This window comes from Carcharhinus amblyrhynchos, chromosome 16 (genome assembly GCF_965287045.1).
Source record: "Carcharhinus amblyrhynchos chromosome 16, sCarAmb.v2.hapA, whole genome shotgun sequence".
Lineage (NCBI taxonomy): Eukaryota > Metazoa > Chordata > Chondrichthyes > Carcharhiniformes > Carcharhinidae > Carcharhinus > Carcharhinus amblyrhynchos.
In genome coordinates, this window is record NC_137339.1 from 53,481,724 (window position 1) to 53,553,812 (window position 72,089).

A 72,089-nucleotide genomic window follows, 5' to 3' on the forward strand; every position below is an offset into this window, starting at 1 on the left:
AGCCAAATCGTATTCACTGCTCGAAGGCATTCAGAGAAAATTTGGAAGTTATTGTGGATTTCTTCTAACTTGATGATCTCATCGAGATAAGCACTTTACTACTTTCTCAATTCACTGAGAAACACACATTGGCAGAACATCAGCCAAATAGCATTTACTACTCGAAGGTATTCAGAGAAACATTGGAACAGATTGTGGATTTCTTCGAACTTGCTGAAATCATCGAGATAAGGACTTTACCATTTTCTCATTTCATTGAGATACACACTTTGGCAGAGTATCAGCCAAATAGAATTTACTGCTCGAAGGTTTTCAGAGACACTTTGGAACCTATTGTGGAATTCTTCCAACTTGGTGAAGTGATCGAGATAAGCACTTTACCACATTCTCAATTCACTGAGATACACACATTGGCTGAATATCAGCCAAATGGTATTCACTACTCGAAGGTATTCAGAGAAAATTTGGAACTTATTGTGGATTTCACCAACTTGCTGAACTCATCGTGATAAGCACTTTACCACTATCTCAATTCTCTGAGATACACACATTGGCGGAATATCAGCCAAATGCCATTCACTGCTCGATGGTATTCAGAGAGACTTTGGAAACTATTGTGGATTTCTTCCAACTTTCTGAACCCATGGAGATAAGCACTTTACCACTTTCTCATTTCATTGAGATACACACTTTGGCAGAATATCAGCCAAATCGTATTCACTGCTCGACGCGATTCAGAGAAACTTTGGAACCAATTGTGGAATTCTTCCAACTTGATGATCTCAACGAGATAAGCACTTTACTACTTTCTCAATTCACTGAGAAACACACATTGGCAGAACATCAGCCAAATAGCATTTACTACTCGAAGGTGTTCAGAGAAACATTGGAACAGATTGTGGATTTCTTCAAACTGGCTGAAATCATCGAGATAAGGACTTTACCATTTTCTCATTTCATTGAGATACACACATTGGCAGAATATCAGCCAAATAGAATTTACTGCTCGAAGGTTTTCAGAGAAGCTTGGGAACCTATTGTGGAATTCTTCCAACATGCTGAACTGATCGAGATAAGCACTTTACCACATTCTCAATTCACTGAGATACACACATTGGCAGAATATCAGCCAAATGGTATTCACTACTAGAAGGTATTCAGAGAAACTTTGGAACTTATTGTGGATTTCACCAACTTGCTGAACTCATCGAGATAAGGACTTTAACACTTTCTCATTTCATTGAGATACACACATTGGCGGAATATCAGCCAAATGGCATTTACTACTCGAAAGTATCCAGAGAAACTTTGGAACCTATTGTGGAATTCTTCAACCTTGCTGAACTCTTCGAGATAAGGACTTTACCACTTTCTCATTTTATTGAAATACACACATTGGCAGAATATCAGCCAAATGCCATTCACTGCTCGAAGGTTTTCAGAGAAACTTTGGAACCTATTGTGGAATTCTTCCAACATGCTGAACTGATCGAGATAAGCACTTTACCACATTCTCAATTCACTGAGATACACACTTTGGCAGAATATCAGCCAAATGGTATTCACTACTCGAAGGTATTCAGAGAAACTTTGGAACTTATTGTGGATTTCACCAACTTGCTGAACTCATCGAGATAAGGACTTTACCACTTTCTCATTTCATTGAGATACACACATTGGCGGAATATCAGCCAAATGGCATTTACTACTCGAAAGTATCCAGAGAAACTTTGGAACCTAATGTGGATTTCTTCAACCTTGCTGAACTCTTCGAGATAAGGACTTTACCACTTTCTCATTTTATTGAGATACACACATTGGCAGAATATCAGCCAAATGCCATTCACTGCTCGAAGGTTTTCAGAGAAACTTTGGAACCAATTGTGGAATTCTTCCAACATGCTGAACTGATCGAGATAAGCACTTTACCACATTCTCAATTCACTGAGATACACACATTGGCAGAATATCAGCCAAATGGTATTCACTACTCGAAGGTATTCAGAGAAACTTTGGAACTTATTGTGGATTTCACCAACTTGCTGAACTCATCGAGATAAGGACTTTACCACTTTCTCATTTCATTGAGATACACACATTGGCGGAATATCAGCCAAATGGCATTTACTACTCGAAAGTATCCAGAGAAACTTTGGAACTTATTGTGGATTTCTTCAAAGTTGCTGAACTCATCGAGATAAGGACTTTACCACTTTCTCATTTCATTGAGATACACACATTGGCGGAATATCAGCCAAACGGCATTTACTATTCGAAAGTATCCAGAGAAACTTTGGAACCTATTGTGGATTTCTTCAAACTTGCTGAACTCATCGAGATAAGGACTTTACCATTTTCTCATGTCATTGAGATACACACATTGGCAGAGTATCAGCCAAATAGAATTTACTGCTCGAAGGTATTCAGAGAAACTTTGGAACTTAGTGTGGATTTCACCAACTTGCTGAACTCATCGAGATAAGCACGTTACCACTATCTCAATTCTCTGAGATACACACATTGGCAGAATATCAGCCAAGTGGCATTCACTCCTCGAAGCTATTCAGAGAGACTTTGGAAACTATTGTGGATTTCTTCCAGCTTGCTGAACTGATCGAGATAAGCACTTTACCACCTTCTCATTTCATTGAGATACACACATTAGCAGAATATCAGCCAAATGGCATTTACTGCTCGATGGTATTCAGAGAGACTTTGGAAACTATTGTGGATTTTTTCCAACTTTCTGAACTCATCGAGATAAGCACTTTACCACTTTCTCATTTCATTCAGATGCACACTTTGGCAGAATATCAACCAAATCGTATTCAGTGCTCGAAGGTATTCAGAGAAAATTTGGAACTTATTGTGGATTTCTTCTTACTTGATGATCTCATCGAGATAAGCACTTTACTACTTTCTCAATTCACTGAGAAACACACATTGGCAGAACATCAGCCAAATAGCATTTACTACTCGAAGGTATTCAGAGAAACATTGGAACAGATTGTTGAATTCTTCAAACTTGCTGAAATCATCGAGATAAGGACTTTACCATTTTCTCATTTCATTGAGATACACACATTGGCAGAGTATCAGCCAAATAGAATTTACTGCTCGAAGGTTTTCAGAGAAACTTGGGAACCTATTGTGGAAATCTTCCAACATGCTGAATTGATCGAGATAAGCACTTTACCACATTCTCAATTCACTGAGATACACACATTGGCAGAATATCAGCCAAATGGTATTCACTTCTCGAAGGTATTCAGAGAAACTTTGGAACTTATTGAGGGTTTCACCAACTTGCTGAACTCATCGAGATAAGGACTTTACCACTTTCTCATTTCATTGAGATACACACATTGGCGGAATATCAGCCAAATGGCATTTACTACTCGAAAGTATCCAGAGAAACTTTGGAACCTATTGTGGATTTCTTCAAACTTGCTGAACTCTTCGAGATAAGGACTTGACCACTTTCTCATTTCATTGAGATACACACATTGGCAGAATATCAGCCAAATGCCATTCACTGCTCGAAGGTTTTCAGAGAAACTTTGGAACCTATTGCGGAATTCTGCCAACATGCTGAACTCATCGAGATAAGCACTTTACCACTTTCACAATTCACTGAGATACACACATTGGCAGAATAACAGCCAAATGGCATTCACTGCTCGATGTTATTCAGAGTGACTTTGGAAACTATTGTGGATTTCTTCCAACTTTCTGAACTCATCGAGATAAGCACTTTACCACTGTCTCATTTCATTGAGATACACACTTTGGCAGAATATCAGCCAAATCGTATTCACTGCTCGAAGGTATTCAGAGAAAATTTGGAAGTTATTGTGGATTTCTTCTAACTTGATGATCTCATCGAGATAAGCACTTTACTACTTTCTCAATTCACTGAGAAACACACATTGGCAGAACATCAGCCAAATAGCATTTACTACTCGAAGGTATTCAGAGAAACATTGGAACAGATTGTGGATTTCTTCGAACTTGCTGAAATCATCGAGATAAGGACTTTACCATTTTCTCATTTCATTGAGATACACACTTTGGCAGAGTATCAGCCAAATAGAATTTACTGCTCGAAGGTTTTCAGAGAAACTTTGGAACCTATTGTGGAATTCTTCCAACTTGGTGAAGTGATCGAGATAAGCACTTTACCACATTCTCAATTCACTGAGATACACACATTGGCTGAATATCAGCCAAATGGTATTCACTACTCGAAGGTATTCAGAGAAAATTTGGAACTTATTGTGGATTTCACCAACTTGCTGAACTCATCGTGATAAGCACTTTACCACTATCTCAATTCTCTGAGATACACACATTGGCGGAATATCAGCCAAATGCCATTCACTGCTCGATGGTATTCAGAGAGACTTTGGAAACTATTGTGGATTTCTTCCAACTTTCTGAACTCATCGAGATAAGCACTTTACCACTTTCTCATTTCATTGAGATACACACTTTGGCAGAATATCAGCCAAATCGTATTCACTGCTCGACGCGATTCAGAGAAACTTTGGAACCAATTGTGGAATTCTTCCAACTTGATGATCTCAACGAGATAAGCACTTTACTACTTTCTCAATTCACTGAGAAACACACATTGGCAGAACATCAGCCAAATAGCATTTACTACTCGAAGGTGTTCAGAGAAACATTGGAACAGATTGTGGATTTCTTCAAACTGGCTGAAATCATCGAGATAAGGACTTTACCATTTTCTCATTTCATTGAGATACACACATTGGCAGAATATCAGCCAAATAGAATTTACTGCTCGAAGGTTTTCAGAGAAGCTTGGGAACCTATTGTGGAATTCTTCCAACATGCTGAACTGATCGAGATAAGCACTTTACCACATTCTCAATTCACTGAGATACACACATTGGCAGAATATCAGCCAAATGGTATTCACTACTAGAAGGTATTCAGAGAAACTTTGGAACTTATTGTGGATTTCACCAACTTGCTGAACTCATCGCGATAAGGACTTTACCACTTTCTCATTTCATTGAGATACACACATTGGCGGAATATCAGCCAAATGGCATTTACTACTCGAAAGTATCCAGAGAAACTTTGGAACCTATTGTGGAATTCTGCCAACATGCTGAACTCATCGAGATAAGCACTTTACCACTTTCACAATTCACTGAGATACACACATTGGCAGAATAACAGCCAAATGGCATTCACTGCTCGATGGTATTCAGAGTGACTTTGGAAACTATTGTGGATTTCTTCTAGCTTGATGATCTCATCGAGATAAGCACTTTACTACTTTCTCAATTCACTGAGAAACACACATTGGCAGAACATCAGCCAAATAGCATTTAGTACTCGAAGGTATTCAGAGAAACATTGGAACAGATTGTGGATTTCTTCGAACTTGCTGAAATCATCGAGATAAGGACTTTACCATTTTCTCATTTCATTGAGATACACACTTTGGCAGAATATCAGTCAAATAGAATTTAGTGTTCGAAGGTTTTCAGAGAAACTTTGGAACCTATTGTGGGATTCTTCCAACATGCTGAACTGATCGAGATAAGCACTTTACCACATTCTCAATTCACTGAGATGCACACATGGCAGAATAGCAGCCAAATGGTATTCACTACTCGAAGGTATTCAGAGAAACTTTGGAACTTATTGTGGATTTCACCAACTTGCTGAACTCATCGAGATAAGGACTTTACCACTTTCTCATTTCATTGAGATACACACATTGGCGGAATATCAGCCAAACGGCATTTACTATTCGAAAGTATCCAGAGAAACTTTGGAACCTATTGTGGATTTCTTCAAACTTGCTGAACTCATCGAGATAAGGACTTTACCATTTTCTCATGTCATTGAGATACACACATTGGCAGAGTATCAGCCAAATAGAATTTACTGCTCGAAAGTATTCAGAGAAACTTTGGAACTTAGTGTGGATTTCACCAACTTGCTGAACTCATCGAGATAAGCACGTTACCACTATCTCAATTCTCTGAGATACACACATTGGCAGAATATCAGCCAAGTGGCATTCACTCCTCGAAGCTATTCAGAGAGACTTTGGAAACTATTGTGGATTTCTTCCAGCTTGCTGAACTGATCGAGATAAGCACTTTACCACCTTCTCATTTCATTGAGATACACACATTAGCAGAATATCAGCCAAATGGCATTTACTGCTCGATGGTATTCAGAGAGACTTTGGAAACTATTGTGGATTTTTTCCAACTTTCTGAACTCATCGAGATAAGCACTTTACCACTTTCTCATTTCATTCAGATGCACACTTTGGCAGAATATCAACCAAATCGTATTCAGTGCTCGAAGGTATTCAGCGAAAATTTGGAACTTATTGTGGATTTCTTCTTACTTGATGATCTCATCGAGATAAGCACTTTACTACTTTCTCAATTCACTGAGAAACACACATTGGCAGAACATCAGCCAAATAGCATTTACTACTCGAAGGTATTCAGAGAAACATTGGAACAGATTGTTGAATTCTTCAAACTTGCTGAAATCATCGAGATAAGGACTTTACCATTTTCTCATTTCATTGAGATACACACATTGGCAGAGTATCAGCCAAATAGAATTTACTGCTCGAAGGTTTTCAGAGAAACTTGGGAACCTATTGTGGAAATCTTCCAACATGCTGAATTGATCGAGATAAGCACTTTACCACATTCTCAATTCACTGAGATACACACATTGGCAGAATATCAGCCAAATGGTATTCACTTCTCGAAGGTATTCAGAGAAACTTTGGAACTTATTGAGGGTTTCACCAACTTGCTGAACTCATCGAGATAAGGACTTTACCAGTTCTCATTTCATTGAGATACACACATTGGCGGAATATCAGCCAAATGGCATTTACTACTCGAAAGTATCCAGAGAAACTTTGGAACCTATTGTGGATTTCTTCAAACTTGCTGAACTCTTCGAGATAAGGACTTGACCACTTTCTCATTTCTTTGAGATACACACATTGGCAGAATATCAGCCAAATGCCATTCACTGCTCGAAGGTTTTCAGAGAAACTTTGGAACCTATTTTGGAATTCTGCCAACATGCTGAACTCATCGAGATAAGCACTTTACCACTTTCACAATTCACTGAGATACACACATTGGCAGAATAACAGCCAAATGGCATTCACTGCTCGATGGTATTCAGAGTGACTTTGGAAACTATTGTGGATTTCTTCCAACTTTCTGAACTCATCGAGATAAGCACTTTACCACTGTCTCATTTCATTGAGATACACACTTTGGCAGAATATCAGCCAAATCGTATTCACTGCTCGAAGGTATTCAGAGAAAATTTGGAAGTTATTGTGGATTTCTTCTAACTTGATGATCTCATCGAGATAAGCACTTTACTACTTTCTCAATTCACTGAGAAACACACATTGGCAGAACATCAGCCAAATAGCATTTACTACTCGAAGGTATTCAGAGAAACATTGGAACAGATTGTGGATTTCTTCGAACTTGCTGAAATCATCGAGATAAGGACTTTACCATTTTCTCATTTCATTGAGATACACACTTTGGCAGAGTATCAGCCAAATAGAATTTACTGCTCGAAGGTTTTCAGAGAAACTTTGGAACCTATTGTGGAATTCTTCCAACTTGGTGAAGTGATCGAGATAAGCACTTTACCACATTCTCAATTCACTGAGATACACACATTGGCTGAATATCAGCCAAATGGTATTCACTACTCGAAGGTATTCAGAGAAAATTTGGAACTTATTGTGGATTTCACCAACTTGCTGAACTCATCGTGATAAGCACTTTACCACTATCTCAATTCTCTGAGATACACACATTGGCGGAATATCAGCCAAATGCCATTCACTGCTCGATGGTATTCAGAGAGACTTTGGAAACTATTGTGGATTTCTTCCAACTTTCTGAACTCATCGAGATAAGCACTTTACCACTTTCTCATTTCATTGAGATACACACTTTGGCAGAATATCAGCCAAATCGTATTCACTGCTCGACGCGATTCAGAGAAACTTTGGAACCAATTGTGGAATTCTTCCAACTTGATGATCTCAACGAGATAAGCACTTTACTACTTTCTCAATTCACTGAGAAACACACATTGGCAGAACATCAGCCAAATAGCATTTACTACTCGAAGGTGTTCAGAGAAACATTGGAACAGATTGTGGATTTCTTCAAACTGGCTGAAATCATCGAGATAAGGACTTTACCATTTTCTCATTTCATTGAGATACACACATTGGCAGAATATCAGCCAAATAGAATTTACTGCTCGAAGGTTTTCAGAGAAGCTTGGGAACCTATTGTGGAATTCTTCCAACATGCTGAACTGATCGAGATAAGCACTTTACCACATTCTCAATTCACTGAGATACACACATTGGCAGAATATCAGCCAAATGGTATTCACTACTAGAAGGTATTCAGAGAAACTTTGGAACTTATTGTGGATTTCACCAACTTGCTGAACTCATCGAGATAAGGACTTTACCACTTTCTCATTTCATTGAGATACACACATTGGCGGAATATCAGCCAAATGGCATTTACTACTCGAAAGTATCCAGAGAAACTTTGGAACCTATTGTGGAATTCTGCCAACATGCAGAACTCATCGAGATAAGCACTTAACCACTTTCACAATTCACTGAGATACACACATTGGCAGAATAACAGCCAAATGGCATTCACTGCTCGATGGTATTCAGAGTGACTTTGGAAACTATTGTGGATTTCTTCTAGCTTGATGATCTCATCGAGATAAGCACTTTACTACTTTCTCAATTCACTGAGAAACACACATTGGCAGAACATCAGCCAAATAGCATTTAGTACTCGAAGGTATTCAGAGAAACATTGGAACAGATTGTGGATTTCTTCGAACTTGCTGAAATCATCGAGATAAGGACTTTACCATTTTCTCATTTCATTGAGATACACACTTTGGCAGAGTATCAGCCAAATAGAATTTACTGCTCGACGGTTTTCAGAGAAACTTTGGAACCTATTGTGGAATTCTTCCAACATGGTGAAGTGATCCAGATAAGCACTTTACCACATTCTCAATTCACTGAGATACACACATTGGCTGAATATCAGCCAAATGGTATTCACTACTCGAAGGTATTCAGAGAAAATTTGGAACTTATTGTGGATTTCACCAACTTGCTGAACTCATCGTGATAAGCACTTTACCACTATCTCAATTCTCTGAGATACACACATTGGCGGAATATCAGCCAAATGCCATTCACTGCTCGATGGTATTCAGAGAGACTTTGGAAACTATTGTGGATTTCTTCCAACTTTCTGAACTCATCGAGATAAGCACTTTACCACTTTCTCATTTCATTGAGATACACACTTTGGCAGAATATCAGCCAAATCGTATTCACTGCTCGACGCGATTCAGAGAAACTTTGGAACCAATTGTGGAATTCTTCCAACTTGATGATCTCAACGAGATAAGCACTTTACTACTTTCTCAATTCACTGAGAAACACACATTGGCAGAACATCAGCCAAATACCATTTACTACTCGAAGGTATTCAGAGAAACATTGGAACAGATTGTGGATTTCTTCAAACGCTGAAATCATCGAGATAAGGACTTTACCATTTTCTCATTTCATTGAGATACACACATTGGCAGAATATCAGCCAAATAGAATTTACTGCTCGAAGGTTTTCAGAGAAGCTTGGGAACCTATTGTGGAATTCTTCCAACATGCTGAACTGATCGAGATAAGCACTTTACCACATTCTCAATTCACTGAGATACACACATTGGCAGAATATCAGCCAAATGGTATTCACTACTAGAAGGTATTCAGAGAAACTTTGGAACTTATTGTGGATTTCACCAACTTGCTGAACTCATCGAGATAAGGACTTTACCACTTTCTCATTTCATTGAGATACACACATTGGCGGAATATCAGCCAAATGGCATTTACTACTCGAAAGTATCCAGAGAAACTTTGGAACCTATTGTGGAATTCTTCAACCTTGCTGAACTCTTCGAGATAAGGACTTTACCACTTTCTCATTTTATTGAGATACACACATTGGCAGAATATCAGCCAAATGCCATTCACTGCTCGAAGGTTTTCAGAGAAACTTTGGAACCTATTGTGGAATTCTACCAACATGCTGAACTGATCGAGATAAGCACTTTACCACATTCTCAATTCACTGAGATACACACATTGGCAGAATATCAGCCAAATGGTATTCACTACTCGAAGGTATTCAGAGAAACTTTGGAACTTATTGTGGATTTCACCAACTTGCTGAACTCATCGAGATAAGGACTTTACCACTTTCTCATTTCATTGAGATACACACATTGGCGGAATATCAGCCAAATGGCATTTACTACTCGAAAGTATCCAGAGAAACTTTGGAACCTATTGTGGATTTCTTCAAACTTGCTGAACTCTTCGAGATAAGGACTTTACCACTTTCTCATTTCATTGAGATACACACTTTGGCAGAATATCAGCCAGATGCCATTCACTGCTCGAAGGTTTTCAGAGAAACTTTGGAACCTATTGTGGAATTCTTCCAACATGCTGAACTGATCGATATAAGCACTTTACCACATTCTCAATTCACTGAGATACACACATTGGCAGAATATCAGCCAAATGGTATTCACTACTCGAAGGTATTCAGAGAAACTTTGGAACTTATTGTGGATTTCACCAACTTGCTGAACTCATCGAGATAAGGACTTTACCACTTTCTCATTTCATTGAGATACACACATTGGCGGAATATCAGCCAAACGGCATTTACTATTCGAAAGTATCCAGAGAAACTTTGGAACCTATTGTGGATTTCTTCAAACTTGCTGAACTCATCGAGATAAGGACTTTACCATTTTCTCATGTCATTGAGATACATACATTGGCAGAGTATCAGCCAAATAGAATTTACTGCTCGAAGGTATTCAGAGAAACTTTGGAACTTATTGTGGATTTCACCAACTTGCTGAACTCATCGAGATAAGCACGTTACCACTATCTCAATTCTCTGAGATACTCACATTGGCAGAATATCAGCCAAGTGGCATTCACTCCTCGAAGCTATTCAGAGAGACTTTGGAAACTATTGTGGATTTCTTCCAGCTTGCTGAACTGATCGAGATAAGCACTTTACCACCTTCTCATTTCATTGAGATACACACATTAGCAGAATATCAGCCAAACGGCATTTACTGCTCGATGGTATTCAGAGAGACTTTGGAAACTATTGTGGATTTCTTCCAACTTTCTGAACTCATCGAGATAAGCACTTTACCACTTTCTCATTTCATTCAGATGCACACTTTGGCAGAATATCAACCAAATCGTATTTACTGCTCGAAGGTATTCAGAGAAAATTTGGAACTTATTGTGGATTTCTTCTTACTTGATGATCTCATCGAGATAAGCACTTTACTACTTTCTCAATTCACTGAGAAACACACATTGGCAGAACATCAGCCAAATAGCATTTACTACTCGAAGGTATTCAGAGAAACATTGGAACAGATTGTGGATTTCTTCAAACTTGCTGAAATCATCGAGATAAGGACTTTACCATTTTCTCATTTCATTGAGATACACACATTGGCAGAGTATCAGCCAAATAGAATTTACTGCTCGAAGGTTTTCAGAGAAACTTGGGAACCTATTGTGGAAATCTTCCAACATGCTGAATTGATCGAGATAAGCACTTTACCACATTCTCAATTCACTGAGATACACACATTGGCAGAATATCAGCCAAATGGTATTCACTTCTCGAAGGTATTCAGAGAAACTTTGGAACTTATTGAGGGTTTCACCAACTTGCTGAACTCATCGAGATAAGGACTTTACCACTTTCTCATTTCATTGAGATACACACATTGGCGGAATATCAGCCAAATGGCATTTACTACTCGAATGTATCCAGAGAAACTTTGGAACCTATTGTGGATTTCTTCAAACTTGCTGAACTCTTCGAGATAAGGACTTGACCACTTTCTCATTTCATTGAGATACACACATTGGCAGAATATCAGCCAAATGCCATTCACTGCTCGAAGGTTTTCAGAGAAACTTTGGAACCTATTGTGGAATTCTGCCAACATGCTGAACTCATCGAGATAAGCACTTTACCACTTTCACAATTCACTGAGATACACACATTGGCAGAATAACAGCCAAATGGCATTCACTGCTCGATGGTATTCAGAGTGACTTTGGAAACTATTGTGGATTTCTTCCAACTTTCTGAACTCATCGAGATAAGCACTTTACCACTGTCTCATTTCATTGAGATACACACTTTGGCAGAATATCAGCCAAATCGTATTCACTGCTCGAAGGTATTCAGAGAAAATTTGGAAGTTATTGTGGATTTCTTCTAACTTGATGATCTCATCGAGATAAGCACTTTACTACTTTCTCAATTCACTGAGAAACACACATTGGCAGAACATCAGCCAAATAGCATTTACTACTCGAAGGTATTCAGAGAAACATTGGAACAGATTGTGGATTTCTTCGAACTTGCTGAAATCATCGAGATAAGGACTTTACCATTTTCTCATTTCATTGAGATACACACTTTGGCAGAGTATCAGCCAAATAGAATTTACTGCTCGAAGGTTTTCAGAGACACTTTGGAACCTATTGTGGAATTCTTCCAACTTGGTGAAGTGATCGAGATAAGCACTTTACCACATTCTCAATTCACTGAGATACACACATTGGCTGAATATCAGCCAAATGGTATTCACTACTCGAAGGTATTCAGAGAAAATTTGGAACTTATTGTGGATTTCACCAACTTGCTGAACTCATCGTGATAAGCACTTTACCACTATCTCAATTCTCTGAGATACACACATTGGCGGAATATCAGCCAAATGCCATTCACTGCTCGATGGTATTCAGAGAGACTTTGGAAACTATTGTGGATTTCTTCCAACTTTCTGAACCCATGGAGATAAGCACTTTACCACTTTCTCATTTCATTGAGATACACACTTTGGCAGAATATCAGCCAAATCGTATTCACTGCTCGACGCGATTCAGAGAAACTTTGGAACCAATTGTGGAATTCTTCCAACTTGATGATCTCAACGAGATAAGCACTTTACTACTTTCTCAATTCACTGAGAAACACACATTGGCAGAACATCAGCCAAATAGCATTTACTACTCGAAGGTGTTCAGAGAAACATTGGAACAGATTGTGGATTTCTTCAAACTGGCTGAAATCATCGAGATAAGGACTTTACCATTTTCTCATTTCATTGAGATACACACATTGGCAGAATATCAGCCAAATAGAATTTACTGCTCGAAGGTTTTCAGAGAAGCTTGGGAACCTATTGTGGAATTCTTCCAACATGCTGAACTGATCGAGATAAGCACTTTACCACATTCTCAATTCACTGAGATACACACATTGGCAGAATATCAGCCAAATGGTATTCACTACTAGAAGGTATTCAGAGAAACTTTGGAACTTATTGTGGATTTCACCAACTTGCTGAACTCATCGAGATAAGGACTTTAACACTTTCTCATTTCATTGAGATACACACATTGGCGGAATATCAGCCAAATGGCATTTACTACTCGAAAGTATCCAGAGAAACTTTGGAACCTATTGTGGAATTCTTCAACCTTGCTGAACTCTTCGAGATAAGGACTTTACCACTTTCTCATTTTATTGAGATACACACATTGGCAGAATATCAGCCAAATGCCATTCACTGCTCGAAGGTTTTCAGAGAAACTTTGGAACCTATTGTGGAATTCTTCCAACATGCTGAACTGATCGAGATAAGCACTTTACCACATTCTCAATTCACTGAGATACACACATTGGCAGAATATCAGCCAAATGGTATTCACTACTCGAAGGTATTCAGAGAAACTTTGGAACTTATTGTGGATTTCACCAACTTGCTGAACTCATCGAGATAAGGACTTTACCACTTTCTCATTTCATTGAGATACACACATTGGCGGAATATCAGCCAAATGGCATTTACTACTCGAAAGTATCCAGAGAAACTTTGGAACTTATTGTGGATTTCTTCAAAGTTGCTGAACTCATCGAGATAAGGACTTTACCACTTTCTCATTTCATTGAGATACACACATTGGCGGAATATCAGCCAAACGGCATTTACTATTCGAAAGTATCCAGAGAAACTTTGGAACCTATTGTGGATTTCTTCAAACTTGCTGAACTCATCGAGATAAGGACTTTACCATTTTCTCATGTCATTGAGATACACACATTGGCAGAGTATCAGCCAAATAGAATTTACTGCTCGAAGGTATTCAGAGAAACTTTGGAACTTAGTGTGGATTTCACCAACTTGCTGAACTCATCGAGATAAGCACGTTACCACTATCTCAATTCTCTGAGATACACACATTGGCAGAATATCAGCCAAGTGGCATTCACTCCTCGAAGCTATTCAGAGAGACTTTGGAAACTATTGTGGATTTCTTCCAGCTTGCTGAACTGATCGAGATAAGCACTTTACCACCTTCTCATTTCATTGAGATACACACATTAGCAGAATATCAGCCAAATGGCATTTACTGCTCGATGGTATTCAGAGAGACTTTGGAAACTATTGTGGATTTTTTCCAACTTTCTGAACTCATCGAGATAAGCACTTTACCACTTTCTCATTTCATTCAGATGCACACTTTGGCAGAATATCAACCAAATCGTATTCAGTGCTCGAAGGTATTCAGAGAAAATTTGGAACTTATTGTGGATTTCTTCTTACTTGATGATCTCATCGAGATAAGCACTTTACTACTTTCTCAATTCACTGAGAAACACACATTGGCAGAACATCAGCCAAATAGCATTTACTACTCGAAGGTATTCAGAGAAACATTGGAACAGATTGTTGAATTCTTCAAACTTGCTGAAATCATCGAGATAAGGACTTTACCATTTTCTCATTTCATTGAGATACACACATTGGCAGAGTATCAGCCAAATAGAATTTACTGCTCGAAGGTTTTCAGAGACACTTTGGAACCTATTGTGGAATTCTTCCAACTTGGTGAAGTGATCGAGATAAGCACTTTACCACATTCTCAATTCACTGAGATACACACATTGGCTGAATATCAGCCAAATGGTATTCACTACTCGAAGGTATTCAGAGAAAATTTGGAACTTATTGTGGATTTCACCAACTTGCTGAACTCATCGTGATAAGCACTTTACCACTATCTCAATTCTCTGAGATACACACATTGGCGGAATATCAGCCAAATGCCATTCACTGCTCGATGGTATTCAGAGAGACTTTGGAAACTATTGTGGATTTCTTCCAACTTTCTGAACCCATGGAGATAAGCACTTTACCACTTTCTCATTTCATTGAGATACACACTTTGGCAGAATATCTGCCAAATCGTATTCACTGCTCGACGCGATTCAGAGAAACTTTGGAACCAATTGTGGAATTCTTCCAACTTGATGATCTCAACGAGATAAGCACTTTACTACTTTCTCAATTCACTGAGAAACACACATTGGCAGAACATCAGCCAAATAGCATTTACTACTCGAAGGTGTTCAGAGAAACATTGGAACAGATTGTGGATTTCTTCAAACTGGCTGAAATCATCGAGATAAGGACTTTACCATTTTCTCATTTCATTGAGATACACACATTGGCAGAATATCAGCCAAATAGAATTTACTGCTCGAAGGTTTTCAGAGAAGCTTGGGAACCTATTGTGGAATTCTTCCAACATGCTGAACTGATCGAGATAAGCACTTTACCACATTCTCAATTCACTGAGATACACACATTGGCAGAATATCAGCCAAATGGTATTCACTACTAGAAGGTATTCAGAGAAACTTTGGAACTTATTGTGGATTTCACCAACTTGCTGAACTCATCGAGATAAGGACTTTAACACTTTCTCATTTCATTGAGATACACACATTGGCGGAATATCAGCCAAATGGCATTTACTACTCGAAAGTATCCAGAGAAACTTTGGAACCTATTGTGGAATTCTTCAACCTTGCTGAACTCTTCGAGATAAGGACTTTACCACTTTCTCATTTTATTGAGATACACACATTGGCAGAATATCAGCCAAATGCCATTCACTGCTCGAAGGTTTTCAGAGAAACTTTGGAACCTATTGTGGAATTCTTCCAACATGCTGAACTGATCGAGATAAGCACTTTACCACATTCTCAATTCACTGAGATACACACATTGGCAGAATATCAGCCAAATGGTATTCACTACTCGAAGGTATTCAGAGAAACTTTGGAACTTATTGTGGATTTCACCAACTTGCTGAACTCATCGAGATAAGGACTTTACCACTTTCTCATTTCATTGAGATACACACATTGGCGGAATATCAGCCAAATGGCATTTACTACTCGAAAGTATCCAGAGAAACTTTGGAACCTATTGTGGAATTCTGCCAACATGCTGAACTCATCGAGATAAGCACTTTACCACTTTCACAATTCACTGAGATACACACATTGGCAGAATAACAGCCAAATGGCATTCACTGCTCGATGGTATTCAGAGTGACTTTGGAAACTATTGTGGATTTCTTCTAGCTTGATGATCTCATCGAGATAAGCACTTTACTACTTTCTCAATTCACTGAGAAACACACATTGGCAGAACATCAGCCAAATAGCATTTAGTACTCGAAGGTATTCAGAGAAACATTGGAACAGATTGTGGATTTCTTCGAACTTGCTGAAATCATCGAGATAAGGACTTTACCATTTTCTCATTTCATTGAGATACACACTTTGGCAGAATATCAGTCAAATAGAATTTAGTGTTCGAAGGTTTTCAGAGAAACTTTGGAACCTATTGTGGGATTCTTCCAACATGCTGAACTGATCGAGATAAGCACTTTACCACATTCTCAATTCACTGAGATGCACACATGGCAGAATAGCAGCCAAATGGTATTCACTACTCGAAGGTATTCAGAGAAACTTTGGAACTTATTGTGGATTTCACCAACTTGCTGAACTCATCGAGATAAGGACTTTACCACTTTCTCATTTCATTGAGATACACACATTGGCGGAATATCAGCCAAACGGCATTTACTATTCGAAAGTATCCAGAGAAACTTTGGAACCTATTGTGGATTTCTTCAAACTTGCTGAACTCATCGAGATAAGGACTTTACCATTTTCTCATGTCATTGAGATACACACATTGGCAGAGTATCAGCCAAATAGAATTTACTGCTCGAAGGTATTCAGAGAAACTTTGGAACTTAGTGTGGATTTCACCAACTTGCTGAACTCATCGAGATAAGCACGTTACCACTATCTCAATTCTCTGAGATACACACATTGGCGGAATATCAGCCAAGTGGCATTCACTCCTCGAAGCTATTCAGAGAGACTTTGGAAACTATTGTGGATTTCTTCCAGCTTGCTGAACTGATCGAGATAAGCACTTTACCACCTTCTCATTTCATTGAGATACACACATTAGCAGAATATCAGCCAAATGGCATTTACTGCTCGATGGTATTCAGAGAGACTTTGGAAACTATTGTGGATTTCTTCCAACTTTCTGAACTCATCGAGATAAGCACTTTACCACTTTCTCATTTCATTCAGATGCACACTTTGGCAGAATATCAACCAAATCGTATTCAGTGCTCGAAGGTATTCAGAGAAAATTTGGAACTTATTGTGGATTTCTTCTTACTTGATGATCTCATCGAGATAAGCACTTTACTACTTTCTCAATTCACTGAGAAACACACATTGGCAGAACATCAGCCAAATAGCATTTACTACTCGAAGGTATTCAGAGAAACATTGGAACAGATTGTTGAATTCTTCAAACTTGCTGAAATCATCGAGATAAGGACTTTACCATTTTCTCATTTCATTGAGATACACACATTGGCAGAGTATCAGCCAAATAGAATTTACTGCTCGAAGGTTTTCAGAGAAACTTGGGAACCTATTGTGGAAATCTTCCAACATGCTGAATTGATCGAGATAAGCACTTTACCACATTCTCAATTCACTGAGATACACACATTGGCAGAATATCAGCCAAATGGTATTCACTTCTCGAAGGTATTCAGAGAAACTTTGGAACTTATTGAGGGTTTCACCAACTTGCTGAACTCATCGAGATAAGGACTTTACCAGTTCTCATTTCATTGAGATACACACATTGGCGGAATATCAGCCAAATGGCATTTACTACTCGAAAGTATCCAGAGAAACTTTGGAACCTATTGTGGATTTCTTCAAACTTGCTGAACTCTTCGAGATAAGGACTTGACCACTTTCTCATTTCTTTGAGATACACACATTGGCAGAATATCAGCCAAATGCCATTCACTGCTCGAAGGTTTTCAGAGAAACTTTGGAACCTATTGTGGAATTCTGCCAACATGCTGAACTCATCGAGATAAGCACTTTACCACTTTCACAATTCACTGAGATACACACATTGGCAGAATAACAGCCAAATGGCATTCACTGCTCGATGGTATTCAGAGTGACTTTGGAAACTATTGTGGATTTCTTCCAACTTTCTGAACTCATCGAGATAAGCACTTTACCACTGTCTCATTTCATTGAGATACACACTTTGGCAGAATATCAGCCAAATCGTATTCACTGCTCGAAGGTATTCAGAGAAAATTTGGAACTTATTGTGGATTTCTTCTAACTTGATGATCTCATCGAGATAAGCACTTTACTACTTTCTCAATTCACTGAGAAACACACATTGGCAGAACATCAGCCAAATAGCATTTACTACTCGAAGGTATTCAGAGAAACATTGGAACAGATTGTGGATTTCTTCGAACTTGCTGAAATCATCGAGATAAGGACTTTACCATTTTCTCATTTCATTGAGATACACACTTTGGCAGAGTATCAGCCAAATAGAATTTACTGCTCGAAGGTTTTCAGAGAAACTTTGGAACCTATTGTGGAATTCTTCCAACTTGGTGAAGTGATCGAGATAAGCACTTTACCACATTCTCAATTCACTGAGATACACACATTGGCTGAATATCAGCCAAATGGTATTCACTACTCGAAGGTATTCAGAGAAAATTTGGAACTTATTGTGGATTTCACCAACTTGCTGAACTCATCGTGATAAGCACTTTACCACTATCTCAATTCTCTGAGATACACACATTGGCGGAATATCAGCCAAATGCCATTCACTGCTCGATGGTATTCAGAGAGACTTTGGAAACTATTGTGGATTTCTTCCAACTTTCTGAACTCATCGAGATAAGCACTTTACCACTTTCTCATTTCATTGAGATACACACTTTGGCAGAATATCAGCCAAATCGTATTCACTGCTCGACGCGATTCAGAGAAACTTTGGAACCAATTGTGGAATTCTTCCAACTTGATGATCTCAACGAGATAAGCACTTTACTACTTTCTCAATTCACTGAGAAACACACATTGGCAGAACATCAGCCAAATAGCATTTACTACTCGAAGGTGTTCAGAGAAACATTGGAACAGATTGTGGATTTCTTCAAACTGGCTGAAATCATCGAGATAAGGACTTTACCATTTTCTCATTTCATTGAGATACACACATTGGCAGAATATCAGCCAAATAGAATTTACTGCTCGAAGGTTTTCAGAGAAGCTTGGGAACCTATTGTGGAATTCTTCCAACATGCTGAACTGATCGAGATAAGCACTTTACCACATTCTCAATTCACTGAGATACACACATTGGCAGAATATCAGCCAAATGGTATTCACTACTAGAAGGTATTCAGAGAAACTTTGGAACTTATTGTGGATTTCACCAACTTGCTGAACTCATCGAGATAAGGACTTTACCACTTTCTCATTTCATTGAGATACACACATTGGCGGAATATCAGCCAAATGGCATTTACTACTCGAAAGTATCCAGAGAAACTTTGGAAACTATTGTGGAATTCTGCCAACATGCAGAACTCATCGAGATAAGCACTTTACCACTTTCACAATTCACTGAGATACACACATTGGCAGAATAACAGCCAAATGGCATTCACTGCTCGATGGTATTCAGAGTGACTTTGGAAACTATTGTGGATTTCTTCTAGCTTGATGATCTCATCGAGATAAGCACTTTACTACTTTCTCAATTCACTGAGAAACACACATTGGCAGAACATCAGCCAAATAGCATTTAGTACTCGAAGGTATTCAGAGAAACATTGGAACAGATTGTGGATTTCTTCGAACTTGCTGAAATCATCGAGATAAGGACTTTACCATTTTCTCATTTCATTGAGATACACACTTTGGCAGAGTATCAGCCAAATAGAATTTACTGTTCGACGGTTTTCAGAGAAACTTTGGAACCTATTGTGGAATTCTTCCAACATGGTGAAGTGATCCAGATAAGCACTTTACCACATTCTAAATTCACTGAGATACACACATTGGCTGAATATCAGCCAAATGGTATTCACTACTCGAAGGTATTCAGAGAAAATTTGGAACTTATTGTGGATTTCACCAACTTGCTGAACTCATCGTGATAAGCACTTTACCACTATCTCAATTCTCTGAGATACACACATTGGCGGAATATCAGCCAAATGCCATTCACTGCTCGATGGTATTCAGAGAGACTTTGGAAACTATTGTGGATTTCTTCCAACTTTCTGAACTCATCGAGATAAGCACTTTACCACTTTCTCATTTCATTGAGATACACACTTTGGCAGAATATCAGCCAAATCGTATTCACTGCTCGACGCGATTCAGAGAAACTTTGGAACCAATTGTGGAATTCTTCCAACTTGATGATCTCAACGAGATAAGCACTTTACTACTTTCTCAATTCACTGAGAAACACACATTGGCAGAACATCAGCCAAATAGCATTTACTACTCGAAGGTGTTCAGAGAAACATTGGAACAGATTGTGGATTTCTTCAAACGCTGAAATCATCGAGATAAGGACTTTACCATTTTCTCATTTCATTGAGATACACACATTGGCAGAATATCAGCCAAATAGAATTTACTGCTCGAAGGTTTTCAGAGAAGCTTGGGAACCTATTGTGGAATTTTTCCAACATGCTGAACTGATCGAGATAAGCACTTTACCACATTCTCAATTCACTGAGATACACACATTGGCAGAATATCAGCCAAATGGTATTCACTACTAGAAGGTATTCAGAGAAACTTTGGAACTTATTGTGGATTTCACCAACTTGCTGAACTCATCGAGATAAGGACTTTAACACTTTCTCATTTCATTGAGATACACACATTGGCGGAATATCAGCCAAATGGCATTTACTACTCGAAAGTATCCAGAGAATCTTTGGAACCTATTGTGGAATTCTTCAACCTTGCTGAACTCTTCGAGATAAGGACTTTACCACTTTCTCATTTTATTGAGATACACACATTGGCAGAATATCAGCCAAATGCCATTCACTGCTCGAAGGTTTTCAGAGAAAATTTGGAACCTATTGTGGAATTCTTCCAACATGCTGAACTGATCGAGATAAGCACTTTACCACATTCTCAATTCACTGAGATACACACATTGGCAGAATATCAGCCAAATGGTATTCACTACTCGAAGGAATTCAGAGAAACTTTGGAACTTATTGTGGATTTCACCAAATTGCTGAACTCATCGAAATAAGGACTTTACCACTTTCTCATTTCATTGAGATACACACATTGGCGGAATATCAGCCAAATGGCACTTACTACTCGAAAGTATCCAGAGAAACTTTGGAACCTATTGTGGATTTCTTCAAACTTGCTGAACTCTTCGACATAAGGACTTGACCACTTTCTCATTTCATTGAGATACACACATTGGCAGAATATCAGCCAAGTGGCATTCACTCCTCGAAGCTATTCAGAGAGACTTTGGAAACTATTGTGGATTTCTTCCAGCTTGCTGAACTGATCGAGATAAGCACTTTACCACCTTCTCATTTCATTGAGATACACACATTAGCAGAATATCAGCCAAATGGCATTTACTGCTCGATGGTATTCAGAGAGACTTTGGAAACTATTGTGGATTTCTTCCAACTTTCTGAACTCATCGAGATAAGCACGTTACCACTTTCTCATTTCATTGAGATACACACTTTGGCAGAATATCAGCCAAGTGGCATTCACTCCTCGAAGCTATTCAGAGAGACTTTGGAAACTATTTTGGATTTCTTCCAACTTGCTGAACTCATCGAGATGAGCACTTTACCACCTTCTAATTTCATTGAGATACACACACTGGCAGAATATCAGCCAAATCGTATGCACTGCTCGACGCGATTCAGAGAAACTTTGGAACCAATTGTGGAATTCTTCCAACTTGATGATCTCAACGAGATAAGCACTTTACTACTTTCTCAATTCACTGAGAAACACACATTGGCAGAACATCAGACAAATAGCATTTACTTTTCGAAGGTATCCAGAGAAACATTGGAAACTATTGTGCATTTCTTCCAACTTTCTGAACTCATCGAGATAAGGACTTTACCACTTTCTCATTTCATTGAGATACACACATTGGCGGAATATCAGCCAAATGGCATTTACTACTCGAAAGTATCCAGAGAAACTTTGGAACCTATTGTGGATTTCTTCAAACTTGCTGAACTCATCGAGATAAGGACTTTACCATTTTCTCATGTGATTGAGATACACACATTGGCAGAGTATCAGCCAAATAGAATTTACTGCTCGAAGGTATTCAGAGAAACTTTGGAACTTATTGTGGATTTCACCAACTTGCTGAACTCATCGAGATAAGCACGTTACCACTATCTCAATTCTCTGAGATACACACATTGGCAGAATATCAGCCAAATGGCATTTACTACTCGAAAGTATCCAGAGAAACTTTGGAACCTATTGTGGATTTCTTCAAACTAGCTGAACTCTTCGAGATAAGGACTTGACAACTTTCTCATTTCATTGAGATACACACATTGGCAGAATATCAGCCAAATGCCATTCACTGCTCGAAGGTTTTCAGAGAAACTTTGGAACCTATTGTGGAATTCTTCCAACATGCTGAAGTGATCGAGATAAGCACTTTACCACATTCTCAATTCGCTGAGATACACACATTGGCAGAATAACAGCCAAATGGCATTCACTGCTCGATGGTATTCAGAGTGACTTTGGAAACTATTGTGGATTTCTTCCAACTTTCTGAACTCATCGAGATAAGCACTCTACCACTGTCTCATTTCATTGAGATACACACTTCGGCAGAATATCAGCCAAATCGTATTCACTGCTCGACGCGATTCAGAGAAACTTTGGAACCAATTGTGGAATTCTTCCAACTTGATGATCTCAACGAGATAAGCACTTTACTACTTTCTCAATTCACTGAGAAACACACATTGGCAGAACATCAGCCAAATAGCATTTACTACTCGAAGGTGTTCAGAGAAACATTGGAACAGATTGTGGATTTCTTCAAACGCTGAAATCATCGAGATAAGGACTTTACCATTTTCTCATTTCATTGAGATACACACATTGGCAGAATATCAGCCAAATAGAATTTACTGCTCGAAGGTTTTCAGAGAAGCTTGGGAACCTATTGTGGAATTCTTCCAACATGCTGAAGTGATCGAGATAAGCACTTTACCACATTCTCAATTCACAGAGATACACACATTGGCAGAATATCAGCCAAATGGCATTTACTAATCGAAAGTATCCAGAGAAACTTTGGAACCTATTGTGGATTTCTTCAAACTTGCTGAACTCTTCGAGATAAGGACTTGACCACTTTCTCATTTCATTGAGATACACACTTTGGCAGAATATCAGCCAATTAGAATTCACTGCTCGAAGGTTTTCAGAGAAACTTGGGAACCTATTGTGGAATTCTTCCAACATGCTGAACTGATCGAGATAAGCACTTTACCACATTCTCAATTCACTGAGATACACACATTGGCAGAATATCAGCCAAATGGTATTCACTACTCGAAGGTATTCAGAGAAACTTTGGAACTTATTGTGGATTTCAGCAACATGCTGAACTCATCGAGATAAGCACTTTACCACCTTCTCATTTCATTGAGATACACACATTGGCGGAATATCAGCCAAATGGCATTTACTACTCGATGGTATTCAGAGAGACTTTGGAAACTATTGTGGATTTCTTCCAACTTTCTGAACTCATCGAGATAAGCACTTTACCACTTTCTCATTTCATTGAGATACACACTTTGGCAGAATATCAGCCAAATCGTATTCACTGCTCGACGCGATTCAGAGAAACTTTGGAAACAATTGTGGAATTCTTCCAACTTGATGATCTGATCGAGATAAGCACTTTACTACTTTCTCAATTCACTGAGAAACACACATTGGCAGAACATCAGCCAAATAGCATTTACTACTCGAAGGTATTCAGAGAAACATTGGAACAGTATGTGGATTTCTTCCAACTTGCTGAAATCATCGAGATAAGGACTTTACCATTTTCTCATTTCATTGAGATACACACATTGGCAGAGTATCAGCCAAATAGAATTTACTGCTCGAAGGTTTTCAGAGAAACTTGGGAACCTATTGTGGAAATCTTCCAACATGCTGAATTGATCGAGATAAGCACTTTACCACATTCTCAATTCACTGAGATACACACCTTGGCAGAATATCAGCCAAATGGTATTCACTTCTCGAAGGTATTCAGAGAAACTTTCGAACTTATTGAGGGTTTCACCAACTTGCTGAACTCATCGAGATAAGGACTTTACCACTTTCTCATTTCATTGAGATACACACATTGGCGGAATATCAGCCAAATGGCATTTACTACTCGAAAGTATCCAGAGAAACTTTGGAACCTATTGTGGATTTCTTCAAACTTGCTGAACTCTTCGAGATAAGGACTTGACCACTTTCTCATTTCATTGAGATACACACATTGGCAGAATATCAGCCAAATGCCATTCACTGCTCGAAGGTTTTCAGAGAAACTTTGGAACCTATTGTGGAATTCTTCCAACATGCTGAACTGATCGAGATAAGCACTTTACCACATTCTCAATTCACTGAGATACACACATTGGCAGAATATCAGCCAAATGGTATTCACTACTCGAAGGTATTCAGAGAAACTTTGGAACTTATTGTGGATTTCACCAAATTGCTGAACTCATCGAAATAAGGACTTTACCACTTTCTCATTTCATTGAGATACACACATTGGCGGAATATCAGCCAAATGGCATTTACTACTCGAAAGTATCCAGAGAAACTTTGGAACCTATTGTGGATTTCTTCAAACTTGCTGAACTCTTCGACATAAGGACTTGACCACTTTCTCATTTCATTGAGATACACACATTGGCAGAATATCAGCCAAGTGGCATTCACTCCTCGAAGCTATTCAGAGAGACTTTGGAAACTATTGTGGATTTCTTCCAGCTTGCTGAACTGATCGAGATAAGCACTTTACCACCTTCTCATTTCATTGAGATACACACATTAGCAGAATATCAGCCAAATGGCATTTACTGCTCGATGGTATTCAGAGAGACTTTGGAAACTATTGTGGATTTCTTCCAACTTTCTGAACTCATCGAGATAAGCACGTTACCACTTTCTCATTTCATTGAGATACACACTTTGGCAGAATATCAGCCAAGTGGCATTCACTCCTCGAAGCTATTCAGAGAGACTTTGGAAACTATTTTGGATTTCTTCCAACTTGCTGAACTCATCGAGATAAGCACTTTACCACCTTCTAATTTCATTGAGATACACACACTGGCAGAATATCAGCCAAATCGTATTCACTGCTCGACGCGATTCCGAGAAACTTTGGAACCAATTGTGGAATTCTTCCAACTTGATGATCTCAACGAGATAAGCACTTTACTACTTTCTCAATTCACTGAGAAACACACATTGGCAGAACATCAGACAAATAGCATTTACTTTTCGAAGGTATCCAGAGAAACATTGGAAACTATTGTGCATTTCTTCCAACTTTCTGAACTCATCGAGATAAGGACTTTACCACTTTCTCATTTCATTGAGATACACACATTGGCGGAATATCAGCCAAATGGCATTTACTACTCGAAAGTATCCAGAGAAACTTTGGAACCTATTGTGGAAATCTTCCAACATGCTGAATTGATCGAGATAAGCACTTTACCACATTCTCAATTCACTGAGATACACACATTGGCAGAATATCAGCCAAATGGTATTCACTTCTCGAAGGTATTCAGAGAAACTTTGGAACTTATTGAGGGTTTCACCAACTTGCTGAACTCATCGAGATAAGGACTTTACCAGTTCTCATTTCATTGAGATACACACATTGGCGGAATATCAGCCAAATGGCATTTACTACTCGAAAGTATCCAGAGAAACTTTGGAACCTATTGTGGATTTCTTCAAACTTGCTGAACTCTTCGAGATAAGGACTTGACCACTTTCTCATTTCTTTGAGATACACACATTGGCAGAATATCAGCCAAATGCCATTCACTGCTCGAAGGTTTTCAGAGAAACTTTGGAACCTATTGTGGAATTCTGCCAACATGCTGAACTCATCGAGATAAGCACTTTACCACTTTCACAATTCACTGAGATACACACATTGGCAGAATAACAGCCAAATGGCATTCACTGCTCGATGGTATTCAGAGTGACTTTGGAAACTATTGTGGATTTCTTCCAACTTTCTGAACTCATCGAGATAAGCACTTTACCACTGTCTCATTTCATTGAGATACACACTTTGGCAGAATATCAGCCAAATCGTATTCACTGCTCGAAGGTATTCAGAGAAAATTTGGAACTTATTGTGGATTTCTTCTAACTTGATGATCTCATCGAGATAAGCACTTTACTACTTTCTCAATTCACTGAGAAACACACATTGGCAGAACATCAGCCAAATAGCATTTACTACTCGAAGGTATTCAGAGAAACATTGGAACAGATTGTGGATTTCTTCGAACTTGCTGAAATCATCGAGATAAGGACTTTACCATTTTCTCATTTCATTGAGATACACACTTTGGCAGAGTATCAGCCAAATAGAATTTACTGCTCGAAGGTTTTCAGAGAAACTTTGGAACCTATTGTGGAATTCTTCCAACTTGGTGAAGTGATCGAGATAAGCACTTTACCACATTCTCAATTCACTGAGATACACACATTGGCTGAATATCAGCCAAATGGTATTCACTACTCGAAGGTATTCAGAGAAAATTTGGAACTTATTGTGGATTTCACCAACTTGCTGAACTCATCGTGATAAGCACTTTACCACTATCTCAATTCTCTGAGATACACACATTGGCGGAATATCAGCCAAATGCCATTCACTGCTCGATGGTATTCAGAGAGACTTTGGAAACTATTGTGGATTTCTTCCAACTTTCTGAACTCATCGAGATAAGCACTTTACCACTTTCTCATTTCATTGAGATACACACTTTGGCAGAATATCAGCCAAATCGTATTCACTGCTCGACGCGATTCAGAGAAACTTTGGAACCAATTGTGGAATTCTTCCAACTTGATGATCTCAACGAGATAAGCACTTTACTACTTTCTCAATTCACTGAGAAACACACATTGGCAGAACATCAGCCAAATAGCATTTACTACTCGAAGGTGTTCAGAGAAACATTGGAACAGATTGTGGATTTCTTCAAACTGGCTGAAATCATCGAGATAAGGACTTTACCATTTTCTCATTTCATTGAGATACACACATTGGCAGAATATCAGCCAAATAGAATTTACTGCTCGAAGGTTTTCAGAGAAGCTTGGGAACCTATTGTGGAATTCTTCCAACATGCTGAACTGATCGAGATAAGCACTTTACCACATTCTCAATTCACTGAGATACACACATTGGCAGAATATCAGCCAAATGGTATTCACTACTAGAAGGTATTCAGAGAAACTTTGGAACTTATTGTGGATTTCACCAACTTGCTGAACTCATCGAGATAAGGACTTTACCACTTTCTCATTTCATTGAGATACACACATTGGCGGAATATCAGCCAAATGGCATTTACTACTCGAAAGTATCCAGAGAAACTTTGGAAACTATTGTGGAATTCTGCCAACATGCAGAACTCATCGAGATAAGCACTTTACCACTTTCACAATTCACTGAGATACACACATTGGCAGAATAACAGCCAAATGGCATTCACTGCTCGATGGTATTCAGAGTGACTTTGGAAACTATTGTGGATTTCTTCTAGCTTGATGATCTCATCGAGATAAGCACTTTACTACTTTCTCAATTCACTGAGAAACACACATTGGCAGAACATCAGCCAAATAGCATTTAGTACTCGAAGGTATTCAGAGAAACATTGGAACAGATTGTGGATTTCTTCGAACTTGCTGAAATCATCGAGATAAGGACTTTACCATTTTCTCATTTCATTGAGATACACACTTTGGCAGAGTATCAGCCAAATAGAATTTACTGTTCGACGGTTTTCAGAGAAACTTTGGAACCTATTGTGGAATTCTTCCAACATGGTGAAGTGATCCAGATAAGCACTTTACCACATTCTAAATTCACTGAGATACACACATTGGCTGAATATCAGCCAAATGGTATTCACTACTCGAAGGTATTCAGAGAAAATTTGGAACTTATTGTGGATTTCACCAACTTGCTGAACTCATCGTGATAAGCACTTTACCACTATCTCAATTCTCTGAGATACACACATTGGCGGAATATCAGCCAAATGCCATTCACTGCTCGATGGTATTCAGAGAGACTTTGGAAACTATTGTGGATTTCTTCCAACTTTCTGAACTCATCGAGATAAGCACTTTACCACTTTCTCATTTCATTGAGATACACACTTTGGCAGAATATCAGCCAAATCGTATTCACTGCTCGACGCGATTCAGAGAAACTTTGGAACCAATTGTGGAATTCTTCCAACTTGATGATCTCAACGAGATAAGCACTTTACTACTTTCTCAATTCACTGAGAAACACACATTGGCAGAACATCAGCCAAATAGCATTTACTACTCGAAGGTGTTCAGAGAAACATTGGAACAGATTGTGGATTTCTTCAAACGCTGAAATCATCGAGATAAGGACTTTACCATTTTCTCATTTCATTGAGATACACACATTGGCAGAATATCAGCCAAATAGAATTTACTGCTCGAAGGTTTTCAGAGAAGCTTGGGAACCTATTGTGGAATTTTTCCAACATGCTGAACTGATCGAGATAAGCACTTTACCACATTCTCAATTCACTGAGATACACACATTGGCAGAATATCAGCCAAATGGTATTCACTACTAGAAGGTATTCAGAGAAACTTTGGAACTTATTGTGGATTTCACCAACTTGCTGAACTCATCGAGATAAGGACTTTAACACTTTCTCATTTCATTGAGATACACACATTGGCGGAATATCAGCCAAATGGCATTTACTACTCGAAAGTATCCAGAGAATCTTTGGAACCTATTGTGGAATTCTTCAACCTTGCTGAACTCTTCGAGATAAGGACTTTACCACTTTCTCATTTTATTGAGATACACACATTGGCAGAATATCAGCCAAATGCCATTCACTGCTCGAAGGTTTTCAGAGAAAATTTGGAACCTATTGTGGAATTCTTCCAACATGCTGAACTGATCGAGATAAGCACTTTACCACATTCTCAATTCACTGAGATACACACATTGGCAGAATATCAGCCAAATGGTATTCACTACTCGAAGGAATTCAGAGAAACTTTGGAACTTATTGTGGATTTCACCAAATTGCTGAACTCATCGAAATAAGGACTTTACCACTTTCTCATTTCATTGAGATACACACATTGGCGGAATATCAGCCAAATGGCACTTACTACTCGAAAGTATCCAGAGAAACTTTGGAACCTATTGTGGATTTCTTCAAACTTGCTGAACTCTTCGACATAAGGACTTGACCACTTTCTCATTTCATTGAGATACACACATTGGCAGAATATCAGCCAAGTGGCATTCACTCCTCGAAGCTATTCAGAGAGACTTTGGAAACTATTGTGGATTTCTTCCAGCTTGCTGAACTGATCGAGATAAGCACTTTACCACCTTCTCATTTCATTGAGATACACACATTAGCAGAATATCAGCCAAATGGCATTTACTGCTCGATGGTATTCAGAGAGACTTTGGAAACTATTGTGGATTTCTTCCAACTTTCTGAACTCATCGAGATAAGCACGTTACCACTTTCTCATTTCATTGAGATACACACTTTGGCAGAATATCAGCCAAGTGGCATTCACTCCTCGAAGCTATTCAGAGAGACTTTGGAAACTATTTTGGATTTCTTCCAACTTGCTGAACTCATCGAGATGAGCACTTTACCACCTTCTAATTTCATTGAGATACACACACTGGCAGAATATCAGCCAAATCGTATGCACTGCTCGACGCGATTCAGAGAAACTTTGGAACCAATTGTGGAATTCTTCCAACTTGATGATCTCAACGAGATAAGCACTTTACTACTTTCTCAATTCACTGAGAAACACACATTGGCAGAACATCAGACAAATAGCATTTACTTTTCGAAGGTATCCAGAGAAACATTGGAAACTATTGTGCATTTCTTCCAACTTTCTGAACTCATCGAGATAAGGACTTTACCACTTTCTCATTTCATTGAGATACACACATTGGCGGAATATCAGCCAAATGGCATTTACTACTCGAAAGTATCCAGAGAAACTTTGGAACCTATTGTGGATTTCTTCAAACTTGCTGAACTCATCGAGATAAGGACTTTACCATTTTCTCATGTGATTGAGATACACACATTGGCAGAGTATCAGCCAAATAGAATTTACTGCTCGAAGGTATTCAGAGAAACTTTGGAACTTATTGTGGATTTCACCAACTTGCTGAACTCATCGAGATAAGCACGTTACCACTATCTCAATTCTCTGAGATACACACATTGGCAGAATATCAGCCAAATGGCATTTACTACTCGAAAGTATCCAGAGAAACTTTGGAACCTATTGTGGATTTCTTCAAACTAGCTGAACTCTTCGAGATAAGGACTTGACAACTTTCTCATTTCATTGAGATACACACATTGGCAGAATATCAGCCAAATGCCATTCACTGCTCGAAGGTTTTCAGAGAAACTTTGGAACCTATTGTGGAATTCTTCCAACATGCTGAAGTGATCGAGATAAGCACTTTACCACATTCTCAATTCGCTGAGATACACACATTGGCAGAATAACAGCCAAATGGCATTCACTGCTCGATGGTATTCAGAGTGACTTTGGAAACTATTGTGGATTTCTTCCAACTTTCTGAACTCATCGAGATAAGCACTCTACCACTGTCTCATTTCATTGAGATACACACTTCGGCAGAATATCAGCCAAATCGTATTCACTGCTCGACGCGATTCAGAGAAACTTTGGAACCAATTGTGGAATTCTTCCAACTTGATGATCTCAACGAGATAAGCACTTTACTACTTTCTCAATTCACTGAGAAACACACATTGGCAGAACATCAGCCAAATAGCATTTACTACTCGAAGGTGTTCAGAGAAACATTGGAACAGATTGTGGATTTCTTCAAACGCTGAAATCATCGAGATAAGGACTTTACCATTTTCTCATTTCATTGAGATACACACATTGGCAGAATATCAGCCAAATAGAATTTACTGCTCGAAGGTTTTCAGAGAAGCTTGGGAACCTATTGTGGAATTCTTCCAACATGCTGAAGTGATCGAGATAAGCACTTTACCACATTCTCAATTCACAGAGATACACACATTGGCAGAATATCAGCCAAATGGCATTTACTAATCGAAAGTATCCAGAGAAACTTTGGAACCTATTGTGGATTTCTTCAAACTTGCTGAACTCTTCGAGATAAGGACTTGACCACTTTCTCATTTCATTGAGATACACACTTTGGCAGAATATCAGCCAATTAGAATTCACTGCTCGAAGGTTTTCAGAGAAACTTGGGAACCTATTGTGGAATTCTTCCAACATGCTGAACTGATCGAGATAAGCACTTTACCACATTCTCAATTCACTGAGATACACACATTGGCAGAATATCAGCCAAATGGTATTCACTACTCGAAGGTATTCAGAGAAACTTTGGAACTTATTGTGGATTTCAGCAACATGCTGAACTCATCGAGATAAGCACTTTACCACCTTCTCATTTCATTGAGATACACACATTGGCGGAATATCAGCCAAATGGCATTTACTACTCGATGGTATTCAGAGAGACTTTGGAAACTATTGTGGATTTCTTCCAACTTTCTGAACTCATCGAGATAAGCACTTTACCACTTTCTCATTTCATTGAGATACACACTTTGGCAGAATATCAGCCAAATCGTATTCACTGCTCGACGCGATTCAGAGAAACTTTGGAAACAATTGTGGAATTCTTCCAACTTGATGATCTGATCGAGATAAGCACTTTACTACTTTCTCAATTCACTGAGAAACACACATTGGCAGAACATCAGCCAAATAGCATTTACTACTCGAAGGTATTCAGAGAAACATTGGAACAGTATGTGGATTTCTTCCAACTTGCTGAAATCATCGAGATAAGGACTTTACCATTTTCTCATTTCATTGAGATACACACATTGGCAGAGTATCAGCCAAATAGAATTTACTGCTCGAAGGTTTTCAGAGAAACTTGGGAACCTATTGTGGAAATCTTCCAACATGCTGAATTGATCGAGATAAGCACTTTACCACATTCTCAATTCACTGAGATACACACCTTGGCAGAATATCAGCCAAATGGTATTCACTTCTCGAAGGTATTCAGAGAAACTTTCGAACTTATTGAGGGTTTCACCAACTTGCTGAACTCATCGAGATAAGGACTTTACCACTTTCTCATTTCATTGAGATACACACATTGGCGGAATATCAGCCAAATGGCATTTACTACTCGAAAGTATCCAGAGAAACTTTGGAACCTATTGTGGATTTCTTCAAACTTGCTGAACTCTTCGAGATAAGGACTTGACCACTTTCTCATTTCATTGAGATACACACATTGGCAGAATATCAGCCAAATGCCATTCACTGCTCGAAGGTTTTCAGAGAAACTTTGGAACCTATTGTGGAATTCTTCCAACATGCTGAACTGATCGAGATAAGCACTTTACCACATTCTCAATTCACTGAGATACACACATTGGCAGAATATCAGCCAAATGGTATTCACTACTCGAAGGTATTCAGAGAAACTTTGGAACTTATTGTGGATTTCACCAAATTGCTGAACTCATCGAAATAAGGACTTTACCACTTTCTCATTTCATTGAGATACACACATTGGCGGAATATCAGCCAAATGGCATTTACTACTCGAAAGTATCCAGAGAAACTTTGGAACCTATTGTGGATTTCTTCAAACTTGCTGAACTCTTCGACATAAGGACTTGACCACTTTCTCATTTCATTGAGATACACACATTGGCAGAATATCAGCCAAGTGGCATTCACTCCTCGAAGCTATTCAGAGAGACTTTGGAAACTATTGTGGATTTCTTCCAGCTTGCTGAACTGATCGAGATAAGCACTTTACCACCTTCTCATTTCATTGAGATACACACATTAGCAGAATATCAGCCAAATGGCATTTACTGCTCGATGGTATTCAGAGAGACTTTGGAAACTATTGTGGATTTCTTCCAACTTTCTGAACTCATCGAGATAAGCACGTTACCACTTTCTCATTTCATTGAGATACACACTTTGGCAGAATATCAGCCAAGTGGCATTCACTCCTCGAAGCTATTCAGAGAGACTTTGGAAACTATTTTGGATTTCTTCCAACTTGCTGAACTCATCGAGATAAGCACTTTACCACCTTCTAATTTCATTGAGATACACACACTGGCAGAATATCAGCCAAATCGTATTCACTGCTCGACGCGATTCCGAGAAACTTTGGAACCAATTGTGGAATTCTTCCAACTTGATGATCTCAACGAGATAAGCACTTTACTACTTTCTCAATTCACTGAGAAACACACATTGGCAGAACATCAGACAAATAGCATTTACTTTTCGAAGGTATCCAGAGAAACATTGGAAACTATTGTGCATTTCTTCCAACTTTCTGAACTCATCGAGATAAGGACTTTACCACTTTCTCATTTCATTGAGATACACACATTGGCGGAATATCAGCCAAATGGCATTTACTACTCGAAAGTATCCAGAGAAACTTTGGAACCTATTGTGGATTTCTTCAAACTTGCTGAACTCATCGAGATAAGGACTTTACCATTTTCTCATGTGATTGAGATACACACATTGGCAGAGTATCAGCCAAATAGAATTTACTGCTCGAAGGTATTCAGAGAAACTTTGGAACTTATTGTGGATTTCACCAACTTGCTGAACTCATCGAGATAAGCACGTTACCACTATCTCAATTCTCTGAGATACACACATTGGCAGAATATCAGCCAAATGGCATTTACTACTCGAAAGTATCCAGAGAAACTTTGGAACCTATTGTGGATTTCTTCAAAGTAGCTGAACTCTTCGAGAGAAGGACTTGACAACTTTCTCATTTCATTGAGATACACACATTGGCAGAATATCAGCCAAATGCCATTCACTGCTCGAAGGTTTTCAGAGAAACTTTGGAACCTATTGTGGAATTCTTCCAACATGCTGAAGTGATCGAGATAAGCACTTTACCACATTCTCAATTCGCTGAGATACACACATTGGCAGAATAACAGCCAAATGGCATTCACTGCTCGATGGTATTCAGAGTGACTTTGGAAACTATTGTGGATTTCTTCCAACTTTCTGAACTCATCGAGATAAGCACTTTACCACTGTCTCATTTCATTGAGATACACAATTCGGCAGAATATCAGCCAAATCGTATTCACTGCTCGACGCGATTCAGAGAAACTTTGGAACCAATTGTGGAATTCTTCCAACTTGATGATCTCAACGAGATAAGCACTTTACTACTTTCTCAATTCACTGAGAAACACACATTGGCAGAACATCAGCCAAATAGCATTTACTACTCGAAGGTATTCAGAGAAACATTGGAACAGATTGTGGATTTCTTCAAACGCTGAAATCATCGAGATAAGGACTTTACCATTTTCTCATTTCATTGAGATACACACATTGGCAGAATATCAGCCAAATAGAATTTACTGCTCGAAGGTTTTCAGAGAAGCTTGGGAACCTATTGTGGAATTCTTCCAACATGCTGAAGTGATCGAGATAAGCACTTTACCACATTCTCAATTCACAGAGATACACACATTGGCAGAATATCAGCCAAATGGCATTTACTAATCGAAAGTATCCAGAGAAACTTTGGAACCTATTGTGGATTTCTTCAAACTTGCTGAACTCTTCGAGATAAGGACTTGACCACTTTCTCATTTCATTGAGATACACACTTTGGCAGAATATCAGCCAATTAGAATTCACTGCTCGAAGGTTTTCAGAGAAACTTGGGAACCTATTGTGGAATTCTTCCAACATGCTGAACTGATCGAGATAAGCACTTTACCACATTCTCAATTCACTGAGATACACACATTGGCAGAATATCAGCCAAATGGTATTCAGTACTCGAAGGTATTCAGAGAAAATTTGGAACTTATTGTGGATTTCAGCAACCTGCTGAACTCATCGAGATAAGCACTTTACCACCTTCTCATTTCATTGAGATACACACATTGGCGGAATATCAGCCAAATGGCATTTACTACTCGATGGTATTCAGAGAGACTTTGGAAACTATTGTGGATTTCTTCCAACTTTCTGAACTCATCGAGATAAGCACTTTACCACTTTCTCATTTCATTGAGATACACACTTTGGCAGAATATCAGCCAAATCGTATTCACTGCTCGACGCGATTCAGAGAAACTTTGGAAACAATTGTGGAATTCTTCCAACTTGATGATCTGATCGAGATAAGCACTTTACTACTTTCTCAATTCACTGAGAAACACACATTGGCAGAACATCAGCCAAATAGCATTTACTACTCGAAGGTATTCAGAGAAACATTGGAACAGTATGTGGATTTCTTCCAACTTGCTGAAATCATCGAGATAAGGACTTTACCATTTTCTCATTTCATTGAGATACACACATTGGCAGAGTATCAGCCAAATAGAATTTACTGCTCGAAGGTTTTCAGAGAAACTTGGGAACCTATTGTGGAAATCTTCCAACATGCTGAATTGATCGAGATAAGCACTTTACCATATTCTCAATTCACTGAGATACACACATTGGCAGAATATCAGCCAAATCGTATTCACTGCTCGACGCGATTCAGAGAAACTTTGGAACCAATTGTGGAATTCTTCCAACTTGATGATCTCAACGAGATAAGCACTTTACTACTTTCTCAATTCACTGAGAAACACACATTGGCAGAACATCAGCCAAATAGCATTTACTACTCGAAGGTGTTCAGAGAAACATTGGAACAGATTGTGGATTTCTTCAAACTGGCTGAAATCATCGAGATAAGGACTTTACCATTTTCTCATTTCATTGAGATACACACATTGGCAGAATATCAGCCAAATAGAATTTACTGCTCGAAGGTTTTCAGAGAAGCTTGGGAACCTATTGTGGAATTCTTCCAACATGCTGAACTGATCGAGATAAGCACTTTACCACATTCTCAATTCACTGAGATACACACATTGGCAGAATATCAGCCAAATGGTATTCACTACTAGAAGGTATTCAGAGAAACTTTGGAACTTATTGTGGATTTCACCAACTTGCTGAACTCATCGAGATAAGGACTTTACCACTTTCTCATTTCATTGAGATACACACATTGGCGGAATATCAGCTAAATGGCATTTACTAGTCGAAAGTATCCAGAGAAACTTTGGAACCTATTCTGGAATTCTTCAACCTTGCTGAAATCTTCGAGAAAAGGACTTTACCACTTTCTCATTTTATTGAGATACACACATTGGCAGAATATCAGCCAAATGCCATTCACTGCTCGAAGGTTTTCAGAGAAACTTTGGAACCTATTGTGGAATTCTTCCAACATGCTGAACTGATCGAGATAAGCACTTTACCACATTCTCAATTCACTGAGATACACACATTGGCAGAATATCAGCCAAATGGTATTCACAACTCGAAGGTATTCAGAGAAACTTTGGAACTTATTGTGGATTTCACCAACTTGCTGAACTCATCGAGATAAGGACTTTACCACTTTCTCATTTCATTGAGATACACACATTGGCGGAATATCAGCCAAATGGCATTTACTACGCGAAAGTATCCAGAGAAACTTTGGAACCTAATGTGGATTTCTTCAACCTTGCTGAACTCTTCGAGATAAGGACTTTACCACTTTCTCATTTTATTGAGATACACACATTGGCAGAATATCAGCCAAATGCCATTCACTGCTCGAAGGTTTTCAGAGAAACTTTGGAACCAATTGTGGAATTCTTCCAACATGCTGAACTGATCGAGATAAGCACTTTACCACATTCTCAATTCACTGAGATACACACATTGGCAGAATATCAGCCAAATGGTATTCACTACTCGAAGGTATTCAGAGAAACTTTGGAACTTATTGTGGATTTCACCAACTTGCTGAACTCATCGAGATAAGGACTTTACCACTTTCTCATTTCATTGAGATACACACATTGGCGGAATATCAGCCAAATGGCATTTACTACTCGAAAGTATCCAGAGAAACTTTGGAACCTATTGTGGATTTCTTCAAAGTTGCTGAACTCTTCGAGAAAAGGACTTGACCACTTTCTCATTTCATTGAGATACACACATTGGCAGAATATCAGCCAAGTGGCATTCACTCCTCGAAGGTATTCAGAGAGACTTTGGATACTATTGTGGATTTCTTCCAGCTTGCTGAACTGATCGAGATAAGCACTTTACCACCTTCTCATTTCATTGAGATACACACATAAGCAGAATATCAGCCAAATGGCATTTACTGCTCGATGGTATTCAGAGAGACTTTGGAAACTATTGTGGATTTCTTCCAACTTTCTGAACTCATCGAGATAAGCACTTTACCACTTTCTCATTTCATTCAGATGCACACTTTGGCAGAATATCAACCAAATCGTATTCACTGCTCGAAGGTATTCAGAGAAAATTTGGAAGTTATTGTGGATTTCTTCTTACTTGATGATCTCATCGAGATAAGCACTTTACTACTTTCTCAATTCACTGAGAAACACACATTGGCAGAACATCAGCCAAATAGCATTTACTACTCGAAGGTATTCAGAGAAACATTGGAACAGATTGTGGATTTCTTCGAACTTGCTGAAATCATCGAGATAAGGACTTTACCATTTTCTCATTTCATTGAGATACACACTTTGGCAGAGTATCAGCCAAATAGAATTTACTGCTCGAAGGTTTTCAGAGAAACTTTGGAACCTATTGTGGAATTCTTCCAACTTGGTGAAGTGATCGAGATAAGCACTTTACCACATTCTCAATTCACTGAGATACACACATTGGCTGAATATCAGCCAAATGGTATTCACTACTCGAAGGTATTCAGAGAAAATTTGGAACTTATTGTGGATTTCACCAACTTGCTGAACTCATCGTGATAAGCACTTTACCACTATCTCAATTCTCTGAGATACACACATTGGCGGAATATCAGCCAAATGCCATTCACTGCTCGATGGTATTCAGAGAGACTTTGGAAACTATTGTGGATTTCTTCCAACATTCTGAACTCATCGAGATAAGCACTTTACCACTTTCTCATTTCATTGAGATACACACTTTGGCAGAATATCAGCCAAATCGTATTCACTGCTCGACGCGATTCAGAGAAACTTTGGAACCAATTGTGGAATTCTTCCAACTTGATGATCTCAACGAGATAAGCACTTTACTACTTTCTCAATTCACTGAGAAACACACATTGGCAGAACATCAGCCAAATAGCATTTACTACTCGAAGGTGTTCAGAGAAACATTGGAACAGATTGTGGATTTCTTCAAACTGGCTGAAATCATCGAGATAAGGACTTTACCATTTTCTCATTTCATTGAGATACACACATTGGCAGAATATCAGCCAAATAGAATTTACTGCTCGAAGGTTTTCAGAGAAGCTTGGGAACCTATTGTGGAATTCTTCCAACATGCTGAACTGATCGAGATAAGCACTTTACCACATTCTCAATTCACTGAGATACACACATTGGCAGAATATCAGCCAAATGGTATTCACTACTAGAAGGTATTCAGAGAAACTTTGGAACTTATTGTGGATTTCACCAACTTGCTGAACTCATCGCGATAAGGACTTTACCACTTTCTCATTTCATTGAGATACACACATTGGCGGAATATCAGCCAAATGGCATTTACTACTCGAAAGTATCCAGAGAAACTTTGGAACCTATTGTGGAATTCTGCCAACATGCTGAACTCATCGAGATAAGCACTTTACCACTTTCACAATTCACTGAGATACACACATTGGCAGAATAACAGCCAAATGGCATTCACTGCTCGATGGTATTCAGAGTGACTTTGGAAACTATTGTGGATTTCTTCTAGCTTGATGATCTCATCGAGATAAGCACTTTACTACTTTCTCAATTCACTGAGAAACACACATTGGCAGAACATCAGCCAAATAGCATTTAGTACTCGAAGGTATTCAGAGAAACATTGGAACAGATTGTGGATTTCTTCGAACTTGCTGAAATCATCGAGATAAGGACTTTACCATTTTCTCATTTCATTGAGATACACACTTTGGCAGAGTATCAGCCAAATAGAATTTACTGCTCGAAGGTTTTCAGAGAAACTTTGGAACCTATTGTGGAATTCTTCCAACATGGTGAAGTGATCCAGATAAGCACTTTACCACATTCTCAATTCACTGAGATACACACATTGGCTGAATATCAGCCAAATGGTATTCACTACTCGAAGGTATTCAGAGAAAATTTGGAACTTATTGTGGATTTCACCAACTTGCTGAACTCATCGTGATAAGCACTTTACCACTATCTCAATTCTCTGAGATACACACATTGGCGGAATATCAGCCAAATGCCATTCACTGCTCGATGGTATTCAGAGAGACTTTGGAAACTATTGTGGATTTCTTCCAACTTTCTGAACTCATCGAGATAAGCACTTTACCACTTTCTCATTTCATTGAGATACACACTTTGGCAGAATATCAGCCAAATCGTATTCACTGCTCGACGCGATTCAGAGAAACTTTGGAACCAATTGTGGAATTCTTCCAACTTGATGATCTCAACGAGATAAGCACTTTACTACTTTCTCAATTCACTGAGAAACACACATTGGCAGAACATCAGCCAAATAGCATTTACTACTCGAAGGTATTCAGAGAAACATTGGAACAGATTGTGGATTTCTTCAAACGCTGAAATCATCGAGATAAGGACTTTACCATTTTCTCATTTCATTGAGATACACACATTGGCAGAATATCAGCCAAATAGAATTTACTGCTCGAAGGTTTTCAGAGAAGCTTGGGAACTTATTGTGGAATTCTTCCAACATGCTGAACTGATCGAGATAAGCACTTTACCACATTCTCAATTCACTGAGATACACACATTGGCAGAATATCAGCCAAATGGTATTCACTACTAGAAGGTATTCAGAGAAACTTTGGAACTTATTGTGGATTTCACCAACTTGCTGAACTCATCGACATAAGGACTTTACCACTTTCTCATTTCATTGAGATACACACATTGGCGGAATATCAGCCAAATGGCATTTACTACTCGAAAGTATCCAGAGAAACTTTGGAACCTATTGTGGAATTCTTCAACCTTGCTGAACTCTTCGAGATAAGGACTTTACCACTTTCTCATTTCATTGAGATACACACATTGGCAGAATATCAGCCAAATGCCATTCACTGCTCGAAGGTTTTCAGAGAAACTTTGGAACCTATTGTGGAATTCTTCCAACATGCTGAACTGATCGAGATAAGCACTTTACCACATTCTCAATTCACTGAGATACACACATTGGCAGAATATCAGCCAAATGGTATTCACTACTCGAAGGTATTCAGAGAAACTTTGGAACTTATTGTGGATTTCACCAAATTGCTGAACTCATCGAAATAAGGACTTTACCACTTTCTCATTTCATTGAGATACACACATTGGCGGAATATCAGCCAAATGGCATTTACTACTCGAAAGTATCCAGAGAAACTTTGGAACCTATTGTGGATTTCTTCAAACTTGCTGAACTCTTCGAGATAAGGACTTGACCACTTTCTCATTTCATTGAGATACACACATTGGCAGAATATCAGCCAAGTGGCATTCACTCCTCGAAGCTATTCAGAGAGACTTTGGAAACTATTGTGGATTTCTTCCAGCTTGCTGAACTGATCGAGATAAGCACTTTACCACCTTCTCATTTCATTGAGATACACACATTAGCAGAATATCAGCCAAATGGCATTTACTGCTCGATGGTATTCAGAGAGACTTTGGAAACTACTGTGGATTTCTTCCAACTTTCTGAACTCATCGAGATAAGCACGTTACCACTTTCTCATTTCATTGAGATACACACTTTAGCAGAATATCAGCCAAGTGGCATTCACTCCTCGAAGCTATTCAGAGAGACTTTGGAAACTATTTTGGATTTCTTCCAACTTGCTGAACTCATCGAGATAAGCACTTTACCACCTTCTAATTTCATTGAGATACACACACTGGCAGAATATCAGCCAAATCGTATTCACTGCTCGACGCGATTCCGAGAAACTTTGGAACCAATTGTGGAATTCTTCCAACTTGATGATCTCAACGAGATAAGCACTTTACTACTTTCTCAATTCACTGAGAAACACACATTGGCAGAACATCAGCCAAATAGCATTTACTACTCGAAGGTATTCAGAGAAACATTGGAACAGATTGTGGATTTCTTCAAACTTGCTGAAATCATCGAGATAAGGACTTTACCATTTTCTCATTTCATTGAGATACACACATTGGCAGAGTATCAGCCAAATAGAATTTACTGCTCGAAGGTTTTCAGAGAAACTAGGGAACCTATTGTGGAAATCTTCCAACATGCTGAATTGATCGAGATAAGCACTTTACCACATTCTCAATTCACTGAGATACACACATTGGCAGAATATCAGCCAAATGGTATTCACTTCTCGAAGGTATTCAGAGAAATTTTGGAACTTATTGTGGATTTCACCAACTTGCTGAACTCATCGAGATAAGGACTTTACCACTTTCTCATTTCATTGAGATACACACATTGGCGGAATATCAGCCAAATGGCATTTACTACTCGAAAGTATCCAGAGAAACTTTGGAACCTATTGTGGATTTCTTCAAAGTTGCTGAACTCTTCGAGAAAAGGACTTGACCACTTTCTCATTTCATTGAGATACACACATTGACAGAACATCAGCCAAGTGGCATTCACTCCTCGAAGCTATTCAGAGAGACTTTGGATACTATTGTGGATTTCTTCCAGCTTGCTGAACTGATCGAGATAAGCACTTTACCACCTTCTCATTTCATTGAGATACACACATAAGCAGAATATCAGCCAAATGGCATTTACTGCTCGATGGTATTCAGAGAGACTTTGGAAACTATTGTGGATTTCTTCCAACTTTCTGAACTCATCGAGATAAGCACTTTAAAACTTTCTCATTTCATTCAGATGCACACTTTGGCAGAATATCAACCAAATCGTATTCACTGCTCGAAGGTATTCAGAGTGACTTTGGAAACTATTGTGGATTTCTTCTAGCTTGATGATCTCATCGAGATAAGCACTTTACTACTTTCTCAATTCACTGAGAAACACACATTGGCAGAACATCAGCCAAATAGCATTTAGTACTCGAAGGTATTCAGAGAAACATTGGAACAGATTGTGGATTTCTTCGAACTTGCTGAAATCATCGAGATAAGGACTTTACCATTTTCTCATTTCATTGAGATACACACTTTGGCAGAGTATCAGCCAAATAGAATTTACTGCTCGAAGGTTTTCAGAGAAACTTTGGAACCTATTGTGGAATTCTTCCAACATGGTGAAGTGATCCAGATAAGCACTTTACCACATTCTCAATTCACTGAGATACACACATTGGCTGAATATCAGCCAAATGGTATTCACTACTCGAAGGTATTCAGAGAAAATTTGGAACTTATTGTGCATTTCACCAACTTGCTGAACTCATCGTGATAAGCACTTTACCACTATCTCAATTCTCTGAGATACACACATTGGCGGAATATCAGCCAAATGCCATTCACTGCTCGATGGTATTCAGAGAGACTTTGGAAACTATTGTGGATTTCTTCCAACTTTCTGAACTCATCGACATAAGCACTTTACCACTTTCTCATTTCATTGAGATACACACTTTGGCAGAATATCAGCCAAATCGTATTCACTGCTCGACGCGATTCAGAGAAACTTTGGAACCAATTGTGGAATTCTTCCAACTTGATGATCTCAACGAGATAAGCACTTTACTACTTTCTCAATTCACTGAGAAACACACATTGGCAGAACATCAGCCAAATAGCATTTACTACTCGAAGGTATTCAGAGAAACATTGGAACAGATTGTGGATTTCTTCAAACGCTGAAATCATCGAGATAAGGACTTTACCATTTTCTCATTTCATTGAGATACACACATTGGCAGAATATCAGCCAAATAGAATTTACTGCTCGAAGGTTTTCAGAGAAGCTTGGGAACTTATTGTGGAATTCTTCCAACATGCTGAACTGATCGAGATAAGCACTTTACCACATTCTCAATTCACTGAGATACACACATTGGCAGAATATCAGCCAAATGGTATTCACTACTAGAAGGTATTCAGAGAAACTTTGGAACTTATTGTGGATTTCACCAACTTGCTGAACTCATCGACATAAGGACTTTACCACTTTCTCATTTCATTGAGATACACACATTGGCGGAATATCAGCCAAATGGCATTTACTACTCGAAAGTATCCAGAGAAACTTTGGAACCTATTGTGGAATTATTCAGCCTTGCTGAACTCTTCGAGATAAGGACTTTACCACTTTCTCATTTCATTGAGATACACACATTGGCAGAATATCAGCCAAATGCCATTCACTGCTCGAAGGTTTTCAGAGAAACTTTGGAACCTATTGTGGAATTCTTCCAACATGCTGAACTGATCGAGATAAGCACTTTACCACATTCTCAATTCACTGAGATACACACATTGGCAGAATATCAGCCAAATGGTATTCACTACTCGAAGGTATTCAGAGAAACTTTGGAACTTATTGTGGATTTCACCAAATTGCTGAACTCATCGAAATAAGGACTTTACCACTTTCTCATTTCATTGAGATACACACATTGGCGGAATATCAGCCAAATGGCATTTACTACTCGAAAGTATCCAGAGAAACTTTGGAACCTATTGTGGATTTCTTCAAACTTGCTGAACTCTTCGACATATGGACTTGACCACTTTCTCATTTCATTGAGATACACACATTGGCAGAATATCAGCCAAGTGGCATTCACTCCTCGAAGCTATTCAGAGAGACTTTGGAAACTATTGTGGATTTCTTCCAGCTTGCTGAACTGATCGAGATAAGCACTTTACCACCTTCTCATTTCATTGAGATACACACATTAGCAGAATATCAGCCAAATGGCATTTACTGCTCGATGGTATTCAGAGAGACTTTGGAAACTATTGTGGATTTCTTCCAACTTTCTGAACTCATCGAGATAAGCACGTTACCACTTTCTCATTTCATTGAGATACACACTTTGGCAGAATATCAGCCAAGTGGCATTCACTCCTCGAAGCTATTCAGAGAGACTTTGGAAACTATTTTGGATTTCTTCCAACTTGCTGAACTCATCGAGATAAGCACTTTACCACCTTCTAATTTCATTGAGATACACACACTGGCAGAATATCAGCCAAATCGTATTCACTGCTCGACGCGATTCCGAGAAACTTTGGAACCAATTGTGGAATTCTTCCAACTTGATGATCTCAACGAGATAAGCACTTTACTACTTTCTCAATTCACTGAGAAACACACATTGGCAGAACATCAGACAAATAGCATTTACCTTTCGAAGGTATCCAGAGAAACATTGGAAACTATTGTGCATTTCTTCCAACTTTCTGAACTCATCGAGATAAGGACTTTACCACTTTCTCATTTCATTGAGATACACACATTGGCGGAATATCAGCCAAATGGCATTTACTACTCGAAAGTATCCAGAGAAACTTTGGAACCTATTGTGGATTTCTTCAAACTTGCTGAACTCATCGAGATAAGGACTTTACCATTTTCTCATGTGATTGAGATACACACATTGGCAGAGTATCAGCCAAATAGAATTTACTGCTCGAAGGTATTCAGAGAAACTTTGGAACTTATTGTGGATTTCACCAACTTGCTGAACTCATCGAGATAAGCACGTTACCACTATCTCAATTCTCTGAGATGCACACATTGGCAGAATATCAGCCAAATGGCATTTACTACTCGAAAGTATCCAGAGAAACTTTGGAACCTATTGTGGATTTCTTCAAACTAGCTGAACTCTTCGAGAGAAGGACTTGACAACTTTCTCATTTCATTGAGATACACACATTGGCAGAATATCAGCCAAATGCCATTCACTGCTCGAAGGTTTTCAGAGAAACTTTGGAACCTATTGTGGAATTCTTCCAACATGCTGAAGTGATCGAGATAAGCACTTTACCACATTCTCAATTCGCTGAGATACACACATTGGCAGAATAACAGCCAAATGGCATTCACTGCTCGATGGTATTCAGAGTGACTTTGGAAACTATTGTGGATTTCTTCCAACTTTCTGAACTCATCGAGATAAGCACTTTACCACTTTCTCATTTCATTCAGATGCACACTTTGGCAGAATATCAGCCAAATCGTATTCAGTGCTCGAAGGTATTCAGAGAAAATTTGGAACTTATTGTGGATTTCTTCTTACTTGATGATCTCATCGAGATAAGCACTTTACTACTTTCTCAATTCACTGAGAAACACACATTGGCAGAACATCAGCCAAATAGCATTTACTACTCGAAGGTATTCAGAGAAACATTGGAACAGATTGTTGAATTCTTCAAACTTGCTGAAATCATCGAGATAAGGACTTTACCATTTTCTCATTTCATTGAGATACACACATTGGCAGAGTATCAGCCAAATAGAATTTACTGCTCGAAGGTTTTCAGAGAAGCTTGGGAACCTATTGTGGAAATCTTCCAACATGCTGAATTGATCGAGATATGCACTTTACCACATTCTCAATTCACTGAGATACACACATTGGCAGAATATCAGCCAAATGGTATTCACTTCTCGAAGGTATTCAGAGAAACTTTGGAACTTATTGAGGGTTTCACCAACTTGCTGAACTCATCGAGATAAGGACTTTACCACTTTCTCATTTCATTGAGATACACACATTGGCGGAATATCAGCCAAATGGCATTTACTACTCGAAAGTATCCAGAGAAACTTTGGAACCTATTGTGGATTTCTTCAAACTTGCTGAACTCTTCGAGATAAGGACTTGACCACTTTCTCATTTCATTGAGATACACACATTGGCAGAATATCAGCCAAATGCCATTCACTGCTCGAAGGTTTTCAGAGAAACTTTGGAACCTATTGTGGAATTCTGCCAACATGCTGAACTCATCGAGATAAGCACTTTACCACTTTCACAATTCACTGAGATACACACATTGGCAGAATAACAGCCAAATGGCATTCACTGCTCGATGGTATTCAGAGTGACTTTGGAAACTATTGTGGATTTCTTCCAACTTTCTGAACTCATCGAGATAAGCACTTTACCACTGTCTCATTTCATTGAGATACACACTTTGGCAGAATATCAGCCAAATCGTATTCACTGCTCGAAGGTATTCAGAGAAAATTTGGAAGTTATTGTGGATTTCTTCTAACTTGATGATCTTATCGAGATAAGCACTTTACTACTTTCTCAATTCACTGAGAAACACACATTGGCAGAACATCAGCCAAATAGCATTTACTACTCGAAGGTATTCAGAGAAACATTGGAACAGATTGTGGATTTCTTCGAACTTGCTGAAATCATCGAGATAAGGAATTTACCATTTTCTCATTTCATTGAGATACACACTTTGGCAGAGTATCAGCCAAATAGAATTTACTGCTCGAAGGCTTTCAGAGAAACTTTGGAACCTATTGTGGAATTCTTCCAACTTGGTGAAGTGATCGAGATAAGCACTTTACCACATTCTCAATTCACTGAGATACACACATTGGCTGAATATCAGCCAAATGGTATTCACTACTCGAAGGTATTCAGAGAAAATTTGGAACTTATTGTGGATTTCACCAACTTGCTGAACTCATCGTGATAAGCACTTTACCACTATCTCAATTCTCTGAGATACACACATTGGCGGAATATCAGCCAAATGCCATTCACTGCTCGATGGTATTCAGAGAGACTTTGGAAACTATTGTGGATTTCTTCCAACTTTCTGAACCCATGGAGATAAGCACTTTACCACTTTCTCATTTCATTGAGATACACACTTTGGCAGAATATCAGCCAAATCGTATTCACTGCTCGACGCGATTCAGAGAAACTTTGGAACCAATTGTGGAATTCTTCCAACTTGATGATCTCAACGAGATAAGCACTTTACTACTTTCTCAATTCACTGAGAAACACACATTGGCAGAACATCAGCCAAATAGCATTTACTACTCGAAGGTGTTCAGAGAAACATTGGAACAGATTGTGGATTTCTTCAAACTGGCTGAAATCATCGAGATAAGGACTTTACCATTTTCTCATTTCATTGAGATACACACATTGGCAGAATATCAGCCAAATAGAATTTACTGCTCGAAGGTTTTCAGAGAAGCTTGGGAACCTATTGTGGAATTCTTCCAACATGCTGAACTGATCGAGATAAGCACTTTACCACATTCTCAATTCACTGAGATACACACATTGGCAGAATATCAGCCAAATGGTATTCACTACTAGAAGGTATTCAGAGAAACTTTGGAACTTATTGTGGATTTCACCAACTTGCTGAACTCATCGAGATAAGGACTTTAACACTTTCTCATTTCATTGAGATACACACATTGGCGGAATATCAGCCAAATGGCATTTACTACTCGAAAGTATCCAGAGAAACTTTGGAACCTATTGTGGAATTCTTCAACCTTGCAGAACTCTTCGAGATAAGGACTTGACCACTTTCTCATTTTATTGAGATACACACATTGGCAGAATATCAGCCAAATGCCATTCACTGCTCGAAGGTTTTCAGAGAAACTTTGGAACCAATTGTGGAATTCTTCCAACATGCTGAACTGATCGAGATAAGCACTTTACCACATTCTCAATTCACTGAGATACACACATTGGCAGAATATCAGCCAAATGGTATTCACTACTCGAAGGTATTCAGAGAAACTTTGGAACTTATTGTGGATTTCACCAACTTGCTGAACTCATCGAGATAAGGACTTTACCACTTTCTCATTTCATTGAGATACACACATTGGCGGAATATCAGCCAAATGGCATTTACTACTCGAAAGTATCCAGAGAAACTTTGGAACCTATTGTGGATTTCTTCAAAGTTGCTGAACTCTTCGAGTAAAGGACTTGACCACTTTCTCATTTCATTGAGATACACACATTGGCAGAATATCAGCCAAGTGGCATTCACTCCTCGAAGCTATTCAGAGAGACTTTGGATACTATTGTGGATTTCTTCCAGCTTGCTGAACTGATCGAGATAAGCACTTTACCACCTTCTCATTTCATTGAGATACACACATTAGCAGTATATCAGCCAAATGGCATTTACTGCTCGATGGTTTTCAGATTGACTTTGGAAACTATTGTGGATTTCTTCCAACTTTCTGAACTCATCGAGATAAGCACTTTACCACTTTCTCATTTCATTCAGATGCACACTTTGGCAGAATATCAACCAAATCGTATTCACTGCTCGAAGGTATTCAGAGAAAATTTGGAACTTATTGTGGATTTCTTCTTACTTGATGATCTCATCGAGATAAGCACTTTACTACTTTCTCAATTCACTGAGAAACACACATTGGCAGAACATCAGCCAAATAGCATTTACTACTCGAAGGTATTCAGAGAAACATTGGAACAGATTGTGGATTTCTTCAAACTTGCTGAAATCATCGAGATAAGGACTTTACCATTTTCTCATTTCATTGAGATACACACATTGGCAGAGTATCAGCCAAATAGAATTTACTGCTCGAAGGTTTTCAGAGAAACTTGGGAACCTATTGTGGAAATCTTCCAACATGCTGAATTGATCGAGATAAGCACTTTACCACATTCTCAATTCACTGAGATACACACATTGGCAGAATATCAGCCAAATGGTATTCACTTCTCGAAGGTATTCAGAGAAACTTTGGAACTTATTGAGGGTTTCACCAACTTGCTGAACTCATCGAGATAAGGACTTTACCACTTTCTCATTTCATTGAGATACACGCATTGGCGGAATATCAGCCAAATGGCATTTACTACTCGAAAGTATCCAGAGAAACTTTGGAACCTATTGTGGATTTCTTCAAACTTGCTGAACTCTTCGAGATAAGGACTTGACCACTTTCTCATTTCATTGAGATACACACATTGGCAGAATATCAGCCAAATGCCATTCACTGCTCGAAGGTTTTCAGAGAAACTTTGGAACCTGTTGTGGAATTCTGCCAACATGCTGAACTCATCGAGATAAGCACTTTACCGCTTTCACAATTCACTGAGATACACACATTGGCAGAATAACAGCCAAATGGCATTCACTGCTCGATGGTATTCAGAGTGACTTTGGAAACTATTGTGGATTTCTTCCAACTTTCTGAACTCATCGAGATAAGCACTTTACCACTGTCTCATTTCATTGAGATACACACTTTGGCAGAATATCAGCCAAATCGTATTCACTGCTCGAAGGTATTCAGAGAAAATTTGGAACTTATTGTGGATTTCTTCTAACTTGATGATCTCATCGAGATAAGCACTTTACTACTTTCTCAATTCACTGAGAAACACACATTGGCAGAACATCAGCCAAATAGCATTTACTACTCGAAGGTATTCAGAGAAACATTGGAACAGATTGTGGATTTCTTCGAACTTGCTGAAATCATCGAGATAAGGACTTTACCATTTTCTCATTTCATTGAGATACACACTTTGGCAGAGTATCAGCCAAATAGAATTTACTGCTCGAAGGTTTTCAGAGAAACTTTGGAACCTATTGTGGAATTCTTCCAACTTGGTGAAGTGATCGAGATAAGCACTTTACCACATTCTCAATTCACTGAGATACACACATTGGCTGAATATCAGCCAAATGGTATTCACTACTCGAAGGTATTCAGAGAAAATTTGGAACTTATTGTGGATTTCACCAACTTGCTGAACTCATCGTGATAAGCACTTTACCACTATCTCAATTCTCTGAGATACACACATTGGCGGAATATCAGCCAAATGCCATTCACTGCTCGATGGTATTCAGAGAGACTTTGGAAACTATTGTGGATTTCTTCCAACTTTCTGAACTCATCGAGATAAGCACTTTACCACTGTCTCATTTCATTGAGATACACACTTTGGCAGAATATCAGCCAAATCGTATTCACTGCTCGAAGGTATTCAGAGAAAATTTGGAACAGATTGTGGATTTCTTCGAACTTGCTGAAATCATCGAGATAAGGACTTTACCATTTTCTCATTTCATTGAGATACACAGTTTGGCAGAGTATCAGCCAAATAGAATTTACTGCTCGAAGGTTTTCAGAGAAACTTTGGAACCAATTGTGGAATTCTTCCAACTTGATGATCTCAACGAGATAAGCACTTTACTACTTTCTCAATTCACTGAGAAACACACATTGGCAGAACATCAGCCAAATAGCATTTACTACTCGAAGGTATTCAGAGAAACATTGGAACAGATTGTGGATTTCTTCAAACTGGCTGAAATCATCGAGATAAGGACTTTACCATTTTCTCATTTCATTGAGATACACACATTGGCAGAATATCAGCCAAATAGAATTTACTGCTCGAAGGTTTTCAGAGAAGCTTGGGAACCTATTGTGGAATTCTTCCAACATGCTGAACTGATCGAGATAAGCACTTTACCACATTCTCAATTCACTGAGATACACACATTGGCAGAATATCAGCCAAATGGTATTCACTACTAGAAGGTATTCAGAGAAACTTTGGAACTTATTGTGGATTTCACCAACTTGCTGAACTCATCGAGATAAGGACTTTAACACTTTCTCATTTCATTGAGATACACACATTGGCGGAATATCAGCCAAATGGCATTTACTACTCGAAAGTATCCAGAGAAACTTTGGAACCCATTGTGGAATTCTTCAACCTTGCTGAACTCTTCGAGAAAAGGACTTTACCACTTTCTCATTTTATTGAGATACACACATTGGCAGAATATCAGCCAAATGCCATTCACTGCTCGAAGGTTTTCAGAGAAACTTTGGAACCAATTGTGGAATTCTTCCAACATGCAGAACTGATCGAGATAAGCACTTTTCCACATTGTCAATTCACTGAGATACGCACATTGGCAGAATATCAGCCAAATGGTATTCACTACTCGAAGGTATTCAGAGAAACTTTGGAACTTATTGTGGATTTCACCAACTTGCTGAACTCATCGAGATAAGGACTTTACCACTTTCTCATTTCATTGAGATACACACATTGGCGGAATATCAGCCAAATGGCATTTACTACTCGAAAGTATCCAGAGAAACTTTGGAACCTATTGTGGATTTCTTCAAAGTTGCTGAACTCTTCGAGAAAAGGACTTGACCACTTTCTCATTTCATTGAGATACACACATTGGCAGAATATCAGCCAAGTGGCATTCACTCCTCGAAGCTATTCAGAGAGACTTTGGATACTATTGTGGATTTCTTCCAGCTTGCTGAACTGATCGAGATAAGCACTTTACCACCTTCTCATTTCATTGAGATACACACATTAGCAGAATATCAGCCAAATGGCATTTACTGCTCGATGGTATTCAGAGAGACTTTGGAAACTATTGTGGATTTCTTCCAACTTTCTGAACTCATCGAGATAAGCACTTTACCACTTTCTCATTTCATTCAGATGCACACTTTGGCAGAATATCAGCCAAATCGTATTCAGTGCTCGAAGGTATTCAGAGAAAATTTGGAACTTATTGTGGATTTCTTCTTACTTGATGATCTCATCGAGATAAGCACTTTACTACTTTCTCAATTCACTGAGAAACACACATTGGCAGAACATCAGCCAAATAGCATTTACTACTCGAAGGTATTCAGAGAAACATTGGAACAGATTGTTGAATTCTTCAAACTTGCTGAAATCATCGAGATAAGGACTTTACCATTTTCTCATTTCAGTGAGATACACACATTGGCAGAATATCAGCCAAATGCCATTCACTGCTCGAAGGTTTTCAGAGAAACTTTGGAACCTATTGTGGAATTCTTCCAACATGCTGAACTGATCGAGATAAGCACTTTACCACATTCTCAATTCACTGAGATACACACATTGGCAGAATATCAGCCAAATGGTATTCACTACTCGAAGGTATTCAGAGAAACTTTGGAACTTATTGTGGATTTCACCAAATTGCTGAACTCATCGAAATAAGGACTTTACCACTTTCTCATTTCATTGAGATACACACATTGGCGGAATATCAGCCAAATGGCATTTACTACTGGAAAGTATCCAGAGAAACTTTGGAACCTATTGTGGATTTCTTCAAACTTGCTGAACTCTTCGACATAAGGACTTGACCACTTTCTCATTTCATTGAGATACACATATTGGCAGAATATCAGCCAAGTGGCTTTCACTCCTCGAAGCTATTCAGAGAGACTTTGGAAACTATTGTGGATTTCTTCCAGCTTGCTGAACAGATCGAGATAAGCACTTTACCACCTTCTCATTTCATTGAGATACACAAATTAGCAGAATATCAGCCAAATGGCATTTACTGCTCGATGGTATTCAGAGAGACTTTGGAAACTATTGTGGATTTCTTCCAACTTTCTGAACTCATCGAGATAAGCACGTTACCACTTTCTCATTTCATTGAGATACACACTTTGGCAGAATATCAGCCAAGTGGCATTCACTCCTCGAAGCTATTCAGAGAGACTTTGGAAACTATTTTGGATTTCTTCCAACTTGCTGAACTCATCGAGATAAGCACTTTACCACCTTCTAATTTCATTGAGATACACACACTGGCAGAATATCAGCCAAATCGTATTCACTGCTCGACGCTATTCCGAGAAACTTTGGAACCAATTGTGGAATTCTTCCAACTTGATGATCTCAACGAGATAAGCACTTTACTACTTTCTCAATTCACTGAGAAACACACATTGGCAGAACATCAGACAAATAGCATTTACCTTTCGAAGGTATCCAGAGAAACATTGGAAACTATTGTGCATTTCTTCCAACTTTCTGAACTCATCGAGATAAGGACTTTACCACTTTCTCATTTCATTGAGATACACACATTGGCGGAATATCAGCCAAATGGCATTTACTACTCGAAAGTATCCAGAGAAACTTTGGAACCTATTGTGGATTTCTTCAAACTTGCTGAACTCATCGAGATAAGGACTTTACCATTTTCTCATGTGATTGAGATACACACATTGGCAGAGTATCAGCCAAATAGAATTTACTGCTCGAAGGTATTCAGAGAAACTTTGGAACTTATTGTGGATTTCACCAACTTGCTGAACTCATCGAGTTAAGCACGTTACCACTATCTCAATTCTCTGAGATACACACATTGGCAGAATATCAGCCAAATGGCATTTACTACTCGAAAGTATCCAGAGAAACTTTGGAACCTATTGTGGATTTCTTCAAACTAGCTGAACTCTTCGAGAGAAGGACTTGACAACTTTCTCATTTCATTGAGATACACACATTGGCAGAATATCAGCCAAATGCCATTCACTGCTCGAAGGTTTTCAGAGAAACTTTGGAACCTATTGTGGAATTCTTCCAACATGCTGAAGTGATCGAGATAAGCACTTTACCACATTCTCAATTCGCTGAGATACACACATTGGCAGAATAACAGCCAAATGGCATTCACTGCTCGATGGTATTCAGAGTGACTTTGGAAACTATTGTGGATTTCTTCCAACTTTCTGAACTCATCGAGATAAGCACTTTACCACTTTCTCATTTCATTCAGATGCACACTTTGGCAGAATATCAGCCAAATCGTATTCAGTGCTCGAAGGTATTCAGAGAAAATTTGGAACTTATTGTGGATTTCTTCTTACTTGATGATCTCATCGAGATAAGCACTTTACTACTTTCTCAATTCACTGAGAAACACACATTGGCAGAACATCAGCCAAATAGCATTTACTACTCGAAGGTATTCAGAGAAACATTGGAACAGATTGTTGAATTCTTCAAACTTGCTGAAATCATCGAGATAAGGACTTTACCATTTTCTCATTTCATTGAGATACACACATTGGCAGAGTATCAGCCAAATAGAATTTACTGCTCGAAGGTTTTCAGAGAAGCTTGGGAACCTATTGTGGAAATCTTCCAACATGCTGAATTGATCGAGATATGCACTTTACCACATTCTCAATTCACTGAGATACACACATTGGCAGAATATCAGCCAAATGGTATTCACTTCTCGAAGGTATTCAGAGAAACTTTGGAACTTATTGAGGGTTTCACCAACTTGCTGAACTCATCGAGATAAGGACTTTACCACTTTCTCATTTCATTGAGATACACACATTGGCGGAATATCAGCCAAATGGCATTTACTACTCGAAAGTATCCAGAGAAACTTTGGAACCTATTGTGGATTTCTTCAAACTTGCTGAACTCTTCGAGATAAGGACTTGACCACTTTCTCATTTCATTGAGATACACACATTGGCAGAATATCAGCCAAATGCCATTCACTGCTCGAAGGTTTTCAGAGAAACTTTGGAACCTATTGTGGAATTCTGCCAACATGCTGAACTCATCGAGATAAGCACTTTACCACTTTCACAATTCACTGAGATACACACATTGGCAGAATAACAGCCAAATGGCATTCACTGCTCGATGGTATTCAGAGTGACTTTGGAAACTATTGTGGATTTCTTCCAACTTTCTGAACTCATCGAGATAAGCACTTTACCACTGTCTCATTTCATTGAGATACACACTTTGGCAGAATATCAGCCAAATCGTATTCACTGCTCGAAGGTATTCAGAGAAAATTTGGAAGTTATTGTGGATTTCTTCTAACTTGATGATCTTATCGAGATAAGCACTTTACTACTTTCTCAATTCACTGAGAAACACACATTGGCAGAACTTCAGCCAAATAGCATTTACTACTCGAAGGTATTCAGAGAAACATTGGAACAGATTGTGGATTTCTTCGAACTTGCTGAAATCATCGAGATAAGGAATTTACCATTTTCTCATTTCATTGAGATACACACTTTGGCAGAGTATCAGCCAAATAGAATTTACTGCTCGAAGGTTTTCAGAGAAACTTTGGAACCTATTGTGGAATTCTTCCAACTTGGTGAAGTGATCGAGATAAGCACTTTACCACATTCTCAATTCACTGAGATACACACATTGGCTGAATATCAGCCAAATGGTATTCACTACTCGAAGGTATTCAGAGAAAATTTGGAACTTATTGTGGATTTCACCAACTTGCTGAACTCATCGTGATAAGCACTTTACCACTATCTCAATTCTCTGAGATACACACATTGGCGGAATATCAGCCAAATGCCATTCACTGCTCGATGGTATTCAGAGAGACTTTGGAAACTATTGTGGATTTCTTCCAACTTTCTGAACCCATGGAGATAAGCACTTTACCACTTTCTCATTTCATTGAGATACACACTTTGGCAGAATATCAGCCAAATCGTATTCACTGCTCGACGCGATTCAGAGAAACTTTGGAACCAATTGTGGAATTCTTCCAACTTGATGATCTCAACGAGATAAGCACTTTACTACTTTCTCAATTCACTGAGAAACACACATTGGCAGAACATCAGCCAAATAGCATTTACTACTCGAAGGTGTTCAGAGAAACATTGGAACAGATTGTGGATTTCTTCAAACTGGCTGAAATCATCGAGATAAGGACTTTACCATTTTCTCATTTCATTGAGATACACACATTGGCAGAATATCAGCCAAATAGAATTTACTGCTCGAAGGTTTTCAGAGAAGCTTGGGAACCTATTGTGGAATTCTTCCAACATGCTGAACTGATCGAGATAAGCACTTTACCACATTCTCAATTCACTGAGATACACACATTGGCAGAATATCAGCCAAATGGTATTCACTACTAGAAGGTATTCAGAGAAACTTTGGAACTTATTGTGGATTTCACCAACTTGCTGAACTCATCGAGATAAGGACTTTAACACTTTCTCATTTCATTGAGATACACACATTGGCGGAATATCAGCCAAATGGCATTTACTACTCGAAAGTATCCAGAGAAACTTTGGAACCTATTGTGGAATTCTTCAACCTTGCAGAACTCTTCGAGATAAGGACTTGACCACTTTCTCATTTTATTGAGATACACACATTGGCAGAATATCAGCCAAATGCCATTCACTGCTCGAAGGTTTTCAGAGAAACTTTGGAACCAATTGTGGAATTCTTCCAACATGCTGAACTGATCGAGATAAGCACTTTACCACATTCTCAATTCACTGAGATACACACATTGGCAGAATATCAGCCAAATGGTATTCACTACTCGAAGGTATTCAGAGAAACTTTGGAACTTATTGTGGATTTCACCAACTTGCTGAACTCATCGAGATAAGGACTTTACCACTTTCTCATTTCATTGAGATACACACATTGGCGGAATATCAGCCAAATGGCATTTACTACTCGAAAGTATCCAGAGAAACTTTGGAACCTATTGTGGATTTCTTCAAAGTTGCTGAACTCTTCGAGTAAAGGACTTGACCACTTTCTCATTTCATTGAGATACACACATTGGCAGAATATCAGCCAAGTGGCATTCACTCCTCGAAGCTATTCAGAGAGACTTTGGATACTATTGTGGATTTCTTCCAGCTTGCTGAACTGATCGAGATAACCACTTTACCACCTTCTCATTTCATTGAGATACACACATTAGCAGTATATCAGCCAAATGGCATTTACTGCTCGATGGTATTCAGATTGACTTTGGAAACTATTGTGGATTTCTTCCAACTTTCTGAACTCATCGAGATAAGCACTTTACCACTTTCTCATTTCATTCAGATGCACACTTTGGCAGAATATCAACCAAATCGTATTCACTGCTCGAAGGTATTCAGAGAAAATTTGGAACTTATTGTGGATTTCTTCTTACTTGATGATCTCATCGAGATAAGCACTTTACTACTTTCTCAATTCACTGAGAAACACACATTGGCAGAACATCAGCCAAATAGCATTTACTACTCGAAGGTATTCAGAGAAACATTGGAACAGATTGTGGATTTCTTCAAACTTGCTGAAATCATCGAGATAAGGACTTTACCATTTTCTCATTTCATTGAGATACACACATTGGCAGAGTATCAGCCAAATAGAATTTACTGCTCGAAGGTTTTCAGAGAAACTTGGGAACCTATTGTGGAAATCTTCCAACATGCTGAATTGATCGAGATAAGCACTTTACCACATTCTCAATTCACTGAGATACACACATTGGCAGAATATCAGCCAAATGGTATTCACTTCTCGAAGGTATTCAGAGAAACTTTGGAACTTATTGAGGGTTTCACCAACTTGCTGAACTCATCGAGATAAGGACTTTACCACTTTCTCATTTCATTGAGATACACACATTGGCGGAATATCAGCCAAATGGCATTTACTACTCGAAAGTATCCAGAGAAACTTTGGAACCTATCGTGGATTTCTTCAAACTTGCTGAACTCTTCGAGATAAGGACTTGACCACTTTCTCATTTCATTGAGATACACACATTGGCAGAATATCAGCCAAATGCCATTCACTGCTCGAAGGTTTTCAGAGAAACTTTGGAACCTATTGTGGAATTCTGCCAACATGCTGAACTCATCGAGATAAGCACTTTACCGCTTTCACAATTCACTGAGATACACACATTGGCAGAATAACAGCCAAATGGCATTCACTGCTCGATGGTATTCAGAGTGACTTTGGAAACTATTGTGGATTTCTTCCAACTTTCTGAACTCATCGAGATAAGCACTTTACCACTGTCTCATTTCATTGAGATACACACTTTGGCAGAATATCAGCCAAATCGTATTCACTGCTCGACGCGATTCAGAGAAACTTTGGAACTTATTGTGGATTTCTTCTAACTTGATGATCTCATCGAGATAAGCACTTTACTACTTTCTCAATTCACTGAGAAACACACATTGGCAGAACATCAGCCAAATAGCATTTACTACTCGAAGGTATTCAGAGAAACATTGGAACAGATTGTGGATTTCTTCGAACTTGCTGAAATCATCGAGATAAGGACTTTACCATTTTCTCATTTCATTGAGATACACACTTTGGCAGCGTATCAGCCAAATAGAATTTACTGCTCGAAGGTTTTCAGAGAAACTTTGGAACCTATTGTGGAATTCTTCCAACTTGGTGAAGTGATCGAGATAAGCACTTTACCACATTCTCAATTCACTGAGATACACACATTGGCTGAATATCAGCCAAATGGTATTCACTACTCGAAGGTATTCAGAGAAAATTTGGAACTTATTGTGGATTTCACCAACTTGCTGAACTCATCGTGATAAGCACTTTACCACTATCTCAATTCTCTGAGATACACACATTGGCGGAATATCAGCCAAATGCCATTCACTGCTCGATGGTATTCAGAGAGACTTTGGAAACTATTGTGGATTTCTTCCAACTTTCTGAACTCATCGAGATAAGCACTTTACCACTGTCTCATTTCATTGAGATACACACTTTGGCAGAATATCAGCCAAATCGTATTCACTGCTCGAAGGTATTCAGAGAAAATTTGGAACAGATTGTGGATTTCTTCGAACTTGCTGAAATCATCGAGATAAGGACTTTACCATTTTCTCATTTCATTGAGATACACAGTTTGGCAGAGTATCAGCCAAATAGAATTTACTGCTCGAAGGTTTTCAGAGAAACTTTGGAACCAATTGTGGAATTCTTCCAACTTGATGATCTCAACGAGATAAGCACTTTACTACTTTCTCAATTCACTGAGAAACACACATTGGCAGAACATCAGCCAAATAGCATTTACTACTCGAAGGTATTCAGAGAAACATTGGAACAGATTGTGGATTTCTTCAAACTGGCTGAAATCATCGAGATAAGGACTTTACCATTTTCTCATTTCATTGAGATACACACATTGGCAGAATATCAGCCAAATAGAATTTACTGCTCGAAGGTTTTCAGAGAAGCTTGGGAACCTATTGTGGAATTCTTCCAACATGCTGAACTGATCGAGATAAGCACTTTACCACATTCTCAATTCACTGAGATACACACATTGGCAGAATATCAGCCAAATGGTATTCACTACTAGAAGGTATTCAGAGAAACTTTGGAACTTATTGTGGATTTCACCAACTTGCTGAACTCATCGAGATAAGGACTTTAACACTTTCTCATTTCATTGAGATACACACATTGGCGGAATATCAGCCAAATGGCATTTACTACTCGAAAGTATCCAGAGAAACTTTGGAACCTATTGTGGAATTCTTCAACCTTGCTGAACTCTTCGAGAAAAGGACTTTACCACTTTCTCATTTTATTGAGATACACACATTGGCAGAATATCAGCCAAATGCCATTCACTGCTCGAAGGTTTTCAGAGAAACTTTGGAACCAATTGTGGAATTCTTCCAACATGCAGAACTGATCGAGATAAGCACTTTTCCACATTGTCAATTCACTGAGATACGCACATTGGCAGAATATCAGCCAAATGGTATTCACTACTCGAAGGTATTCAGAGAAACTTTGGAACTTATTGTGGATTTCACCAACTTGCTGAACTCATCGAGATAAGGACTTTACCACTTTCTCATTTCATTGAGATACACACATTGGCGGAATATCAGCCAAATGGCATTTACTACTCGAAAGTATCCAGGGAAACTTTGGAACCTATTGTGGATTTCTTCAAAGTTGCTGAACTCTTCGAGAAAAGGACTTGACCACTTTCTCATTTCATTGAGATACACACATTGGCAGAATATCAGCCAAGTGGCATTCACTCCTCGAAGCTATTCAGAGAGACTTTGGATACTATTGTGGATTTCTTCCAGCTTGCTGAACTGATCGAGATAACCACTTTACCACCTTCTCATTTCATTGAGATACACACATTAGCAGAATATCAGCCAAATGGCATTTACTGCTCGATGGTATTCAGAGAGACTTTGGAAACTATTGTGGATTTCTTCCAACTTTCTGAACTCATCGAGATAAGCACTTTACCACTTTCTCATTTCATTCAGATGCACACTTTGGCAGAATATCAGCCAAATCGTATTCAGTGCTCGAAGGTATTCAGAGAAAATTTGGAACTTATTGTGGATTTCTTCTTACTTGATGATCTCATCGAGATAAGCACTTTACTACTTTCTCAATTCACTGAGAAACACACATTGGCAGAACATCAGCCAAATAGCATTTACTACTCGAAGGTATTCAGAGAAACATTGGAACAGATTGTTGAATTCTTCAAACTTGCTGAAATCATCGAGATAAGGACTTTACCATTTTCTCATTTCATTGAGATACACACATTGGCAGAGTATCAGCCAAATAGAATTTACTGCTCGAAGGTTTTCAGAGAAGCTTGGGAACCTATTGTGGAAATCTTCCAACATGCTGAATTGATCGAGATATGCACTTTACCACATTCTCAATTCACTGAGATACACACATTGGCAGAATATCAGCCAAATGGTATTCACTTCTCGAAGGTATTCAGAGAAACTTTGGAACTTATTGAGGGTTTCACCAACTTGCTGAACTCATCGAGATAAGGACTTTACCACTTTCTCATTTCATTGAGATACACACATTGGCGGAATATCAGCCAAATGGCATTTACTACTCGAAAGTATCCAGAGAAACTTTGGAACCTATTGTGGATTTCTTCAAACTTGCTGAACTCTTCGAGATTAGGACTTGACCACTTTCTCATTTCATTGAGATACACACATTGGCAGAATATCAGCCAAATGCCATTCACTGCTCGAAGGTTTTCAGAGAAACTTTGGAAACTATTGTGGAATTCTGCCAACATGCTGAACTCATCGAGATAAGCACTTTACCACTTTCACAATTCACTGAGATACACACATTGGCAGAATAACAGCCAAATGGCATTCACTGCTCGATGGTATTCAGAGTGACTTTGGAAACTATTGTGGATTTCTTCCAACTTTCTCAACTCATCGAGATAAGCACTTTACCACTGTCTCATTTCATTGAGATACACACTTTGGCAGAATATCAGCCAAATCGTATTCACTGCTCGAAGGTATTCAGAGAAAATTTGGAAGTTATTGTGGATTTCTTCTTACTTGATGATCTTATCGAAATAAGCACTTTACTACTTTCTCAATTCACTGAGAAACACACATTGGCAGAACATCAGCCAAATAGCATTTACTACTCGAAGGTATTCAGAGAAACATTGGAACAGATTGTGGATTTCTTCGAACTTGCCGAAATCATCGAGATAAGGAATTTACCATTTTCTCATTTCATTGAGATACACACTTTGGCAGAGTATCAGCCAAATAGAATTTACTGCTCGAAGGTTTTCAGAGAAACTTTGGAACCTATTGTGGAATTCTTCCAACTTGGTGAAGTGATCGAGATAAGCACTTTACCACATTCTCAATTCACTGAGATACACACATTGGCTGAATATCAGCCAAATGGTATTCACTACTCGAAGGTATTCAGAGAAAATTTGGAACTTATTGTGGATTTCACCAACTTGCTGAACTCATCGTGATAAGCACTTTACCACTATCTCAATTCTCTGAGATACACACTTTGGCGGAATATCAGCCAAATGCCATTCACTGCTCGATGGTATTCAGAGAGACTTTGGAAACTATTGTGGATTTCTTCCAACTTTCTGAACTCATCGAGATAAGCACTTTACCACTTTCTCATTTCATTGAGATACACACTTTGGCAGAATATCAGCCAAATCGTATTCACTGCTCGACGCGATTCAGAGAAACTTTGGAACCAATTGTGGAATTCTTCCAACTTGATGATCTCAACGAGATAAGCACTTTACTACTTTCTCAATTCACTGAGAAACACACATTGGCAGAACATCAGCCAAATAGCATTTACTACTCGAAGGTGTTCAGAGAAACATTGGAACAGATTGTGGATTTCTTCAAACTGGCTGAAATCATCGAGATAAGGACTTTACCATTTTCTCATTTCATTGAGATACACACATTGGCAGAATATCAGCCAAATAGAATTTACTGCTTGAAGGATTTCAGAGAAGCTTGGGAACCTATTGTGGAATTCTTCCAACATGCTGAACTGATCGAGATAAGCACTTTACCACATTCTCAATTCACTGAGATACACACATTGGCAGAATATCAGCCAAATGGTATTCACTACTAGAAGGTATTCAGAGAAACTTTGGAACTTATTGTGGATTTCACCTACTTGCTGAACTCATCGAGATAAGGACTTTACCACTTTCTCATTTCATTGAGATACACACATTGGCGGAATATCAGCCAAATGGCATTTACTACTCGAAAGTATCCAGAGAAACTTTGGAACCTATTGTGGAATTCTGCCAACATGCTGAACTCATCGAGATAAGCACTTTACCACTTTCACAATTCACTGAGATACACACATTGGCAGAATAACAGCCAAATGGCATTCACTGCTCGATGGTATTCAGAGAAAATTTGGAAACTATTGTGGATTTCTTCTAGCTTGATGATCTCATCGAGATAAGCACTTTACTACTTTCTCAATTCACTGAGAAACACACATTGGCAGAACATCAGCCAAATAGCATTTACTACTCGAAGGTATTCAGAGAAACATTGGAACAGATTGTGGATTTCTTCGAACTTGCTGAAATCATCGAGATAAGGAATTTACCATTTTCTCATTTCATTGAGATACACACTTTGGCAGAGTATCAGCCAAATAGAATTTACTGCTCGAAGGTTTTCAGAGAAACTTTGGAACCTATTGTGGAATTCTTCCAACTTGGTGAAGTGATCGAGATAAGCACTTTACCACATTCTCAATTCACTGAGATACACACATTGGCTGAATATCAGCCAAATGGTATTCACTACTCGAAGGTATTCAGAGAAAATTTGGAACTTATTGTGGATTTCACCAACTTGCTGAACTCATCGTGATAAGCACTTTACCACTATCTCAATTCTCTGAGATACACACATTGGCGGAATATCAGCCAAATGCCATTCACTGCTCGATGGTATTCAGAGAGACTTTGGAAACTATTGTGGATTTCTTCCAACTTTCTGAACTCATCGAGATAAGCACTTTACCACTTTCTCATTTCATTGAGATACACACTTTGGCAGAATATCAGCCAAATCGTATTCACTGCTCGACGCGATTCAGAGAAACTTTGGAACCAATTGTGGAATTCTTCCAACTTGATGATCTCAACGAGATAAGCACTTTACTACTTTCTCAATTCACTGAGAAACACACATTGGCAGAACATCAGCCAAATAGCATTTACTACTCGAAGGTGTTCAGAGAAACATTGGAACAGATTGTGGATTTCTTCAAACTGGCTGAAATCATCGAGATAAGGACTTTACCATTTTCTCATTTCATTGAGATACACACATTGGCAGAATATCAGCCAAATAGAATTTACTGCTTGAAGGATTTCAGAGAAGCTTGGGAACCTATTGTGGAATTCTTCCAACATGCTGAACTGATCGAGATAAGCACTTTACCACATTCTCAATTCACTGAGATACACACATTGGCAGAATATCAGCCAAATGGTATTCACTACTAGAAGGTATTCAGAGAAACTTTGGAACTTATTGTGGATTTCACCTACTTGCTGAACTCATCGAGATAAGGACTTTACCACTTTCTCATTTCATTGAGATACACACATTGGCGGAATATCAGCCAAATGGCATTTACTACTCGAAAGTATCCAGAGAAACTTTGGAACCTATTGTGGAATTCTGCCAACATGCTGAACTCATCGAGATAAGCACTTTACCACTTTCACAATTCACTGAGATACACACATTGGCAGAATAACAGCCAAATGGCATTCACTGCTCGATGGTATTCAGAGTGACTTTGGAAACTATTGTGGATTTCTTCTAGCTTGATGATCTCATCGAGATAAGCACTTTACTACTTTCTCAATTCACTGAGAAACACACATTGGCAGAACATCAGCCAAATAGCATTTAGTACTCGAAGGTATTCAGAGAAACATTGGAACAGATTGTGGATTTCTTCGAACTTGCTGAAATCATCGAGATAAGGACTTTACCATTTTCTCATTTCATTGAGATACACACTTTGGCAGAGTATCAGCCAAATAGAATTTACTGCTCGAAGGTTTTCAGAGAAACTTTGGAACCTATTGTGGAATTCTTCCAACATGGTGAAGTGATCCAGATAAGCACTTTACCACATTCTCAATTCACTGAGATACACACATTGGCTGAATATCAGCCAAATGGTATTCACTACTCGAAGGTATTCAGAGAAAATTTGGAACTTATTGTGGATTTCACCAACTTGCTGAACTCATCGTGATAAGCACTTTACCACTATCTCAATTCTCTGAGATACACACATTGGCGGAATATCAGCCAAATGCCATTCACTGCTCGATGGTATTCAGAGAGACTTTGGAAACTCTTGTGGATTTCTTCCAACTTTCTGAACTCATCGAGATAAGCACTTTACCACTTTCTCATTTCATTGAGATACACACTTTGGCAGAATATCAGCCAAATCGTATTCACTGCTCGACGCGATTCAGAGAAACTTTGGAACCAATTGTGGAATTCTTCCAACTTGATGATCTCAACGAGATAAGCACTTTACTACTTTCTCAATTCACTGAGAAACACACATTGGCAGAACATCAGCCAAATAGCATTTACTACTCGAAGGTATTCAGAGAAACATTGGAACAGATTGTGGATTTCTTCAAACGCTGAAATCATCGAGATAAGGACTTTACCATTTTCTCATTTCATTGAGATACACACATTGGCAGAATATCAGCCAAATAGAATTTACTGCTCGAAGGTTTTCAGAGAAGCTTGGGAACCTATTGTGGAATTCTTCCAACATGCTGAACTGATCGAGATAAGCACTTTACCACATTCTCAATTCACTGAGATACACACATTGGCAGAATATCAGCCAAATGGTATTCACTACTAGAAGGTATTCAGAGAAACTTTGGAACTTATTGTGGATTTCACCAACTTGCTGAACTCATCGAGATAAGGACTTTAACACTTTCTCATTTCATTGAGATACACACATTGGCGGAATATCAGCCAAATGGCATTTACTACTCGAAAGTATCCAGAGAAACTTTGGAACCTATTGTGGAATTCTTCAACCTTGCTGAACTCTTCGAGATAAGGACTTTACCACTTTCTCATTTTATTGAGATACACACATTGGCAGAATATCAGCCAAATGCCATTCACTGCTCGAAGGTTTTCAGAGAAAATTTGGAACCTATTGTGGAATTCTTCCAACATGCTGAACTGATCGAGATAAGCACTTTACCACATTCTCAATTCACTGAGATACACACATTGGCAGAATATCAGCCAAATGGTATTCACTACTCGAAGGTATTCAGAGAAACTTTGGAACTTATTGTGGATTTCACCAAATTGCTGAACTCATCGAAATAAGGACTTTACCACTTTCTCATTTCATTGAGATACACACATTGGCGGAATATCAGCCAAATGGCATTTACTACTCGAAAGTATCCAGAGAAACTTTGGAACCGATTGTGGATTTCTTCAAACTTGCTGAACTCTTCGACATAAGGACTTGACCACTTTCTCATTTCATTGAGATACACACATTGGCAGAATATCAGCCAAGTGGCATTCACTCCTCGAAGCTATTCAGAGAGACTTTGGAAACTATTGTGGATTTCTTCCAGCTTGCTGAACTGATCGAGATAAGCACTTTACCACCTTCTCATTTCATTGAGATACACACATTAGCAGAATATCAGCCAAATGGCATTTACTGCTCGATGGTATTCAGAGAGACTTTGGAAACTATTGTGGATTTCTTCCAACTTTCTGAACTCATCGAGATAAGCACGTTACCACTTTCTCATTTCATTGAGATACACACTTTGGCAGAATATCAGCCAAGTGGCATTCACTCCTCGAAGCTATTCAGAGAGACTTTGGAAACTATTTTGGATTTCTTCCAACTTGCTGAACTCATCGAGATAAGCACTTTACCACCTTCTAATTTCATTGAGATACACACACTGGCAGAATATCAGCCAAATCGTATTCTCTGCTCGACGCGATTCAGAGAAACTTTGGAACCAATTGTGGAATTCTTCCAACTTGATGATCTCAACGAGATAAGCACTTTACTACTTTCTCAATTCACTGAGAAACACACATTGGCAGAACATCAGACAAATAGCATTTACTTTTCGAAGGTATCCAGAGAAACATTGGAAACTATTGTGCATTTCTTCCAACTTTCTGAACTCATCGAGATAAGGACTTTACCACTTTCTCATTTCATTGAGATACACACATTGGCGGAATATCAGCCAAATGGCATTTACTACTCGAAAGTATCCAGAGAAACTTTGGAACCTATTGTGGATTTCTTCAAACTTGCTGAACTCATCGAGATAAGGACTTTACCATTTTCTCATGTGATTGAGATACACACATTGGCAGAGTATCAGCCAAATAGAATTTACTGCTCGAAGGTATTCAGAGAAAATTTGGAACTTATTGTGGATTTCTTCTAACTTGATGATCTCATCTAGATAAGCACTTTACTACTTTCTCAATTCACTGAGAAACCCACATTGGCAGAACATCAGCCAAATAGCATTTACTACTCGAAGGTATTCAGAGAAACATTGGAACAGATTGTGGATTTCTTCAAATTTGCTGAAATCATCGAGATAAGGACTTTACCATTTTCTCATTTCATTGAGATACACACTTTGGCAGAGTATCAGCCAAATAGAATTTACTGCTCGAAGGTTTTCAGAGATACTTTGGAACCTATTGTGGAATTCTTCCAACATGCTGAACTGATCGAGATAACCACTTTACCACATTCTCAATTCACTGAGATACACACATTGGCAGAATATCAGCCAAATGGTATTCACTACTCGACGGTATTCAGAGAAAATTTGGAACTTATTGTGGATTTCACCAACTTGCTGAACTCATCGTGATAAGCACTTTACCACTATCTCAATTCTCTGAGATACACACATTGGCGGAATATCAGCCAAATGCCATTCACTGCTCCATGGTATTCAGAGAACTTTGGAAACTATTGTGGATTTCTTCCAACTTTCTGAACCCATGGTGATAAGCACTTTTCCACTTTCTCATTTCATTGAGATACACACTTTGGCAGAATATCAGCCAAATCGTATTCGTTGCTCGACGCGATTCAGAGAAACTTTGGAACCAGTTGTGGAATTCTTCCAACTTGATGATCTCAACGAGATAAGCACTTTACTACTTTCTCAATTCACTGAGAAACACACATTGGCTGAACATCAGCCAAATAGCATTTATTACTCGAAGGTATTCAGAGAAACATTGGAACAGATTGTGGATTTCTTCAAACTTGCTGAAATCATCGAGATAAGGACTTTACCATTTTCTCATTTCATTGACATACACACATTGGCAGAATATCAGCCAAATAGAATTTACTGCTCGAAGGTTTTCAGAGAAGCTTGGGAACCTATTGTGGAATTCTTCCAACATGCTGAAGTGATCGAGATAAGCACTTTACCACATTCTCAATTCACAGAGATACACACATTGGCAGAATATCAGCCAAATGGCATTTACTAATCGAAAGTATCCAGAGAAACTTTGGAACCTATTGTGGATTTCTTCAAACTTGCTGAACTCTTCGAGATAAGGACTTGACCACTTTCTCATTTCATTGAGATACACACTTTGGCAGAATATCAGCCAATTAGAATTCACTGCTCGAAGGTTTTCAGAGAAACTTTGGAACCTATTGTGGAATTCTTCCAACATGCTGAACTGATCGAGATAAGCACTTTACCACATTCTCAATTCACTGAGATACACACATTGGCAGAATATCAGCCAAATGGTATTCACTACTCGAAGGTATTCAGAGAAACTTTGGAACTTATTGTGGATTTCAGCAACCTGCTGAACTCATCGAGATAAGCACTTTACCCCCTTCTCATTTCATTGAGATACACACATTGGCGGAATATCAGCCAAATGGCATTTACTACTCGATGGTATTCAGAGAGACTTTGGAAACTATTGTGGATTTCTTCCAACTTTCTGAACTCATCGAGATAAGCACTTTACCACTTTCACAATTCACTGAGATACACACATTGGCAGAATAACAGCCAAATGGTATTCACTTCTCGAAGGTATTCAGAGAAACTTTGGAACTTATTGAGGGTTTCACCAACTTGCTGAACTCATCGAGATAAGGACTTTACCACTTTCTCATTTCATTGAGATACACACATTGGCGGAATATCAGCCAAATGGCATTTACTACTCGAAAGTATCCAGAGAAACTTTGGAACCTATTGTGGATTTCTTCAAACTTGCTGAACTCTTCGAGATAAGGACTTGACCACTTTCTCATTTCATTGAGATACACACATTGGCAGAATATCAGCCAAATGCCATTCACTGCTCGAAGGTTTTCAGAGAAACTTTGGAAACTGTTGTGGAATTCTGCCAACATGCTGAACTCATCGAGATAAGCACTTTACCACTTTCACAATTCACTGAGATACACACATTGGTAGAATAACAGCCAAATGGCATTCACTGCTCGATGGTATTCAGAGAGACTTTGGAAACTATTGTGGATTTCTTCCAACTTTCTGAACTCATCGAGATAAGCACTTTACCACTGTCTCATTTCATTGAGATACACACTTTGGCAGAATATCAGCCAAATCGTATTCACTGCTCGAAGGTATTCAGAGAAAATTTGGAACTTATTGTGGATTTCTTCTAACTTGATGATCTCATCGAGATAAGCACTTTACTACTTTCTCAATTCACTGAGAAACACACATTGGCAGAACATCAGCCAAATAGCATTTACTACTCGAAGGTATTCAGAGAAACATTGGAACAGATTGTGGATTTCTTCGAACTTTCTGAACTCATCGAGATAAGCACTTTACCACTTTCTCATTTCATTGAGATACACACTTTGGCAGAATATCAGCCAAATCGTATTCACTGCTCGACGCGATTCAGAGAAACTTTGGAACCTATTGTGGAATTCTTCCAACTTGGTGAAGTGATCGAGATAAGCACTTTACCACATTCTCAATTCACTGAGATACACACATTGGCTGAATATCAGCCAAATAGCATTTACTACTCGAAGGTGTTCAGAGAAACATTGGAACAGATTGTGGATTTCTTCAAACTTGCTGAAATCATCGAGATAAGGACTTTACCATTTTCTCATTTCATTGAGATACACACATTGGCAGAATATCAGCCAAATAGAATTTACTGCTCGAAGGTTTTCAGAGAAGCTTGGGAACCTATTGTGGAATTCTTCCAACATGCTGAACTGATCGAGATAAGCACTTTACCACATTCTCAATTCACTGAGATACACACATTGGCAGAATATCAGCCAAATGGTATTCACTACTAGAAGGTATTCAGAGAAACTTTGGAACTTATTGTGGATTTCACCAACTTGCTGAACTCATCGAGATAAGGACTTTACCACTTTCTCATTTCATTGAGATACACACATTGGCGGAATATCAGCCAAATGGCATTTACTACTCGAAAGTATCCAGAGAAACTTTGGAACCTATTGTGGAATTCTTCAACCTTGCTGAACTCTTCGAGATAAGGACTTTACCACTTTCTCATTTTATTGAGATACACACATTGGCAGAATATCAGCCAAATGCCATTCACTGCTCGAAGGTTTTCAGAGAAACTTTGGAACCTATTGTGGAATTCTTCCAACATGCTGAACTGATCGAGATAAGCACTTTACCACATTCTCAATTCACTGAGATACACACATTGGCAGAATATCAGCCAAATGGTATTCACTACTCGAAGGTATTCAGAGAAACTTTGGAACTTATTGTGGATTTCACCAACTTGCAGAACTCATCGAGATAAGGACTTTACCACTTTCTCATTTCATTGAGATACACACATTGGCGGAATATCAGCCAAATGGCATTTACTACTCGAAAGTATCCAGAGAAACTTTGGAACCTATTGTGGATTTCTTCAAAGTTGCTGAACTCTTCGAGAAAAGGACTTGACCACTTTCTCATTTCATTGAGATACACACATTGGCAGAATATCAGCCAAGTGGCATTCACTCCTCGAAGCTATTCAGAGAGACTTTGGAAACTATTGTTGATTTCTTCCAGCTTGCTGAACTGATCGAGATAAGCACTTTACCACCTTCTCATTTCATTGAGATACACACATAAGCAGAATATCAGCCAAATGGCATTTACTGCTCGATGGTATTCAGAGAGACTTTGGAAACTATTGTGGATTTCTTCCAACTTTCTGAACTCATCGAGATAAGCACGTTACCACTTTCTCATTTCATTGAGATACACACTTTGGCAGAATATCAGCCAAGTGGCATTCACTCCTCGAAGCTATTCAGAGAGACTTTGGAAACTATTTTGGATTTCTTCCAACTTGCTGAACTCATCGAGATAAGCACTTTACCACCTTCTAATTTCATTGAGATACACACACTGGCAGAATATCAGCCAAATCGTATTCTCTGCTCGACGCGATTCAGAGAAACTTTGGAACCAATTGTGGAATTCTTCCAACTTGATGATCTCAACGAGATAAGCACTTTACTACTTTCTCAATTCACTGAGAAACACACATTGGCAGAACATCAGACAAATAGCATTTACTTTTCGAAGGTATCCAGAGAAACATTGGAAACTATTGTGCATTTCTTCCAACTTTCTGAACTCATCGAGATAAGGACTTTACCACTTTCTCATTTCATTGAGATACACACATTGGCGGAATATCAGCCAAATGGCATTTACTACTCGAAAGTATCCAGAGAAACTTTGGAACCTATTGTGGATTTCTTCAAACTTGCTGAACTCATCGAGATAAGGACTTTACCATTTTCTCATGTGATTGAGATACACACATTGGCAGAGTATCAGCCAAATAGAATTTACTGCTCGAAGGTATTCAGAGAAAATTTGGAACTTATTGTGGATTTCTTCTAACTTGATGATCTCATCTAGATAAGCACTTTACTACTTTCTCAATTCACTGAGAAACCCACATTGGCAGAACATCAGCCAAATAGCATTT